Here is a 72,089-nt window from a genome sequence, read left to right on the forward strand (position 1 = left end):
TTTCTATTTGAAATTTTTTTAGACTCCACATATAAATGAGATCAGGCAATATTGTTATTTTCATGTCTGGTTTATTTCACTTAGCATAACATGTTCCAGGCTCATCCATTTTGTAGCAAATAGCAATATCTCATTCTTTATTTAGGGCTTAATAATGTTCCATTGTATTTATGTACCAATTACTTTACCCATTCATTGGACAATTAGGTTGTTTCCTCTTGTCTATTGTGAATACTAATGCAATAAACGTGAAAGTCCAGATGTCTTTATAGGTGGTGATTTTTTCTTTTGGGCATATGCCTAGAGGAGAGACTGCTGGGTCGTATGGTAGTTTTATTTTTCATTTCTTTATAAATTCTCATACTGATTTCCATAATAACTATATCAATCTATATTCCACTAAAAGCATACAACATTTCTTTCATCTTCATATCCTTACCAATATTTGTTATCTTTTGACTTCTTGATAATGGCCATCCTAACAGATGTGAAGTGATATCTTATTGTGGTTTTGATTTGTATTTCCCTGATGACTAATGATACTGAGCACCATTTTGTAAACCTGTTGGCCATTTTTATGTTTTATTTGGAGAAATGTCTATTCAGGTATTTTTCTCACTTTTTAATTGGGTTATTTACTTTTTCACTATTGAGTTGTATGAGTTATTTATACATTTTGAACATTGGCTATTTAACAGATATGTAATTTGCAAATATTTTGTTGATTGCTTCCATTGCTGTGAAGACATGTTTTAATTTATGTAATCCTGTTTATTTATTTTTGCTCTTGTGGCCCGACCTTTTGGTGTGATGTCCAAAAAAATCAATGGCAAGACTAATGTCTGGAAGTTTTTCTCCTTTGTTCTTTTCTAGGAGTTTTATGGTTTATGGTCTCATATTTAGCTTTTTGTATCCATTTTGAGTTGATTTTTGTGTATGGATAAGACAGGGTTCCAATTTCATTTTATCTTTTTCTTCTTCTTCTTCTTCTTCTTTTTTTTTTTCATGTTGAAATCAAGTTTTCTCAGGACCATTTAATGAAGACATTATCCTTTCCCCTATTATGTCTTCTTGGTGCTCTTGTCAAAAATTTGTTAACTATTTATGTTTGAATTTATTTCTGGGCTCTCTATTCTGCTCCACTGGTCTATGTGTCTGTTTTTATGCCAGTCCTGTACTGTTTCAATTATTTTAACATTATAATATAATTATAAATCAGAAGCTATGATGAGGTTTCTAACTTTTTTTCTATTTTCAGATGTGTTTTGGCTACTTGAAGTTTGTACTATTTCATATTCAATTTTTATTTTTATTTTTTCTTACAAATGTAGGAGTACAAGTGCAGTTGTGTTACATGGATATATTGCATAGTGGTGAAGTCTGAGCTTTTACTGTACTCATCAATTTTTAAGATTTTCTTTTCTATTTCTATTAAAAATGCCCCTGGGATTTTGATTGGGATTGCATTAAATCTGTATATCGCGTTGGGTAGTAAATTAATAATATTAATTATTCTATTCCATGGAATATCTTTTTCTTTATTTGTATGTTCTTCAATTTATTTCATCAATATTTTATATTTTTCAATGTACAAATTTTTTACCTTCTTGGTTAAGTTTATTCCTAGGTTTTTACTTTTATGATTGCATCCTAAATGAAATTGGATTCTTTATTTCTTTTTTATTTAGGCCATTTTTACATAAAAATATTATGAATTTTTGTATCTCGGTTTTGTAAACTGCGAATTTGCTCAATTTATGTATTAGGTCTAAGAGTCGTTTTTTAGAATCTTTGGGGTTTTTTACACATAAGACCACATGATCTGAAATAGAGATAACTTTTCTTCTTGTTTTATCTATTCTGGATCTTTTGTGTTTCCACATAACTTTTAGAATTTTTTTCGTTTTTATTAAAAAATGCTGTTGATATTTTGATAGGAATTACATTAAGCCTGTGAACCCCAAAAATCTGAGACAGGTCTCAGTGGATTTAGGAAATGTATTTTGTCAAAGTTGTGTGGATGCACACCCATGACACAGCCTCAGGAGGTTCTGATGACATGTGCCCAAGGTGGTCAGAGCACAGCTTGCTTTTATCCATTTTTAGGGAGACATGAGACATCAATCAACATATGTAAGATGAATTTTCGTTCTATCCAGAAAAGGCAGGACAAGTCAAAGCAAATGCAAGACAACTTGAAGAGCAGGGAGGGAGCTTCCAGTTACAAATGGTTGCATTCATTTGAGTTTCTGATTGGTCTGTCCAAAGGAGGCAATCAGATATGCATTTATCTCAGTAAGCAGAGAGATGACTTAGCATAGCATCGGAGGTAGGTTTCCCTTAAGCAGTTCCCAGGTTGCTTTTTCCCTTTAGATTAGTGATTTCGGAGCCCCAAGGTTTATTTTCCTTTCACAAGCCCTATACAACTCTTTGGGTAGTGTGGACATTTTAACAATACTGAGCTTTTCAATCCATCAATACAAGATATCTTTCAATTTATTTGAATCTTTAATTTCTTTCATCAATATTTCCTACTGTTCACTATAAAAGCTTTTTGCTTCCTTAGTTAAGTTTGAATGTTTTATTCTTTTTGATGCTATTAAAAATGAGTTTGTTTCACAAATTTGCTTTTTGGATAGTTTTTTAAATTAATATACAAAAATGCAGCTGATTTTTGCTTTTTATTTCTTGTTTTGCAACTTTACTTAATGTGTTTATTAGTTCCAATAGTTTTCAATAGCATCTTCAGGATTTTCTACATATAAGATTATAATCTGCAGAGGGACAACTTAACTTTTTACCTTTTAATTTAAATGCTTTCATTGTTTTCTTGCCCGATTACTCTGGTTTGGACTTAAAATATTATATTGAATAGAAGCAGCCACGGTTGGTATTCTTGTTATGACTGTAGTGCAAAAATATTCAGCTTTTACAACTGAGGGCAATGTTAGCTGTAAGCTTTCATAAATTGCGTTTATCATGTTGAGGTATTTTTCCTCTTAGTTTGTTGAGAATTTTTATTATGAAAGAATATTTTGTACAACTCCTAGAAGAAAACACAGGGGATAGTTTCTTAACATTGGTCTTGGCAATGATTTTATGGCTATGATACCAAAGATACAAGCAACAAAAGTAAAAAATAGATAAATCAGTGTATATCAAATTAAAAAATTCCTGCATAGCAAAGAAAACAATCAACAGAGTGAAAGACAACACACTGACTAGGAGAAAATATTTTCAAACTCTATATATATGTCATAAGCAGTTAATATTCACAACATAAAGAAGAACTCTTACATCTCAATAGCAATTAATACATGATACTTTAAAATGGGCTAAGGGCTTGAAGAGACATTCTCCAAAGAAGACATACAAATGGCAAAAAATGTATATTAAAAACTGCTTAACATCTCTAGCTGTGTGAGTCCATTCTCACATTGCTATAAGGAACTACCTGAGACTGGATAATTTACAATATAAACAAAAGAGGTTTAATTGACTCACAGTTCCATAAGCTGTACAGGAACCACGGCTGGGGAGGCCTCAGGAAACTTAATGATGGAAGGTGAAGGGGAAGCAGATACATCTCCATATGGCAGAACAAGAGAAAGAGAGAGTGAAAGGAAAAGTGCTACAAACTTTTAAACAACCAGATATCATGAGAACTCACTCATTATCATGAGAACAGCAAGGGGGAAATCTGCTCCCATGATCCAATCACCTCCCACCAGGTCCCTCCCATAATGCTGGTGATTACAGTTCAACGTGAGATTTGGGTGGGAACACAGAGCCAAAGCATATCATTCCACCCATGGTTCCTCACAAATCTCATGTCCTTCTCACACTTAAAAATACAATTATGCCTTCCCAACAGTCACCCAATGTATTAATTCATTCCAGCATCAACTCAAAAGTCTAAGTCCAAAGTCTTATTTGAAGCAAGACAAGTCCGTTCCACCTGTGAGCCTGTAAAATAAAAAACAAGTTAGTAATTTTCAAGGTACAATGTGGGTACAGGCATTGGTTAAATACTCCCTTTCCAATAGGGAGAAATCAGCCAAAACAAAGAGGCTACAGGCCTCATGTGAGTCCGAAACACAGCAGGGCAGTCAAGTCTTAGAGCTCCAAAATAATCTCCTTTGACTCCTTGTCTCACATCCAGGTCATGCTGATGCAAGGGGTTGGCTCCCAAGGCCTTAGGAAACTCTGCCCCTGTGGCTCTGCAGGATACAGACCCCATGGCTGTTTTCATGTGCTGGCATTGAGTACCTGCAGCTTTTCCAGGCCCACAGTACAAGCTGTCAGTGAATCTGCCATTCTGGGGTCTGGAGTATGGTGATCACCTTCTCACAGTTCCACTAGGCACAGCTCCACTTTTCAAAGCCCCTGTAAGTACTCTGTAGGGGGTCTCCAACTCCATATTTTCCCTCCAGAGTGCCCTATTACAGGTTATCCACAAGGGCTCCACCCCTACAGCAGGCTTCTGGCTGAACATCCAGGAATTTCCATAAATCCTCTGAAATCTAGGTGGAAGCTCCCAAGCCTCAACTCTTCCCCTCTTTATACCTGCAGGCATAACACCACACGAAAGCCTTGGTGGCTTTCAGCTTATACTCTTTGGAGCAGTGGCCTGAGATCCATATCTGGGGCCCTTTTACTCACAACTGAAACTGACACAGCTGCAACTGGGACACAACTGTGACTTGCGCCACAACTGGGACGCAAGGCTCAATGTCCTGAGGCTGCACAGAGTGGCAGGGCCCTGGGCCTGTTTCATAAAACCATTTTTCCCTCCTAGGCCTTTAGGCCTGTGATGGGAGGGGCTGCCATGAAAGTCTCTGAAATGCCCTGGAGGCATTTTCCACATTGTCTTGTCTGTTAACATTCAGCTCCTCTTTACTTTTGCAAATTTCTGCAGCTGGCTTGAATTCCTCTCCAGAAAATGGGTTTTTCTTTTCTACCACATGGCCAGGCTGCAAATTTTCCAAACTTTCATGTTCTGCTTCCCTTTTCCATATAAGTTCCAGTTTCAGTCTGTCTCTTTGCTTATGCAGGTGAGCTAGACTTTTTAAAAGCAGCCAGGTCACTTCTTGAATGCTTTGCTGCTTAGAAATTGTTTTTCACCAGATACCCAAAACCATGTCTCTCAAGTTCAACAGATCTCTAGAGCACGAGCACAATGTCACCATTTTCTTTGCTAAAACACAGCAAGAGTGACCTTTACTCCAATTCCCAATAAATTCCTCATCTCCATCTGAAATCCCCTCTGCCTAGACTTCAACGTCCATGTTACTATTGGCATTTTGGCCACAACAATTTAACAAGTCTCTCTAGGAAGTTTCAAACTTTCCATTTTCTTGTCTTCTTTTGAGCCCTGCAAACTGTTCCAACCTCTGCCCATTACCCAGTTGCAAAATTGCTTCCACATTTTTAGGGCTCTTTATAACAATGTCCCACTCCCAGTGCCAATTTTCTGTATTAATTCATTCAATCACTGATATAAGGAACTACCTGAGACTAGGTAATTTACGAAGAAGAGTTTTAACTGACTCACAGTTCTACAGGCTACACAGGAAGTGTGGCTGGGCAGTTTATGTGGTTTGTCTCTGTGTCTCTACCCAAGTCTCATCTTGAATTGTAATTCCCCTGTGTCAGGGGAGGAACCTGTAATCCCCACATGTCAAGGGAGGGAGGTAATTGGATCTTGAGGGTGGTTTCCCTCATGCTGTTCTGATGATAGTGAGTGAGTTCTCATGAAATCTGATGATTTTATAAGTATTTGGAAGTTCCTTCTCCATCTCTGCCTCTAATGCCTCCTTATGAAGAAAGTGTCTGCTTCCTGTTCTGCCATGATTCTAAGATTCCTGAAGCCTCGCCAGCCCTGTGGAACTGTGGGTCAACTAACCCTCTTATCTTTAGAAATTACCCAGTCTCAGGGAAGTTCTTTACAGCAGTGTGAAGACAGACTAATACAGGAGGCCTCAGGAAACTTACAATCATAGTGGATAGCAAAGGGGAGGCAGGCACATATTTACATGGCAGAGCAGGAAAGAGAGAGGGTGAAGGGGAAAGTGCTACTCAGTTTCAAAGAACGAGATCTGATGATAACTCACTCATTATCATGAGAACAGCAAGGGGGAAATCTGCCCCCATGATCCAATCACCTCCCATCAGATCCCTCCCCCAACACTGAAGATTACAATTCGACATTGGATTTGGGTGGAGACACAGCACAAAACCGTATCACTAGTTATCCAGGAAATGTAAATTAAAAACACAATGAGATATCACCCCATACATGTTAGCATGGTTATTACCCCCCCCAAAAAAAAGAAAAGAAAAAGAAAAAAAAGATAAGTGTTGGTGAGGAAATACAGACATTATAACATCTCTATACTGTTGATTAGACTGTACATTGGTACAGCCACTATGAAACATTGTATAAATGTTTCTAAAAAATTAAATTATAATCCAGCATTTGAATTTTGTAATATTTATTTGGAATAATTGTAATCAGAGTTTCAGAAAGATATTATCACTTCCATGTTCATTTCAGCACTACTTATAAAAGTCAAGATATGGAAACAACCCAAATCTCTATCAGTGAATGATTTTTAAGTGGTGTGTACATATAACAAAATATTATTCACCTTTAAAAAAGAAAGAAATCATAAATTTGCGACAATGTAAATGAACCATGAAGAGATTATGTTGATTCAAAGAAGTCAGCCAGAGAAAAATAAATTTCGTGATTCTATGTATATGAGATATCTAAAATAGTCAGACACAAAGAAACAAAGAATAAAATTGAGGTTGCTGGGGCTGGGGGAATGGAGGAAGGAGAAGCTGTTAATCAAGAGATACAAAATTTTGCTTGTGCGCTCTGTGTTATATTCTAGAGATTTGCTGTAGAACATTATGCCTATAGTTAACAATACTTCATTGTACACTTAAAAATTGAAGAGAGTAGATCTTGTGTTAAGTATTATTATCACAATAGAAATAAACAAAAGAAAATAAATATAAAGCAGAAACTGTATACTTTTCAAAAAAAGCTAAGTTTAAGTTTAAAAGCAAAATGATGACAGAATTTTGCTCTGTTATTCTATGGTGGAAAAGCTTTCTGTAAATTTTTCAGAACTTTTAAAAGTGTTTTGTAATATTTGACATTGCCTGAAATATATATGTCAAATCACAGAATTTTAGTATCATCATTAAAAATATGAAATATGTTACACAATACTATATACAATTTTTGTGTCATCCATATTAAGTGAAGTTAAATGACCTAACTAACATATCTGTGCTACTTTTCCTTTTCCTTACCTAGGTAGGAACTTGGCAGATACAATCACAATTTTAGTCATTCTGAGTCTAGAAGTATCCTTAGAATCCTTATTGACAAAAGGTTTTTTTTTACTTTTAATATCAAATTATTGTATTTCAAAGTACATTTCCTTGAGATTTTATTATTTTATCTTCCTTTTGTGGTTAAAATTTGTTAATTTTATATATTTAAGGGGTACACTTGCAGATTTCTTACATGCGTATATTGTACTATGGTGAAGTCTGGGATTTAGTGCATCAATCATCCAAATAGTGAACAATGTATGCAATAGGTAACTTTCAGCTCTCAATTCCCTCCCACTCTCCCATCTTTTGGAGTCTCCAATGTCTACTATTCCACCCTGTATATCCATGGGTACCCATTATTTACCCCCTCTTGTAAGTGTTAACGTGTGGTTTTTGACTTTCTGTTTCTGAGTTGTTTCACTTAAGACAATGGCCTCCACTTTAATCCATGTTGCCACAAAAGATGTTATTTTATTCATTTTTATACCTGGATGGTATCCAATGGGGTGTGTGTGTGTGTGTGTGTGTGTGTGTATTCCATATTTTCCTTTTACAATCACTTAGGTTCAGTCAACACTTAGGTTGATTTTGTATATTTGCTATTGTGAATAATGCTGTGGTAAACATGAGTGCAGATATTTTTTGTTGTACTGGCTTTTTTTCCCTTTGACTATACACCCAGCAGTGGAATTTCTAAATCAAATGGTAGTTCTATTTTTAATTCTTTGATAAATCTTTATACTGTTTTCCATAAAGGTTTTATAAATTTACATTCCAATCAAGAGTATATAATTGTTTCCTTTTCTTCATATCCTCACCAATATCTGTTGCTTATTTACTTTTCAATAATAGTCATTCTGACTGATGTCAGATGCTACCTCACTGTGGTTTTAAATTGCATTTCTCTGATGATTGGTGATGTTGAGTATTTTTTCATGTTTGTTGTCTGCTTGTATATCTTCTTTTGAAAAACATCTATTCTTGCTAGCGGTCTGTCAATTTTGTTGATCTTTTCAAAAAACCAACTCCTGGATTCATTGATTTTTTGGAGGGTTTTTTGTGTCTCTGTCTCCTTCAGTTCTGCTCTGATCTTAGTTATTTCTTGCCTTCTGCTAGCTTTTGAATGTGTTTGCTCTTGCCTCTCTAGTTCTTTTAATTGTGATGTTAGAGTGTCAATTTTAGATCTTTCCTGCTTTCTCTTGTGGGCATTTAGTGCTATAAATTTCCCTCTACACACTGCTTTAAATGTGTCCCAGAGATTCTGGTATGTTGTATCTTTGTTCTCATTGGTTTCAAAGAACATCTTTATTTCTGCCTTCATTTCATTATGTACCCAATAGTCATTCAGGAGCAGGTTGTTCAGTTTCCATGTAGTTGAGCGGTTTTGATTGAGTTTCTTAGTCCTGAGTTCTAGTTTGATTGCACTGTGGTCTGAGAGACAGTTTGTTATAATTTCTGTTCTTGTACATTTGCTGAGGAGTGCTTTACTTCCAATTATGTGGTCAATTTTGGAATAAGTGTGATGTGGTGCTGAGAAGAATGTATATTCTGTTGATTTGGGGTGGAGAGTTCTATAGATGTCTATTAGGTCCGCTAGGTGCAGAGATGAGTTCAATTCCTGGATATCCTTGTTAACTTTCTGTCTCGTTGATATGTCTAATGTTGACAGTGGAGTGTTGAAGTCTCCCATTATTATTGTGTGGGAGTCTAAGTCTCTTTGTAAGTCTCTAAGGACTTGCTTTATGAATCTGGGTGCTCCTGTATTGGGTGCATATATATTTAGGATAGTTAGCTCTTCCTGTTGAATTGATCCCTTTACCATTATGTAATGGCCTTCTTTGTCTCTTTTGATCTTTGATGGTTTAAAGTGTGTTTTATCAGAGACTAGGATTGCAACCCCTGCTTTTTTTTGTTCTCCATTTGCTTGGTAGATAAGAAGAAAAGAGAGAGGAATCAAATAGATGCAATAAAAAATGATAAAGGGGATATCACCACCGACCCCACAGAAATACAAACTACCATCAGAGAATACTATAAACACCTCTATGCAAATCAACTAGAAAATCTACAAGAAATGGATAATTTCCTGGACACTTACACTCTTCCAAGACTAAACCAGGAAGAAGTTGAATCCCTGAATAGACCAATAGCAGGCTCTGAAATTGAGGCAACAATTAATAGCCTACCCACCAAAAAATGTCCAGGACCAGATGGATTCACAGCTGAATTCTACCAGAGGTACAAGGAGGAGCTGGTACCATGCCTTCTGAAACTATTCCAATCAATAGAAAAAGAGGGAATCCTCCCTAACTCATTTTATGAGGCCAACATCATCCTGATACCAAAGCCTGACAGAGACACAACAAAAAAAGAGAATTTTAGACCAATATCCCTGATGAACATCGATGCAAAAATCCTCAATAAAATACTGGCAAACCGGATTCAGCAGCACATCCAAAAGCTTATCCACCATAATAAAGTGGTCTTCATCCCTGGGATGCAAGTCTGGTTCAACATTCGCAAATCAATAAACGTAATCCAGCATATAAACAGAACCAAAGTCAAGAACCACATGATTATCTCAATAGATGCAGAAAAGGCTTTTGACAAAATTCAACAGCCCTTCATGCTAAAAACGCTCAATAAATTCGGTATTGATGGAACGTACCTCAGAATAATAAGAGCTATTTATGACAAACCCACAGCTAAGATCATACTGAATGGGCAAAAACTGGAAAAATTCCCTTTGAAAACTGGTACAAGACAGGGATGCCCTCTCTCACCACTCCTATTCAACATAGTGTTGGAAGTTCTGGCTAGGGCAATCAGGCAAGAAAAAGAAATAAAGGGTATTCAGTTAGGAAAAGAAGAAGTCAAATTGTCCCTGTTTGCAGATGACATGATTGTATATTTAGAAAACCCCATCGTCTCAGCCCAAAATCTCCTTAAGCTGATAAGCAACTTCAGCAAAGTCTCAGGATACAAAATTAATCTGCAAAAATCACAAGCATTCTTATACACCAGTAACAGACAAGCAGAGAGCCAAGTCAGGAATGAACTTCCATTCACAATTGCTTCAAAGAGAATAAAATACCTAGGAATCTAACTTACAAGGGATGTCAAGGACCTCTTCAAGGAGAACTACAAACCACTGCTCAGTGAAATAAAAGAGGACACAAACAAGTGGAAGAACATACCATGCTCATGGATAGGAAGAATCAATATCATGAAAATGGCCATCCTGCCCAAGGTTATTTATAGATTCAATGCCATCCCCATCAAGCTACCAATGAGTTTCTTCACAGAATTGGAGAAAACTGCTTTAAAGTTCATATGGAACCAAAAAAGAGCCCGCATTGCCAAGACAATCCTAAGTCAAAAGGACAAAGCTGGAGGCGTCACACTACCTGACTTCAAACTATACTACAAGGCTACAGTAACCAAAACAGCATGGTACTGGTACCAAAACAGAGATATAGACCAATGGAACAGAACAGAGTCCTCAGAAATAATACCACACATCTACAGCCATCTGATCTTTGACGAACCTGAGAGAAACAAGAAATGGGGAAAGGATTCCCTATTTAATAAATGTTGCTGGGAAAATTGGCTAGCCGTAAGTAGAAAGCTGAAACTGGATCCTTTCCTTACTCCTCATACGAAGATTAATTCAAGATGGATTAGAGACTTAAATGTTAGACCTAATACCATAAAAACCCTAGAAGAAAATCTAGGTAGTACCATTCAGGACATAGGCATGGGCAAGGACTTCATGTCTAAAGCACCAAAAGCAACGGCAGCAAAAGCCAAAACTGACAAATGGGATCTCATTAAACTAAAGAGCTTCTGCACAGCAAAAGAAACTACCATCAGAGTGAACAGGCAACCTACAGAATGGGAGAAAATTTTTGCAATCTACTCATCTGACAAAGGGCTAATATCCAGAATCTACAAAGAACTCAAACAAATATACAAGAAAAAAACAAACAACCCCATCAAAAAGTGGGCAAAGGATATGAACAGACACTTCTCAAAAGAAGACATTCATATAGCCAACAGACACATGAAAAAATGCTCATCATCACTCGCCATCAGAGAAATGCAAATCAAAACCACAATGAGATACCATCTCACACCAGTTAGAATGGCAATCATTAAAAAATCAGGAAACAACAGTTGTTGGAGAGGATGTGGAGAAATAGGAACACTTTTACACTGTTGGTGGGATTGTAAACTAGTTCAAGCATTATGGAAAACAGTATGGCAATTCCTCAAGGATCTAGAACTAGATGTACCATATGACCCAGCCATCCCACTACTGGGTATATACCCAAAGGATTATCAATTATTCTACTACAAAGACACATGCACACGTATGTTTATTGCAGCACTATTCACAATAGCAAAGACTTGGAATCAACCCAAATGTCCATCTGTGACAGACTGGATTAAGAAAATGTGGCACATATACACCATGGAATACTATGCAGCCATAAAAAAGGATGAGTTTGCGTCCTTTGTAGGGACATGGATGCAGCTGGAAACCATCATTCTTAGCAAACTATCACAAGAACAGAAAACCAAACACCGCAAGTTCTCACTCATAGGTGGGAACTGAACAATGAGATCACTTGGACTCGGGAAGGGGAACATCACACACCGGGGCCTATCATGGGGAGGGGGGAGGGGGAAGGGATTGCATTGGGGAGTTATACATGATATAAATGATGAATTGATGGGTGCTGACGAGTTGATGGGTGCAGCACACCAACATGGCACAAATATACATATGTAACAAACCTGCACGTTATGCACATGTACCCTAGAACTTAAAGTATAATAAAAAAAAAAAAAGAAAGAAAAACATCTATTCATGTTCTTGTTCACTTTTTAATGGGGTTATTTGACTTTTTCTTGTTGAATTGTTTGATTTCTTTGTAAATTCTCAATATGAGCCCCTTGTCCAGTGCATATCTTGCAATTATTTTTTTCTCTTCTGTAAGGTGTCTGCTTACTGATTATTACTTTAACTGTGCAGAAGCTTTTTAGTTTAATTTTCATTTATCTATTACTGTTTATGTTGCATTAGCTTTTGTAGACTGGGTCATAAATTCTTTGTCTAGATCAATGTCCAGAAGAGTTTTTCCTAGGTTTTCTTTTAACATTTTAATAATTTCTCATCTTAGGTTTAGGTCTTTTATCCATCTTGAGTTAACTTTTATTTGGTGAGAGGTATCGTTCTAGTTTCATTCTTCTGCATATGGCTATCCAATTTTTTTCAGTACCATTTATTGAAAGGGTGTTATTTCCTCATTGTATATTTTTGGCCCTGGTGAAGATCAGTTGGTTGAAGGTATGTGGCTATATTTTTGGGTTCTCTATTCTGTTCTCTTGATCTTTGTGTCTATTTTTATATTTTTATACTAGCACAACACTGTTTTAGTTACTATAACCTGGTAGTATAATCGGAAGTCAGGTAATGCAATGCCTCCAGCTTTGTTCTTTTCATGTAGGATTTCTTGGGCAATTTGAGCTCCTTTTGCATTCCATATTAATTTTAGATTTTTTTTAATTCTGTGAAAAAAATGACACAGGTACTTTAATAGGTACTGCATTGAATCTGTAGAATAATTTTGGCAGTCTAGCCTTTTAACAATATTTACTCTTCCTGTCTATGAGCAAGAGGTGGTTTTAAATTTGTGGTCACCTACCATTTCTTCTGTCATTATTTTATAGTTCTCCCTATGAAGACTTTTCACATCCTTGGTTAAATATATTCCTAGGTACTTCAACTTATTTCATAGCTATCGTAAATGGGATTGCCTTCTTGATTAGGTCCTCAGCTAGACTGTTATTCGTGTACAGAAACACTACTGATTTTTGTATGTTAATTTTGTATCCTGAAACTGTACTGATTTTGTCAAATCTAGGAGTATTTTTGCAAAGTCTTTAGGGTTTTCTAGATATAAGATCACATTAGCAGAAAACGAGGATAATTTGACTTCATCTTTTCTAATTTAAATACCTTTTGCTTTTTTCTCTTGCCTGAAATGTTCTAATTAGGACTTTCAGGACTATGTTGAGTAGAAATGGTGAAAGTGGGCATTCTTTTCTTGTTCCAGGTTTAAGAGAAAATGCTTTCAACTTTTCCCCATTAAGTGCGATGTTGGCCATTGGTTTGTCATACATGGCCTTTATTATGTTAACATACATTGTGTCTATGTCTATTTTGTAGAAGATTTTTATCATGAAGGGATCCTGAATTCTTTGAATGCTTTTTCTGCATCTATTGAGATAATCATGTGGCTTTTATACTTAATTTTGTATATACGATGCATCAAATTAATTAGTGTATGTTGAAATATCCTTGCATCCCTGGGATAAATCATACCTGACCATGATGTATTATGTATTTAATGTGCTGTTGGATTCAATTTGCTAGTATTTTACAGAGGATATTTGCATCTATGTTCATCAGGTAGATAGTGGTCTGTAGTTTTCTTTTTTTATTGTGTCATTGCCTGGTTTCAATATGAGGGTAATACTGGCCTTGTTGAATGAGTTATGGAGAATTTTAATAGTCCTCCATAATTTTTTGAAATAGTTATAAGAGGATTGGTATTAGTTTTGCTTTGTATGCTTGATAGAATTTGGCAGTGACTTCATCTGGTCCTGACCTTTTATTTCTTGGGAGATTTATTAGAACTGCTTCAATCTTGCTACTCATGATTAGTCTGTTTAGGAATTCTACTTCTTCCTGGTTTAGTTTCAGAAGTTCGTGTGCTTCCAGGAATTTATTCATTCCTCCAGGTTTTCTAGTTTCTGAGCATATAGTTGTTCAGAATAGTCTCTGATGATCTTTTGTATTTTTGTGGCATCAGTTCTAATATCCTTTTGCATTTCTGATTGTGTTTATTTGGATCTTCTCTATTCTTTGTTATTGTAGCTGGTGGTTTTTAAATTTTGTTTATCTTTTCAAAAAAACAATCTTTTCTTTTGTTGATCTTTTGTAATTATTGGCCTCTATTTCATTTGGTTCTGCTCTGATCTTTGTTATATCTTATATTCTGCTAACCTTGGGTTTGGTTTGTTCTTTCTTTTCTAATTTCTTGAGGGAAAATGTATGATTGTTAATTTGTGATCTTTCTGCTTTTTTGATGTCATCATTTGTTGCTATAGGCTTTTGCAATATCCCACAGGTTTTGGTATGATGTGTTTTCATTTTCATTTGTTTCAAATTTTTTAAAAAAATTCTGTCTTAAATTCTTTATTGACCCAGTGATCATTCAGGAGCATGCTGCTTAATTTCTATATATTTGTATAGCTTCTGAAGTTCCTCTTGTTATTGATTTCTAGGTTTATTCCACTGTGATATGAGAATTTACTTGATATTATTTCATACTTTACAATTTATTAAGACTTGTTTTGTGGCTTAACATTGGTCTGTCTTAGAAAATGTTCCATGTGCTGATGAAAAGAATTTATATTCTGTAGTGGTTGGGTAGAATGTTCTGTAAATGTTTCTTAGGTCTATTTGGTCCAAAGTTCAATTTAAATTCAGTAATTTTTGTTAATTTTCTGTCTAAATAATTTTTTTACTGCTGTGAGTGAGGTGTTGAAGTCCCCTACTATTACTGTATTGTCCTCTATTCCCTTTTTAGGTCTAGAAAAATCCTTGTTTTGCAAATTTGGAAGTTCTGACGTTGAGTGCACATATAGTTAGGATTGTTATATTCTCTTTGATAATTTATCTCTTTATCGTCATATAATAAACTTCTTTGTCTTTTTTAAAAACTCTTTTTGATTAAAATGTGTTTTATCTGATATAAGTGTACCTCTCTGCCTGCTCACTTTTGGTTTCTGCTTATGTGGAATATTTTTCTCCATCTTTTTACTTTCAATCTATGTGTTTTATGGGTAAGTTGAGTTTCTTGTAGTCAACATATAGTTTAATCATATATTCTTACATTTATTCTGCCAATCTGTATCTTTTAACTGTAGCATTTAATCCATTACATTCAAGGTTAATATTGATATATGAGGCTTTGTTCCTGTCATATTGTTAATTGTTTTCAAGTTGTTTTATGAATTATTTCTTTCATTTTCTCTTTTTGTCTGTGATTTTATGAAATTATATCATGTTGCCTTTTGATTCTTGTTTTCCTCTTTTGTGTGATTCTTTCATAAGGTCTGTGAGCTTTATATTTCCATGTGTGTTCAGGATCATGAATATCAACCTTTCGTTTCCATGTTTAAGACCTCCTTGAGCATTTCCTATAGGCCCAGTCTACTGGTGACAAATTCCATCATCATTTGCTTGTTTGAGAAATGCTTTATTTCTCCCTCATTTATGAAGTTTATTTGCTTATTCAGGCAGGATATAAAATTTTTTGTTGACAGATTTGCCTTTTTTGTTTGTTTCCAGCACTTCGAAAATTCTATCATATTCTCCCCTGGCCTGTAAGGTTTCTGCTGAAAAGTCTGCTATTAGTATAATGAGATTTCTTTTATAAGTGACTAGATCCTTTCTCCTGAAAATTTTAAAAGTTCTTCACTTTTACTTTAGAAATTCAGAATATAATATGTCATAATGATGTCCTTTTGTGCTATGTGTTTTACTCAGTATTGCTGAGCCTCCTGCATATGGAGGTCTAATTATCTTGCTAGTCTTGGGATGTTTTCATTAATTATTTCTTTAAATAGGTTTTCTCAGCTTTTTTATCTCTCTAGCCCCTTAGTAACATCAATAATTCATAAGTGTTAATATTTTCTGTAGTCCCAGATGTTGTGAAGGCTTTGTTCATTCTATTTTCTTCCTTTTTTCCTTATTTTTGTTGGACTGGACTATTTCAAAGACCCATCTTTAAGTTCTGAGGTTTTTTCTTCTGTTTGGTATAATCTATTATTGAATGTATTTTGTATTTTCTCATTGAATTTTTTATTTACAGATTTTCTGCTTGTATGTTGTTGTTATGGTTTTTCAATATATATGTCTCCCTGGTGAATATTTTATCTATTTTCTCAATTGATTTTCTGTTTTTTTGTATTGGTTTTTTCAGATTATTAATTGCATCTCATTCAGCTTCTTTAAAATAGATACTTTGAATTCTTTATCTGGCATTTTGAGGAATTAATTTTGATTGTGATCTGTTGCTGGATGATTGTTGTGGTCCTTTGGTGGTATCAGCTTTCCCTGCTTTTTCATGTTTCCTGTATCCTTCCATTGATATCTGCACATCTGGTGTATCAGGAGCTTGTTCCAATTTTTAAAAATTGCTTTTGTAGGGAAGAATCTTTCTGAAGATGTATGTACATTGTTGGTTGAGTAGGATACTTTGAGTTTGGTTTGGGAGGCCTGTGGTAGTATAATCTTTTTATGACTTTTTCAGCAGTATACAGGGTAAGTGGTATCTGTAATTTCCTCAGTGGCTTAGGGTATAGTTATTAGTTAAGGCTGTGATGAAGTTTTACTAGGGAATTGGACATCAACTGAGAGAGTCTTTGGGCCCCAGTGATAGCTGCTGTGGAGTGAGAATGCCTGGTTTTAGGCCCTAGAGCAGCTTACCCTAGCTTCAGTGTTAGTGAGTCTTACAGTTGCCCTGTTGCAGGGCAATAGGTATTGCCCTAGGTGTGTGTAGGACAGTCTGATTTATCTATACTTCCTCAGCCAGGTGATGGCTGCAGCCACGTCAACTCAAATTGAGCCCAAGGGTAAAACACAGTCCAGTATTAAATTCTCAAGATGGCATCTTGGGATAGCAATGTGGGAAGGATCCTGTGGGGACTGCAGTTTAGTCACATCTAAGTCTCAATAGCAACCCACAGAAGGGTCATAGGAACTCTCCCAGGAGTGCATGGGAATGCCCAGTTTTACTTGTCCCTCCCTGGAACAGCTACAGTGCAGTGTCTGTAAATCCCCAGTAGTTAGGCTCTCAAAGTGGCACCCAGCTGAGGCTGCTCTAGGCTCACATGACTGTCAGATTCTGTGTAATTTTCTTTTTGGAGCTATGTCTCTGTGCCATCTTTAGGCAGCTCTGTATGTCAGCCCTGAGGCCCTAGTGAGTCAAAGGTTTCTCCTGTAGCCAAGATTTTAAAAGCTCATTCGGATGTGAAGCCCTAACAGTAAGAATTTCTCTCTTATTGTTTCCCTGAATCCAGAGATGTCTCCTATTTTTCATTCAGTTCTTGGCTGGGCAGGATGCTGTGAATGCTTTCCTTACTTACTTCTGGTGCTTCCTGTCTCTTCTCTGATGAATCCTACTGTACTCTCCTAGACAATCTCTTTGAAATGTAAGCACTTACTTACTATTCTCGTTCCTCTCCATGAAGGAGATAGATTCTACTTGCATCTAGTCAGCCATCTTGATCCCTTTCTTGACTTATATCTTTACAATATGATTACTTAATGATAAGTACTGGCATGTGAATTAGAACTGATTTGGCATCTTTGGTATTGAATACATGACATAAACCCCCAAAAATAAAATGTTTGACAAATGAGAATTAAAAAAAAATAGCTAGTAGCATTTATTTAGGTAATTTATACATGGCCTCCAGGGAAATTCTTATTGTTACAGGAGTATGGCAGGTGAAAGTAGAACACAGAACACTAAATCAGAAATCAGAAGGCATGTCTATTCTTTTAACTCTGACTCTGCCACTTACCAGCTCTAATTGCTGAGTCAAGTCTCTCTATTTGTCAGGATGACTGGCTTTAGTTTCTGCAATAAACTAACTCAAATTTTAATTTTGTTGTGTCAAGACACAATAAAAGTTTTTCATTGCAAATTCTGACAAGGTTGGGTGATTCATTCCAAGTGGTATCTTGGTTATCTAGGTTCTGTGCATTCAGGATACCTTAATCTTCAACAGATGGACTGTATGGTCTCATGTGAAGGACAAAATAGAATGATTTTAGTGAGCCTGACGTGAAAGTCTGTTATCCCTGCATTGACCAAAACTAGATAAAAGGCCCAATGTAAATTCATACAAACTGAAAAAGCCAGTGTTCCCTTATGCCCCAGAGAAAAAATGAAACATGTTTAACATATGACATTATCTCTGCTACAGTCACCTGTCCTTTCTGACTCTGGTTCCTAATTTTTACACAGGTTTTAATACCACATTCATTCACACAGTTGTGCTTAGGAATAAATCAAATGATAAGCTTCTTAAGATACAAAATTCTTATCATTACTTAAATGGATAAGGATGTAAGTTTTCCATATGAGCTTGTTCTAGTCCCTTAGTTTTTCTATTATACATAATGAAAGTGAAGGTAAGAAAACTACTCTAACAGCAAAAGATTGATTTTTAGAATGCAGAAAAATAACTATTGGATTACATTTAACTACTAATAACTGTTTTTGATTAGAAGTCCTACTGGTACTTTTGAAATGAAAATATGAGATTAATTTGAAATTAGTAGCTTCCATTCATAAATTATGATTAACTTATTTTTTTAAACATAGTTTGCTATGTAGAACAGATTGAAATAAACCTTTGCAATGATATTGGCTTTATTAATTGTATAATCAAGCTTGTCTCTATAGACAGTGAAAGGAAAATACTTCTATCCAGATCATCCTAAATTAAATAATCACAAATTTGTTAACATGCAAATTAATAAGCTTTTATTTATGTTTCCTAATTTAAGACACTGTTATATTAATTCCTTATTGGCTACATGTGGTTACATAGAACAACTGGAAATTTATTACATTTTCATGTTATTAAATAAAAGTTTTAATACCTGCCTCATGATTTCTCTAAATTAAATTAATCTAGTGCCTGGTAACATGCATGAGATGTTCAGTATAGTGGTTATTATTGGTAATTGTCTCTTTTCTTGGGGTGACTATAACCTCATGTCATGATAGTTATTTTAATGTGCTACAGACTAGTAATTTTCCAAAGTAATTTTGCATGAGAATCACCTGTAGTGCTCTTTAAAAACAAATCTCAAAATTCTATCTGAAATGTAGAAACAGAAATTCTGGGATTGGACCTCTAAATCTTGATGCTTTGGTCAATTTTGAACAAATTTGTTTGAGTACTTATTCCAGACACTTGAGAATACACAGACTCCTTTTAAAGCAAACTTTCTTCTATATGCCATAGGACCAGTCAAATTTGAGACTCCTTAATGCATGCCTATAATTAAAACTTTTTAAATTATAAAAACACAGAAAGATCTTAATATAAATTTCATTAAAATTATATTTTAATAATTAGTCATATGCCTTTTTGCCTTTTTTTTCCTGTGAATGTATATTAAAATTAGCATACAGGAGACAATGTCACATGGAATGTCATTAAACCTAAGGTGCCAGTGATTGTAACATGCAGCATTAATATATGCAATACCATATGAGAAAAAAATAGCTCTGCTAAAATTCGACAGAATGCTTTCTTAACACTTACAATTTTTATCAGACTTATGGAAAGTACTATTTTAAAACAATTAAGGCACAGATGGCATAAGACCAAATCACCTTGAGCACTGACAATATAATTTTATGGAATGTCAGAGAACAGGAGAGTTTTATTATTATTACACTTTAAGTTCTAGGGTACATGTGCATAACGTGCAGGTTTGATACATAGGTATACATGTGTCATGTTGGTTTGCTGCACCCATCAACTCGCCATTTACATTAGGTATGTCGCCTAATGCTATCCCTCCCCCAAGTCCCGACCCCCCAACAGGCCCCGGTGTGTGATGTTCTCTGCCATGTGTCCAAGTGTTCTCATTGTTCAGTTCCCACCTATGAGTGAGAACATTTGGTGTTTGGTTTTCTGTCCTTGTGATAGTTTGCTGAGAATGATGGTTTCCAGCTGCATCCATGTCCCTCAAAGGATATGAACTCATCCTTTTTTATGGCTGCATAGTATTCCAACGTGTATTATGTGCCACATTTTCTTAATCCAGTCTATCATTGATGGACATTTGGGTTGGTCCCAAGTCTTTGCTATTATGAATAGTGCCACAATAAACATATGTGTGCATGTGTCTTTATAGTAGCATGACTTATTATCCTTTGGGTATATACCCAACAATGGGATTGCTGGGTCAAATGGTATTTCTAGTCTAGATCCTTGAGGAATTGCCACACTGTCTTCCACAATGGTTGAACTAATTTACACTCCCACCAACAGTGTAAAAGCGTTCCTATTTCTCCACACCCTCTCCAGCATCTGTTGTTTCCTGACTTTTTAATTATCACCATTCTAACTGGTAAGAGATGGTATCTCATTGTAGTTTTGATTTGCATTTCTCTGACGACCAGTGATAATGAGCATCTTTTCATGTGTTTGTTGGCTGCATAAATGTCTTCTTTTCAGAAGTGTCTGTTCATATTCTTTGCCCACTTTTTGATGAGGTCATTTGTTTTTTCTTGTAAATTTGTTTACATTATTTGTAGATTTTGGATATTAACCCTTTGTCAGATGGGCAGATTGCAAAAATTTTCTCCCATTCCGTAGGTTGCCTGTTCACTCTGATGGTAGTTTCTTTTGCTGTGCAGAAGCTCTTTAGTTTAATTAGATCTCATTTGTCAATTTTGGCTTTTGTTGCCATTGCTTTTGGTGTTTTAGTCATGAAGTCCTTGTCCATGCCTACGTCCTGAATGGTATTGCCTAGGTTTTCTTCTAGAGATTTTATGGTTTTAGGTCTAACATTTAAGTCTTTAATCCATCTTGAATCAATTTCTGTATAAGGTGTAAGGAAGGGATCCAATTTCAACTTTCTACATGTGGCTAGCCAGTTTTCCCAGCACCATTTATTAAATAGGGAATCCTTTCCCCATTTCTTGTTTTTGTCAAGTTTGTTAAAGATCAGATGGTTGTAAATGTGTGGTGTTAATTCTGAGGCCTCTATTCTGTTCCATTGGTCTATATATCTGTTTTGGTACCAGTACCATGCTGTTTTGGTTACTGTAGCCTTGTAGTATAGTTTGAAGTCAGGTAGCGTGATTCCTCCAGCTTTGTTCTTTTTGCTTAGGATTGTCTTGGCAATGTGGGTTCTTTTTTGGTTCCATATGAAATTTAGTTTTTTCCAATCCTGTGAAGAAAGTCATTGGTAGCTTGATGGGGATGGCATTGAAACTGTAAATTACCTTGGGCTGTATGGCCATTTTCACAATATTGATTCTTCTATCCATGAGCATGGAATATTCTGCCATTTGTTTGTGTCCTCTTGTATTTCACTGAGCAGTGGTTTGTAGTTCTCCTTGAAGAGGTCCTTCACATCCCTTGTAAGTTGGATTCCTAGGTATTTTATTCTCTTTGTAGCAATTGTGAATGGGAGTTCACTCATGATTTGGCTCTCTGTCTGTTATTGGTGTATAGGAATGCTTGTGATATTTGCACATTGATTTCGTATCCTGAGACTTTGCTGAAGTTGCTTATCAGCTTAAGGAGATTTTGGGCTGAGATGATGGGATTTTCTAAATATACAATCATGTCATCTGCAAACAGGGAAAATTTGACTTCCTTTTTTCCTGATTGAATAGCCTTTCTTTCTTTCTCTTGCCTGATTGCCCTGGCCAGAACTTCCAACACTATGTTGAATAGGAGTGGTGAGAGGGCTTCCTTGTCTTGTGCCAGTTTTCAAAGGGAATGCTTCCAGTTTTTGCCCATTCAGTATGATATTGGCTGTGGGTTTGTCATAAAACAGCAATAGCACAGGGAAGTTTTGTTAGCATTTCCTATTTGTCTAAACTAACAGTTTCATTTTTTCATCAATTAAGTCTCATGTTGCTGAAGCTTTGCAGCCTCTGTTGAAAGTCAGAAGGAATTTTATGTCACATTGATACTTGATGCCTTAATTATAGTGCTACACTATGCATGAATCTTTAATACCAGCCATTCATTGCTTATAAATGTCTTCCATCCTGTAAGCAAGATAAGGAAAGTTCTCCTTTGGTTCCAATTCTTGTCTGGTGATGGAACTCCTTTTACAGGTATCCCAATAATAAGAATACCACAGCTTCATCCACTTCCTTTCTTAGGCCATGTGAAGGACCTATTATTGCCTTGTAAGGACATATGGAATTACTACTTCATATCCACTCTCCACACTTCTTCATCCTTCTCAGTACCCTAGGAGACTGACTTGACTGAAATCATCACTTGGGCTCCCTTGCCCTGTAGCTTCTCTGTGGGGTTCTGCTACTGGACTGGAGATCATCAGGGAGAGGGAAAGTTATCTTAGTGCACTAATTTACCCAGATACTGCCCCTGCAAAACCACTGTGAATTGGCTATTTCCCAATGAAGGTCACACTCCTATTAATTGGCCCCCACCCCCTCTATCTGCCTGGTTTTCTTCCCTCTGGGTTTTGTCTCTCTCTAGATTCCTGTAATTACTTCATTTCTTTACCATTTCAGCCTTCAGAGTGACAATGTTTCCCTGCAAACCCCTTCCAGTCTTTGGGTACTGCTCTATTCCTTGTGGCTTTCTTATACTCTGTCCTTACTTTTATTATGCATCCCTTTATTAAACTGTTTCTCAAATATATTCATTTGAGTGCGTTATCTGTTTCTTCCAGGAACTTGTTATAATAATTGATGTGAAGTAACTATTTTACAAAATAGAATTCTGGGAATAGTTTTCTTGCATAGCTGTGGACTGCACAAATATCCTAGCCAAGGAAAATGGAATGCAAATAATCCCTGAAAGGTAATGACATCACATTTAACTTATTAATAATAGATTCATAGGATGTGGTAAAGGTAAGAGTACAACGTTAAGAGGGCTACTGATTATGGCACTCAGCTACTATAATTCGCACTGAAAAGTTACTGGGGTCAGCTGACTTCATCTGACAACCCTAAAGAACATCAATAGAGAAAAAGGAAGTTGACTCCTGAATGTCCATCTGAAAACAGTCCTGAATGTCTATCTGAAAACCTGACAATCAGAAAGACTGACTGGTAACTTTGAATGAGCTTCTGCTCTACTGCAGTTACGGAGCATAAATGGCTGTGAGCAACAAGTCTAGAATCGATTATGAAGGTTGCAGAGTTGCAGCAGCAAATTAAGCAAGTCTTCACTACGCTATGACAGTAGCGTTAGTGAAGAAGTAGTGGTACTCTGAGATGTTAGATGAGTGCCTTTGGTAGACACAGAGGAATCTGAACACTTTGGTCCCCCATAATCTCTCTGGAACTCCTTCATCAGTGGAGGTGGCAATTCCAGTGACTGTAGCTGAGACAGTTACCTAAGAGGTGGATCTTCTGATACCCAGGACCCACCCCATAACTACTTATTATCTACAAGCCCCTAGTGAAATTGATCCCACACAAATTTGTTGGAGAAGCTCTCCTCTGGAAATAGATATTCTATATATTGAAAGAGATACAAAATATTATTTGAATTAGCAGTGATATAGGCAACAATTGTGGGAGTAAATTCTGAGGGTGTTATTCCAAGAAGGACAAAATTATAAGACTTCATTGAACTAAATGTATTCACGAGTGCACTCATATCAGAGTCAAGAATTAATGTGTTAGCATGCACATCTGGAAGTGGTATTATCAATTTGCTGTGTTAAATAATTGAAGCCCGTAGTCAATGACGTTGAAATGTTGGAACTTCTATACCATGTTCAGGAATGAATCTGAGGCTAGGGAAATAGGCATGTTAAAATGGCTCTATTATGTGCATATTACGCAGCCACTCATTAGCCAACTACTTGGGCTCTCCCTTCATCCAAATTAAGAATTTATTGACACCATGAGAACCAGTATCCTTGAAAAACTCTTGGAGGGCTTGAGGGTTGTTCTCTGTAGGCAGGATATGACAATAAGAGATTCTACAAGGGGTTGGGTTCTTGCCTCAGTGGGAATAAATGGGTTCCAGAATGATGGTGTTTAGTTGCTATAGATGATGTAGGTGTAATTACTATAATATGGCAGAGCGGTAAAATGTTGATGAGTTTTGGCCTTCAAGGATCTATGGAAAGGGCAAATTGATCACAGTGATCATAGAAATGAAATATAGGAGAAACCAATGAAGAAAGATGTTGCTGAACATAGGAAAAATCCTAGGTATGAACAGAAGAAACATAACCTCAGTCACTATAGTGCGAATTTATGGCCTCTTGTCTGTTCCTCTTGAGAGGACATTGAGGTATTTGTGCTTAGACCACATCAAATGGTCAATATTTTGAATGTGTGGTATTTGTCAAAGATACTGTACACTGAGCAAAGGAAAATACCCAGACTTTCTGAGAAATGACTTGACCCTAACTTCCAGAGACACGCAATGCTAAGCTGCTGTATTTTCTACCGGTATTTTAATTGAAGAAAAGCAACACAGCCCCAGACATGTGGTATGGAGCTTTTGACCCAGAAAATACTCCTCACCCTGCAATACCTCCCAGAAATAAAACTCAGTAGCAGTTTGATTTCATGTAGTAAGGTCAACCCTATAACTTTACTTCATTACTTTGAGGGTATGTTGATTTTCCTCTACTTTTCAATCATCACGTAGTCTGTTGGAACTTAATCAACTTTCCTCACCCTGCAATACCTCCCAGAAATAAAACTCAGTAGCAGTTTGATTTCACGTAGCAAGGTCAACCCTGTAACTTTACTTTATTACTTTGAGGGTATGTTGATTTTCCTCTACTTTTCAATCATCACGTAGTCTGTTGGAACTTAATCAACTTGATAGCCCACAGAACATCATTCTTATATCCACTGTGCCTTCCTCTAATACTATATCTAGGTGCATGGATACATTGGGCATATACTTAGACAGTGAATTGATGCATCATAGAGTGTGTGTCTGTTCAATTTAAGTAAGTGATACCACACTGTTTTCAAAAGTAGCCATAAATTACAAACATACCAACAGTGTATGGAGTTCCAGTGTTCCACATGTTTGTCAACATATGGCACATTTAGTATTTTTATATGTAACTATTCTGGTGGTGACATGTTCATATCTCCTTCTGTATTAACTTAAATTTTCCTAAGTGTCATTAGGTTACAAACCTCATTGCTTAAAAAACCTAACCAAGGAGGTTAGGTTACCAGTGAGGCTAGCAAACATTAAATGTTTTTGAGGCATTTGTAAAAACTCTCTTTTGAAGTGCCTGTTTATTTCTTATAGATATTTTCTTTTGGACTACTTTACTCACTGATTTATAGGAATTCTTCATAGTTTCAAAAAACAAGCACTTTTTGTTATATGTATTACAAGTATCTTCTATGCTGGAGCTTGTCTTTCCACTATTTTAGTTATGTCTTTGAATAAACAGAATTGTATAATTTTACTATACTGTATACTATACTTACTAACATTTCACTTTATAGTTTTTTTGTGTGTGTGTTCTGTGAAATAAATACTTTCTTAACCTCCCAAGGGGAGGTATTTTTCCACATTATTTTATAATGGTGTTTACTTTTCACATTCAGAGTTTCAATCTACCTGGTATTGACTTCCATAGAGAGTGTGATGTAGGAGTCAAATTTATATTTGTTCATTTGCATATCCAATAATCCAACATTATTTATTGAATAGTTTTTATTTTTCACTGTTCCGTAAATTCACTTTTGTTATATATTGTGTCTGTGTCTGTTACTGAAATCTAATTCTGATCTATTTCTTTGTTTATCTTTACACCAACAACCGCCCTTCCACTAGTTTTAGTAAATGTCATTGTATTTAATAGAGCAAGTGATCTCACCCTTTTCTTCGGTTTACAAGTTTTCTGGCTAGTCTTGTGTCTTTGTAATTCTACATAAATTTAGAATAACCTTTTAGAATTCTGGAACAAAAAGCTGTTGCAATTTCGGTTGTGATGCACTAAATTCACATATCAATTTGAGGAAAACTGACATCATCAGTATTAAATATTCCAGTCCATTAAATGTTTTCTCTCTTTATTAGTAAGGTGTTTTCTATTTTCCCTTAATTATAGTTTATGTGTTTCTTTAGAGATGCTGCATATTTTAGTGAAATTTATTCCTATGTTTTACTTTTTAAATATTTTTGAAATGATTGTAAGTGATATCTTTCTAACGTTGGTAAGATTGTTAATGATGGTTCCTTTTTCATTTCATCCTGTTATTGGTTGTTTGTTCTCTTTGTTTTTTATTATTCTTTAGTTATCTATGTGCTTCTCAATATTTTATCCTTTTCAAAGAGTTGGCTTTTAGCTTTGTGAAGTCTTAATAACATTTGTTTGTTTTCTGTCTTAATACCTCTTTTGTTCTTATAACTTACTTTCTTCCATTTTCTTCAGGTATCATTTGCTGCAATTTTTGAAGTTATTTAGATGAATGCTTAGCTCATTAATTTTTAGCCATTTACCTTTTCTGACATAAAGCTACATGATTTTTCTAATTGTATATTGAGCTGGACTCCAATTTTTGATATGTAGTGTTTTGTTGACAGTCAAAATATTTTCTAATTTTTATTGTAACTCTTTCTTTGACCCATGTGCTATTTTAAAAATATATTTCTAACTTTCTGATTATTTGGAGGTTTTCTTGTATTTTAAAAATTTATTTCTAACTTGCTTGTATTGTGTTTCAGTTTTATCTTGGACTGGAAGCAGAATATAAAGTTAAGGAGAAAGAGGGGAAGGGGATGTAGACCAAATACTTGGCTTGTTAAATGTCATGAAGATCTTGATGAAATTTGGATTGCCTAGGAAATCAAAACACTGTTATTGACTAATAGTAAAATATTATTAATTATCCTATAAGATTACTCATAAAAGTATAGTGAAACCAGCATAATAGAATAAAACAAAAGCAAAAGAAGGTTTAAGGACTCATTATCTCTGGGAAGATAGATTCTGGAGAAGAAATTCTAATTTTTTAGGTTTTTGTATTTGTTGAATCATTTACTAATTTAATCAACATTTGTGTCATGCATTATATTATGTACTGGTCAAACAACCTTGATCAAGAGAGGCAGAGTCTCTTCCTTCATGGAGCTTAATGTCAATGAGGTATTTGGGGCTGAGTCAAATATATGTCAGGGAACTATTTTGTTTAGAGTATTATTATGCATATACTCTGAGACTTCTTTAAAGAAAATAAAGTAATATGGTACCGAGCTATTTTCTATTTATAAACTCAAAATTTGCAATATTTTTTCAATGTGCAAAGAGTACTTAACCATGTGACAAAATAGTTATTTTTTACACAGCATAGAATCTAGACTTTAAAAATGTATTACTTATAATAGTCTGAAATTATAACTACTGAAATTTATTTTGCAATAGATTTGCATCATCAAAGCAGAAACTGAGCATTTTGTAAGGCAATTCAATAATATATTTTATTCCATTTCTGAATACTGCCTCATGAGTGTTGCACCTTAAGTTAAATTGTGTATGATAGAAGTCAAGTAAAAAGAAGCATCAATTTCCTTTTCATCTTGTTATGAGGTAAACTTGAAAAAAACTAGGTAGGAAAAAATGACTTAAAGGAAGAAAATGGGATGAAAGTACAGTTGATCTTCATTATTACGAGTTCCATATTAACAAACTTACCTACTAGTTAAAATGTATTTTTAATCCCCAAATTAATACACACAGTGTTTTCATGGTTATTCAAAGACATGCATAGGGCATCAAAAAAATTGGGTCACCTATAAAGCACATTCCCAACTGTGTTCAAACAAGGCAGTGCTCTACCCTCTTGCTTCAACAATCACGCTAGAAACAAGTGTTTTTGGCAGTCTATTTAGTGCCATGTTTTTCTTGGCTGTTTTTATTTTCTCTGCATTTTTGCGCTTTCTGTTGGAGATTTCAATGTTTAAAATGGTCCCAAAACATAGGGATGAAATGCTGTCTTGGTTTCCTAAACATAAAAAGGCTGTGATGTGCCTTATGGAGAAGAAAAGTAAGGTGTTAGATAAATTGTATTGAGGCATGAGTTATAATGTTGTTGACAAATAGTTCAAAGTTAAAGAGTCAACAATATATATTAAACAAAGTGTTTTAAAATAGAAATATGCATACAACAGGTTACACATTGACTGGCTGACAAAAATGTGACCAGAGGCTGTCAGAAACCTAACCCTGTATTTCTCCTAGGAGCAATGGTTTTGTGCTTTCTAACTCAGTGTTTGCAGTGACTTCACAGAACATAACTACTATGAAAAATGAGAATTGTCTGGACTTTGGTGGGAGGTAGAAAGACAGAAGTTTGGTGAGCATCTCACAAACTTACGTAAGATGATACGAGCACCCAATTCTAGACAAACATTTTTTTTTCTTATTGCAGTCAAAGTAAAGAAACTGAACCAAAAGTGACTCAAAGAAGGGGAAAAAAATGAAATAAGAATTTGTCTCTAGGGAAACCATAGAAAGAGAAAAACAGAAGCTGAAGCATCTAAATCTGTAAATAACTTATTGGAAGCTCATCAAACGTCTTCTACTTCAACAACATTCACTAGAAATCCCCAAAAGGGCATTATAATCCCATAGGATTCATTGTTTTCTTACCTTGCAAGATTTAAGACAGTAAAGCTAGAAATACTTCTGCATTACAATGAAAATTTTATTGAAGTCATTATTCTTTTTTTTTTCCTGATTTCACAAATAGCAGTTCACCCTATCTATTTATATAGCTAAAACTCACTCAATGTCTAATTTCAAGTACAGGTTGTATCCAACAGGTTCTTCACAAATATCTGTTGATTTTATGAATCAGGGAAAATTTAATTTTACATAATTGGAATTCAGGGAAGAGGACAGATACACATGGCCACCATGAGGCTATTTTTTAAATTACAGTGCTATTCACCCCATGAAGCAGTTCATCCAGAGGATTATTTCAAATAAGTGCTCTGCTATGCGGAAAGGGAACCAGTCAAAGGGGTAATAACTAATGAAAATGCCTCTGATTGACCATAAATGAATTATAAATACTTGATGAGAAATCTCAAATGCTCAAAGCAAAATCACTTAACTGCTGTTCTTTGATCCTCCTTAAATCAAGTTAAAAACAAAAACAAATAGATTAAGAAAAGTACAATGATCTACAGAAAGCATTACTTTATTATTTAGTAATAGACTTCATTGTCTCAACATTTTCAACCTTTTAAAACCACAAACACCTTGATAAATAATTACATTTGATTTGAGTCCATTATCTTTTATAAATTCATCTATGAAGAAATTAGCAGATTCTCAGTATACCAATGATGAGTTTCCAAGGAAGGATGGGTCTTGTTGGGAAGTTAAGGCAAGTATTAACCAGGACTAGAATGTATTTAATGTACTTTTTGTTTGTTTGTTTGTTTGTTTATTGAGACAGAGTCTCACTCCATCACTCAGGCTAGAGTGTACTGGTGCGATCTCAGTTTACTACAACTTCCACCGCCTGGGTTCAAGCGATTCTTGTGCCTCAGCCTCCTGAGTAGCTGGGACCACAGGTACATGCCACGACACCCGGCTAATTTTTGTATTTTTAGTAGGGGTGGGGTTTCACCATGTCAGCCAGGCTGATCTCAAACGCCTAGCCTCAAGTGATCTGTCCGCCTTGGCCTCCCAAAGTGCTTGGATTACAGGCATGAGCCACAGCGCCCTACCCTAGAATATATTTATAAACCAAGAAGCAATTAATTAAATAGTCTTTGTTGGTGGGTTGAGAGTAATGCAATGTGTACTTATTATAGATAAGAAGTAGACTAACTCTGGCACCTGGACCTAACCCAGCTTATAGCTTTTAGTTGTGTTTAAAGCTTTATCGAAACAAAATCATGCTTATTCATTTATGTATTGCTACAGAGACCGTACAGCCCACAAAGCCTAAAATATTTACTATCTGAACCTTTACAGAAAAGTTTGCCAACTCCTGTTCTGGGCTATTTCCTATCCAGAGTTAATAAGGTTCCATATATTCTGTTTTGTTTATCTTTTCTTTGCAGATGTTTTCAATATTTTCTAAATATTGAGTAAAACTCATAATGTGAAATATCAAATTTGATTTTCATTGGCTAGCTTTCTTACATTTTTACTGAATAGTTATAAGATCACTGTACATTCTGTTTTTGCTTTATGCATCAATCTCATAAACTGTATTGTTGTATTAAACCAAAGATTTTCTGATACTAGCCACAGAAAATTAGATTGAGGAAACAGAATACTGTATAATATAAATAACATGTAACATAATCAAATGATTTGAATCCTTTTTTCTGTTTTCACTTTCCTTCCCCATAGATCTAAGAACTGATATTGAAAAGTTAAAAATAATAGTGTATGAAGTTCCTCCCTTTTTTTTTCTTTTTTTTATTACTATACTTTAAGTTCTAGGGTACATGTGCACAACGTGCAGGTTTGTTACATATGTATACATGTGCCATGTTGGTGTGTTGCACCCATTAACTCGTCATTTACATTAGGTATATCTCCTAATGCTATCCCTTCCCACTCCCCCCTCCCCACAATAGGCCCCGGTGTGTGATGTTCCCCTTCCTGTGTCCAAGTGATCTCATTGTTCAATTCCCACCTATGAGTGAGAACATGTGGTGTTTGGTTTTCTGTTCTTGTGATAGTTAAAAAAATAAAAATAAAAATAAAATAGTGTAAATCCTTGTCTCTAACCTAAGCTTCTTACATAATATGTAATCAGTTTTGCTAGAGCTTTAACTTATTATCTCTCATAAATATAATATTTTACTTTATTCAAATTGGCTTGAAAGTATGTATTGCTCTTATTTTTCAAGGCATTATTTCTATAGAAATCTTAAAGAATTATTATGCTAAATATCAGGTTTTAGTGCGTTAAATTGTACTGCCCTTATCTTTCTGAAGAAATACAATATGCTTCTTAGAAATAAATCAAATTTGGGGGAAGTAGAGGTTAAAGTATTTAAAATAAATAGAGAAACAAAATGAAACTCCAATTTAATATTTAATAAACAAAATAAAACTCCAATTATATTTTGACAAATATAATGACACAAAAATAATATAAAGTTTGTAACTAAAGCACAGACCACACAGTATGTGTGTTGTTACAGAGTTTGGCAAGCTGTAAACTAAGAGAGAGTCCTATTTTATGGGAGATGGGAATTCAAGAACATTGACCTATGCTGGACAAAAGAAATATATATATATATAGACACACACACACACACACATAGAGTCCAGCCTGTCGCCTAGCCTAGAGTGCAGTGGTGCTATCTCGGCTCACTGCACCCTCTGTCTCCCGGATTCAAGCAATTCTCCCACCTCGGTCTCCCAAGTACCTGGGATTACAGGCAGGCACCACCGCTTCTGGCTAATTTTTGTATTTCTAGTAGAGACGGGGTTCACCATGCTGGCCAGGCTGATCTCAAACTCCTGGCCTCAAGGGATCTGCCTGCCTCAGCCTCCCAAAGTTCTGGGATTACAGGCTTGAGCCACCACGCCCAGCCAAGAAACATTATTTGTATTTGATTTTCTAATGCTGTCATGTTACAGTGAAATGAAGAGTATGCAAATGAGTGTCACATTTTCCCAATTTTTATCTAATTGGGTATCCAGTGACACTTTTCCTGTTGTCTCATAATTGCTGCTGAAGACCCCCAAACAACAATAGGTAATAAGCTCCACATTCTGAAGAGATGCTTTTGGGCACATTAGCATGGAATTATTCAGATTTGACCAGGCCTTCTCCTTCCTTCACACCTACTACCCCTTCCAGCCTGAATAAGAAAAAAGGTTTAAATTCATCAGGGGAAAGAGTTCTTCTGAATGTTAAGTTATATGATTACCAAGAGACACGACGCCACTCTCTGTCACAAACAAATTTGGGCTCCAAAAGAATCATGCAGGCTGGGCGCAGTGGCTCATGCTTGTAATCTCAGCACTTTGGGAGGCCGAGGCGGGTGGATCATGAGGTCAGGAGATCGAGACCATCCTGGCTAACACAGTGAAACCCCGTCTCTACCAAAAACAGAAAATTAGCCGGGCATGGTGGTGGGCGCCTGCAGTCCCAGCTACTTGGGAGGCTGACGCAGGAGAATAGCCTGAACCCTGGAGGTGGAGCTTGCAGTGAGCCAAGATCACGCCACTGCACTCCAGCCTGGGTGACAGAGTGAGACTCTGTCTCAAAAAAAAAAAAAAAGAATCATGCATAGAGATTTGGGAGCCTGTTGAAACCAAGACTCATAAAAAATTCCCCAGAATGGATGATTGCTGAACTGGAAAACGTCATGGCAGGATACTGGAGTAGACTTGGATGGTGGAGTTTTGGGAAGAGACTGACATATGTCCCCTAGAAGTTTTAATGCATATGTGAATGTAGAGGCCAAGAACTCATTCTTTTCTATGGACATCTAAAAATTAGAATCCAGCTGAAGCAGACAGAGACAATGGAATGACAAAAAAGGGAATCATTGGGAGTGTCATGTATATCCAATTTTTAGTTTGGTAAAAATCAGAGTTGATGGATAAAATACAGGATGCACAGTTAAATTCGAATTTCTGGTACAAAATGAATGTTTTTTTTTAACATAAGTAGGTCCTAATATTTCTTTTTTTATTATTATTATACTTTAAGTTCTAGGGTACTTGTGCATAACGTGCAGGTTTGTTACATATGTACACTTGTGCCATGTTGGTGTGCTGCGCCCATCAACTCATCAGCACCCATCAATTCGTCATTTATATCAGGTATAACTCCCAATGCAATCCCTCCTCCCTCCCCCCTCCGCATGATAGGCCCTGATTGTGATGTTCCCCTTCCCGAGTCCAAGTGATCTCATTGTTCAGTTCCCACCTATGAGTGAGAACATGCGGTGTTTGGTTTTCTGTTCTTGTGATGGAGCATATTTATCTTAAATATAATTCCTTGTCTATCTGAAATTCAAATTTAAGTGCATGGTCTTTATTTTTATTTACTTAATCTCGCATCCCTGTTAAGACTACATGAATAAACTAGGTAAGGTATGGCTAGCTGCCATGACAAACTCCAAAATGTATAATGGTTCAAGTATGATGGAAATCTAATTCTTGCTCATTAAAATTACAAAGAAGCAAACAACTCTACTTTAGCAGGATCTTGGTTTATTTTATATTGTGTTTCCAACATTTTCAAATGTGCATTCCAAGGTCTTTGTGCCTCAAGGAGGTAGATGTGAAAAGAAAATGGAGGATTATATATGGCAGGTATTAGTGGGCCAAGCCTAGAAACGGCACTCACACTCACATTTCATTGGCTAGAACTCAAGACATATGTCCATATTAAATTTAAGAAAAGATGGGAAATACAGAATAGCTGTGTATCCAGAAAGAAAAGGAAACAGGTTTGTTGCACAGCTAGCCAATATCTAGCACTCTGAATTTCCATGTAACAGTGGAAACTCTGGAAATTAGCTTGACACAAGGTTACTTTAAAGGACCTTGTCCAAGAGGCATCCTCTCACTGTGAGGGGATTCGGCAATGGTAGATTGTTGTGTATACCCCTTGGGGGAAATGCTGAAGGAGGGTTTCTAGTGATTAGATAGAGTTTATTTCCTGTATCAGTAAATTCTTCAGTCCAGGGATTCCAATAGACAGTCTCCACGGCTCACAAATACATTCCAAAAGAATGTCAGCCTTTGAACACTTGAAACAGCACTAATAACCAAACTTTTATTCCTCTTTCTTTAACGTGTTTTTCACCGATGGAGAAGCCAGAAATACAAGGAGAGAAGGTAGCAAGGGTGAAAGAACAGATTATACAATCCACACTGCAGGTCAGGTCAAACTGGGAGCTAGGAAAAATGGGGAGACAGACTTTCAATTGAATGTGAGAATGAATTTATTTGAATTGGACTAATCAGTGCATGCAAGTGGCCAGAAAACTGCCATGTCTACTGAAGTGTGCTCCAGGCTCAGAGAAAGAAAATCCAAAAGTGAGGCTGAAGATAATGGTTGATGAAATATTAATATCCTGTTTATATTTCATTTAAATCATATTTCTCAATAACCTGGTTACATGTGAAACAGAAAAGTTACCAAGTAGGTTCTTCTAAATTCCGGATGTTTCAAGTCTCAGATAATATCTATTAGTAATCAACAAGTGTTTCCTCGGAAGCAACTTTTTTTTTTTTAATCCTATTGAATTTGAAACAGCCATGTGTCTTATATATAATTGAATTCCAGCCAGGAACAGCTAAAGTACAGAACCAGATGAAAGCTGTGCTTCAGATTTTCTGGAAGAGATTGATCCCAGGAGCCAAGAGCTCTAGTTTGAGACTTGATTGTGATGAAGGGGAGGGAGTGGAGGAGAAGAGAAAAAGGAAGGAGACTTGTGAAAACTGGCAATCAACATTGCTGCAAATCAAAGTTGCTAATAAAAGGCTATAGTTATTTTTCTGAGATCATTGGCTTACAGCATATAAATTTCCTCTGGGTTGTGCCTAAAATTATTTAAATCTCATACTAGGGTTATTAAAACTTAACAGAGAATACTTACATTGATTAAAGTATCATAAATACTTTTCTGAAAACTGTTTTGATGTGGGTGAAAACATCATGATCCAAAGATAATATTTTTGTTGTGTTTCATTATCTCCCAAATTATTCCCAAGTTTTCTAAGTGGCTAGACACGAAAGAATACTGAAAAAAACCCACCATCATCAGGGAAAAATAGCATCAGGGTTCATCTGAAATTATCACTGATGTGGAAAGAGCTTGCATTTACTTGTGCATAAAAGAGATGTTCAATAAATGTATTATATATTGATATGATATATGCATTATCATTTCCATAAAAATTAATGGAGTATTGGCACACAATTTTTGGAAAAGAAATAATATTGGAAAGACTATAGGTCAGCTTTTATATTATTATATTCTTAGTTCTATAAGAATTAATTAAATAAAAAGGAAAAGCCGTATTTCTCAACAAGTTTTTGTAACTCTCATAATGTCTCTTTAAAGATAATATATTTTAATAGATTATCAATGACTAAAAAACGCACAAAGCACGTGCTCAAAGACTATCAAATAGGAAAAGTCATCATATTCTACTTACTCAAAGAAACATCAAAAGGTAGTATACACACAAAAAATGTACCCACTTTGTCAATTGGTAGTTGAATTTGTAAATTATATAGCCTTTATGAAACCAGAACGACTGTAAATAGACTGACTTCTCCTAGCCTCCTGCTTGTGGCAGCACCGGGTTCATTCAAATCATTCAGCATTTGGTTGAATGTCAGCCAGAGGCAGTAATACAGTTATAAGTATGTTTAAAAGCATGGATTTTAGAGACAAGGTGCCTGGTTTCAAACTTGGCTCTCCCATCTACTAATTATGTGATGCTTAACAAGTCATTTCAACTTTCTGTGCCTCATTTTCTCACCAGTGAGATGAGACAAATAATAATACTGACATTGTAGGACTGTTGTATATATTCAGTGAGTTAACCTATAAAAATATGGAAAAGCAGCCTAGGATTTGAAAATACTATATAATTGTTAGTGTTTGTTACCTTTTGGGCTTAACATATCTTTGTTTATTTTTCTTTACCTGCTTGTGTAAGTTTTTTTTTTTTTTGCCCTTTTAACAATTTTAAGTGCTTAATTTCTAGCATTAATTGCATTCAAAATATTGTGAAACCATTACCACTATCTGAAAAGCATTCCAAACAGAAATTGTAAATAATAACTCTTCATTCCTCACTTTCCCATCTTCTGGTAAACTTTAGTCTACTTTCTTTTTCTATGAACTTGCCTATTCTAAATATCTCATGTGATCATACATTTGTTCTCTTGTGTCTAACTTATTTTGCTTAACACAATGTTTTTATGTTTAACCCATGTTGCAGCAGGCATTAGAATTTTATTTCTTATTAAGGGCTGAATCATTTTTTCTTCATTTATTCATTTCATGATGAACATTTGGGTTGTATCCACATTATGGCAATTGTGAGTAACATTGCAATAAACATTGGCATATAAATACCTCTCTGAGTTCCTGTTTTCAATTCTTTCGGGTATAAGCCAAGGAGTAAAATGTCTGGGTCATATAGTAATTCCATATTTAGCTTTCCAAGGAGCAGCCAAATAGTTTCTCTATTTTAGCTTTCTACAATTTTGCCTTCTCACCAGCAAAATACTGAAAATTCCAGTTTCTCCCACATTATTGCCAACACTTGTTGTTTTCTTTTTTTTTCATTTTATTATAGTCATCCTAGTACACGTGAAGTGGTAAGTCACTGTAGCTTTAATTTGCATTTTACTAGTGACTAATGAAGTTGTTATGATTTGAACGTATGTGTCCCTCTAAATATATTAACATTTTAAATGTTTTTTAATATCTTTGATAATGTAATTTAATACACAAAAGTTTTTCATTTTAATAGATTCAATGTGCCTATTGTTTTCTTTTGTTGCTCCTGCTTTTGATGTTGTATCTAATAATCCATTCCCAATTCCAAGGTCATGAGGCTCTGTCCCTATGTATTATTGTAACACATTATTGTTTTAATAATGCTTTATTGTTTTATAACTTATGCTTACATTTTTTATGTATGTTTTCTTAATTTTTGTGCATGGTATGAGGTAGTTTTACAACTAAATTATTTTGTATGTGGAAATCTCTACTCCACATAGAGTCTTCTATCTCCTTGGTTAAATTTATTCTCAGGTATTTAAATTTTTAGATGTTATTGTGAATGGGCTTGATTTTAAATTTCTTTCTTGAATCATTCATTGCAAATGTGTAGAACCACAGCTAATTTTTGTTTGTTGATCTTCATCCTGCAACTTATCTTTATTGTGATTTATTATATTCAAGATTTCTTTGGCCGGATGTGGTGGCTCATGCCTGTAATCCCAGCATTTTGGGAGGCCAAGGCGGGCAGATCTTTTGAGGTCAGGAGTTCAAGACCAACCTAGCCAACATGGTGAAACCCTGTCTCTACTAAAAATACAAAAACAATGAGCCAGCTGTGGTGGTGCATGACTATAATCCCAGCTACTCGGGAAGCTGAGGCAAGTGAATTGCTTGAACCCAAGAAGTGGAGGTTGCAGTGAGCTGAGATAGTGCCACTGCACTCCAGCCTGGGTGGCAGAGTGAGACCTTGTCTCAACAATAAATAAATAAATAAAATAAATAAAAATTAAAAAATAAAGATTTATCTCATTTTACCTCTGCAATCCCTTACTTCCCCACTATGACACATTTAAAAACAAGGATTCTTAATCTGGGTCTATATATAAAATTGAAGACAATCCTAAAATAATATGACAAATGTAACATGTACATACAATTTCCTAAAAATATGATTAATTGCTTTCATGAAAACATAAATGGCTATGAAAACCTCTTTCCCTATCTTCCACAAAAAAAATTTAGTTCCATTGTTTTAAAGAAAAAGTTATGTAGTCATAATTTTTAATTTACCTCATTAAACATATTGCAAATTAATGGGGAGATGTATAATTATGAGGAAATTTCAGAATATTAGTTTTCACTGCAAAAAATGAAATAAATAAACCTCTATATCTTTTTATTTATCTTGATTTAGAAGGGGACATAGCAAATTATACTCGGTACTAAGGCTGTCCTTACTACAAAAATATTATCAGTTGGATAGTCATTTATTGAATACACATATTTCCTTTCAGCACCATGGTCTTTTGTGTAGATACAGAGCAGTAGTTCTTAAAGTGTGGCCCTTGAACAGCAAGAACAGAAAGAACCAGACCCTGGTTAGAAATGCAAATTTTGTGGCCCCAGCCCAGACCTACTAAATCTGAAACTCTGGGAGTAAGTCAAGTAATCTGTCTTTTAATAAGGGGATTCCAGTGCAGACTAAAGTTTGAGACTCACTAGTAAATGGAAATAAGAAGATGATCATGACCTCAGGTCAATGGATTCTCTACTTACCTGCTTTAATGTCCCAAAGCCAACAACATATCAGAGGAAATGATTATATTAATATTTAGTATTCAACAAATGTTTATTGTGGACAAACAACTATTACCTAATTAAATCCTGAGTTAGATTCTAGAAAAAAAGGGAAAGAAGACACCCAGGAAGTAAGTGACCTGCATAAAAGCCTTTTTGAGTCAGTGATAAGCTAAGGGCTATAACAGAGTTACCCTCACAACATGCCATTAAAACTTGAAGAATACCACGTAGCTGCCTAGGAGGAATAATCAGAGACAGTGGAAAGTTTCTCGGAGAAAGAAACTCTAAGCTGAGTGTTAAAGGATGAGTAGAAGTTTCCCAAAAGGACAAGGGAGTGAAGGATATTTCTTACAGGAAATATTGTACATAGAAAATGGTACATCAAGCCTCATTGAAGGATTTGAAAAATAACAAGTTTTTTTCCATTTCATAAAGGTATACTGCACACAGATGCTTACTGTGTGGTCAAAAATAACATTGGAGAGATAATAAGACCCAGATCATGAAGGCCCTTGACTATCATGCTTAGGTGGGTAACATTGATCCAGTAGGCAATACACATTTATGTAAGCTTTTTATACCACAAAGTAAAACAAAGATTATTTCGTTGGAATAATGATGTTGCCAGCTGATTAAAAGGCTGGAAAATGAGTCAGAGTAGCAGAAATAAATGTGTTAGATGTTCATTATATAGTCATTGCAATTACTTGCTAAGACATCTAAAGTGAAACAGGATGAATACACATCAATATGAACTTGTCCAAAGCACTAATAGTAGCTTAAGACATCAATTCCCTGCTATCTACAATGTGCTAGTGATGTCTTCATTGCCTTGTAAGTTGAAAACTCTTTTTAAATTATTATTATTCTTTAAATTCTCGGATACATTTGCAGAACATGCAGCCTTGTTACATAGGTATACACGTGCCATGGTAGTTTGCTGCACCCATCACCCTGTCATCTATATTAGGTATTTCTTCTAATGCTATCCCTCCCCTAGCCCCCCATCCCCTGACAGGCCCCGGTGTGTGATGTTCCCATCCCTGTGTCCATGTCTTTTAAACCATTGTCCTTAAATATCTCAGGGGAATTCGATCATTATGGTGGACGGGAGGCAGGAGTAGATTAAGGCTCTGACTCACATAGATAGAGCAGCGTGTGGAGGCTCGCATTGTGAATTCTAGCTCCAGATCTACTGCAAGAACAAACCAGCAATCCCAATAAGACCCATAGACCATCTGAAGAAAGCAGACTGCCACTGCAGGACCCGGGAGACACCCCAAATACTGTGTGCCCCAACTTCGGAAGTGGAAAAAAGAGAGCCTCCTCTCCCCAACACATGCCCCCACTGGAGAAACTGAAGGTCTGTTTCCAGAAGAAATTGCCGACCTTACCTGGAACTGGGTCAATTTAGAGAGCCAAGTGAAATGCAGGAGTAGAGGAAGCAGCAGAAAGGCTCTTGGAGCTCGCTGGGTCCACAAACAGGTTATTCCTGGCACCACAGGGATCCATCAGGAGGATAGCCAGAGGAATGGAGAGGGGCGGAGGGTGGGGGTGGGGATGGGAACACTACAGAGAGAAGAAAATCTCCATCTGAACTTTGTAACAGTTTGGACCGGGTGAGAAGACAGCAGAGGGCATGGAAGTCAACAGAGAAACAATGGATTTAAACTGTACCTTGGAACAAACGGACTTAACAGATATATACAGAATAGAACATTTCATCCAGCAACTGCAAAATACACATTTTATTCAACAGCACATGGAACTTTCTTCAAATAGACCATACAATAGGCCATAAAACAAGCCTCAATAAATTTAAGAAAATTGGAATTATATCAATCATTCTCTCAGACCACAGTGGAATAAAACTGGAAATCAACTCCAAAGGAACTTTCAAAACTATGCAGATACATGGAAATAAAATAACCTGCACCTGAATGAGCAAGCAGTGGATCAAAAATGAAATCAAGATGGAAATTTACAAATTATTTGAACTGAATGGCAATAATGACACAACCTATCAGAACCTCTGGGATACGGCAAAGGCAGTGCTAAGAGGAAAATTTATAGCCTTAAACATCTACATCAAAAAGACTGAAAGAGCACAAACTGACATTCTAGGGTAACACCTCAAGTAACTAGAGAAACTAGAAGTTTAAAACCAAACCCAAACTGAGCAGAAGAAAGGAAATAACCAAGATCAGAGCAGAACTAAATGAATTTGAAACAAACAAAAAATAATACAAAAGATAAATAAAACAAAAAGCTGGTTCTTTGAAAAGATAAATAAAACTGATAGACCACTAGCAAGATAAACTGAGAAAAGAGAAAATCCATATAACCTCATTAAGAAACTCAACGGGAGATATTACAACTGACACCTCTGAAGTACAAAATACATTCAAGGCTACTATAAACACCTTTAAACATATAAACTAGAAAACCTAGAAGAGATTGATAAACTCCTGGAAAAATACAACCCTCCTAGCTTAAATCAGGAAGAATTAGATACCCTGAACAGACTAATAACAAGAAGTGAGATTGAAATAGTAATTTAAAAATTACCAACAAAAAGAAGTCAAGGACCGGATGGATTCACAGCAGAATTCTAGCAGACATTCAAAGAAGAATGGGTACCAATCCTTATGACACTATTCCACAAGACAGAGAAAGAAGAAAGACAGAGAAGAAGAAACTCTTCCTAATTCATTCTATGAAGCCAGCATCCACCTAATACTAAAACCAGGAAAGGCCATAACCAAAAAAGAAAACTACAGACTGATATCCTTGATGAACATAGATGCTAAAATCCTTAACAAAATAATAGCTAGGCAAATCCAACAACATATCAAAAAGATAATCCACCATGACCAAGTGGGCTTCATACCAGGGATGCAGCGACTGTTTAACATGCACAAGTCAGGCCAGGCACGGTGGCTCACACCTGTAATCCCAGCACTTTGGGAGGCTGAGGTGGGTGGATTACCTGAGGTCAGGAGTTCGAGACCAGCTTGGCCAACATGGTGAAACCCCATCTCTACTAAAAATACAATATTAGTCAGGTGTGGTGGTAGGTGCCTGTATTCCTAGCTACTTGGAAGGCTGAGGCAGGAGAATCACTTGAATCCAGGAGGCAGATGTTGCAGTGAGCCGAGATTACACCACTGCACTCCAGCCTGGGCAACAAGAGAAAAAAAATACGCAAGTCAATGAATGTGATACACCACATAAATAGAACTAAAAACAAAAATCACATGATCATCTCAATAGATGCAGAAAAGGCATTCGACAAAATCTAGCATCCCTTTATGATTAAAACACCCAGCAAAATTGGCATACAGAAGACATATCTCAATGTCATAGAAGCCATCTATGACAAACCGATAGTCAACATAATACCAAATGAGGGAAAGTTGAAAGCATTTCCTTTGAGAACTGGAACAAGACAAGGATGCCCACTATCACCACTCCTCTTCAACATAGTACTGGCTAGGACTCTAGCCAGAGCAATCAGACCAGAGAAAGAAATAAAAGGCATCCAAATCTGTAAAGAGGAAATCAAACTGTCACTGTTTGCTGATGATCTGATCATTTACCTTGAAAACCCTAAAGACTCCTGCAGAAAGCTCCTAGAACTGATAAAATAATTCAACAAAGTTTCTGGATACAAAATTAATGTACATAAATTAGTAGCTCTCCTATACACAAATGGCAACTGAGGAAAGAATCAAATAAAGAACTCAATCCCTTCTACAAAATAGCTGCAAAAAAGTAAAATATTTATGAATATACCTAACCAAGGAATAGAAAGACCTCTACAAGGAAAACTACAAAACATTGCAGAAAGAAATCACAGATGACACAAACAAATGGAACCACATCCCATGCTCATGGATGGGTAAAATCAATATTGTGAAAATGACCATACTGCCAAAAGCAATCTACAAATTCAGTGCAATCCACATTAAAATACCACCATCATTCTTCACAGAATTAGAAAAAAAAAATTCTAAAATTCATTTGGAACCAAAAAGGAGCCCACATTGCCAAAGCAAGACTAAGCAAGCAGAACAAATCAGGAGGCATCACACTATCTGATTTCAAACTATTCTATAAGGCCATAGTCACCAAAACACCATAGTACTGGTATAAAAATAGGCACATAGACCAATGGAACAGAATAGAGAACCCAGAAATGAGCCAAAATACTTAACATCCTACTGATCTTTGACAAAGCAAACAAAGACATAAAATGGGGAAAGGATACCCTTTTTAACAAATGATGCTGGAGTAATTGGCTAGCCACATGTAGGAGAATGAAACTAGATCCTCATCTCGCACCTTACACAAAAATCAACTCAAGATGGATTAAGAACTTAAATTTAAGACCTGAAACTATAACAATTTTAGAAGATAACATTGGTAAAGCCATTATAGACATTGGCTTAGGCAAGAATTTTATGACGAAGAACCAAAAAGTAAATGCAATAAAAACAATGATAAATAGTTGGAACTTAATTAAACTAAAGAGCTTTTGCATGGCAAAAAGAACAGTCAGCAGAATAAACAGACAACCCACAAAATGGGAGAAAATGTTCACAATCTGTGCATCTGACAAAGGACTAATATCCAGAATCTACAACTAATTCAAACAAATCAATAACAAAACCCCCCACCAAAAAAAAAAAAAAAAAAAAGTAATCCCATCAAAAAGTGGGCTAAGGACAAGAATAGACAATTCTCAAAAGAAGATATATAAATGTCAACAAACATATGAAAAAAAATGCCCAACATCACTAATGATCAGGGAAATGCAAATCACAACCACAATGCAATACTCCTGCAAGAATGGCCATAATCAAAAACTTTTTTAAAAATTGGGACCAATGCAGTGATCAGGGAACACTTCTGCACTGCTGGTGGCAATGTAAACGAGTACAGTCACTATTGAAAACAGTATGGAGATTCCTGAAAGAACTAAAAGTGGAGCTACCAGTTGATCCTGCAATCCTGCTGCTAGGTATATTTACCCAGAGGAAAAGAAGTCATTATATGAAAGATACTTGCACACACATGTTTATAGCAGCACAGTTTTCAACTGCTAAAAAGTGGAATCAACCCAAATGCCCATCAATCAATGAGTGGATAAAGAAACTGTTATATATATATATATATATATATATGATGGAATACTACTCGGCCATAAAATGGAATGAATTAACAGCATTTGCAACAACCTGGATGAGATTGGAGACTATTATTCTAAGTAAAGTAACTCAGGAATGGAAAACCAAACCTCCTATGTTCTCAGTTATATGTGGGAGCTAAGCTATGAGGACGCAAAAGCATAAGAATGACACAGTGGACTTTGGGGACTTCAGGGGACGAGTGGGAGAAGGGTGAGGGATAAAAGACTACAAATATGATGCAGTGTTTACTGCTTAGGTGACGGGTGTACCAAAATCTTACACATTACCACTAAATAACTTACTTGTGTAACCAAATACCACCTGTACCCCAATAGCTTACAGAATAATACAAAAAACTCAATGATGGATGTAAATATATCACAAACTGTTCAAATTGCTTTCATACAGATGAAGCAAAATGTCTGCACAGATTATTTTTTAATTTCTTCTTAAATATGTCATTTCAAGCTGCATTGGAAATGTATATTTACAAACATTTACTGAATAATTGGTTTATTAATATGACCTATATAGTCATTAGTTTAGGAGAGAAAAATAATGAATCAGTCATATTCAAAACAGTAATATAGACTTTAATGGCATAAAACATTCAAGATTAACACACTGTTTTCTTTGTTCTTACTAAACCAATTGATGATTTTAAAGTTTGATTAATTATTTTCAACAAGATTATTTTCAAATTTGGGTCTATATCTTATTTCTTCATTAAAAAATATTGCACAAGTAGAAAATAATGGTCCTGGCATGATGACAGCAAGATGTCAGAAGAAATGTTATACCCATGAACACACCAGTTTAACAACAGATGGATTGGTCCCCTCTGTGAGAAATCCAGAAATTAGTTAAGAGACTCCTGCACCTCAGTTAAATCAGTAATACTGGAACCAGTAGAAATAGCAAAAACTTCCTCATGCCAAAATTTTCACTTCTGGCACAGCACCATACCATCAGAAGCAAATCCCTGACTCAGCTTCTCCCTGAGAAGCAAAGGAGTTTAATTGCACATGTAGTACGCCAAATGTTTTGAGTGCTGTTCAAGAGTCTGGCTTCTATCTCATCTGCCTGGGAAAGCTGACCGGGTTTAGCATAAGCAAGTATTCTGGGAGCTACAGAGAATAGAACAGTGGTTTGAATTAGCATGTGGCCACTCACCACAGCTCCTTTTCTCACTCAGTGCCGAGCAAGTGGGTGATAAACCCAAATTCCCAGCTTCTCCCTGAGGAGGAAAAGTGTTGGATTTTGCATCCAGAGTTCTAACTTATCTTGATGGATTAACTTCTTTTTTTTTTTTTGGAGACAGAGTCTTGCTCTGTCCCACAGGCTGGAGTGCAGGGGCATGATTTCAGCTCACTGCAACCTCCACCTCCCAGGTTTAAGCAATTCCCCTGCCTCAGCCTCCTCGCCTCCTGAGTAGCTGAGATGACAGGCATGCACCACCATGCCCAGCTAATTTGTGTGTGTGTGTGTGTGTGTGTATATATATATATATAGATAGATAAATTTTTTTTTTTTTTTTTTTTTTTTTAGTAGAAACAGGGTTTCACCATGTTAGCTAGGCTGGTCTCAAACTCCTGACCTCAGGTGATCTGCCGGCCTCAGCCTCTCAAAGTGCTGGGATTACAGGCATGAGTTACCGCCTGGCCCAGGATTAACTTCTAACCTGCCTATCTCAGAGTGCTGAAAGGACCTTATATATACTAAAGAAAGTTCTAAAAAACTTAGATGCCTGAGACCCCAAAGAACAAAAACAGTGGTTTGAACTAACACAAAGATTTGAGACCCATGAAACCTCAGGACAGTGATTGGTGGAGTTCTTCTCCTGGACACGGCCAATGTATGAGAACTTGAAGAAATGACATTTTTTTTTCTACTGTACACATACAAAGAGTCAAGAAAAAATGAAGAAACAGGGGAAAATGATCCAAAAACCAGAAACAAAATAACATTTAAGAAACCAACTTTAATGAAATGGAGATATATGAATTACATGACAGAGAATTCAAAGTAACAATAGTTAAAATGCTCAGTGAGCTCAGGAGAGTAATGCATGAACAAAAAGTGAATTCAAGAAAAAAATTTAAAAATTTACAGAGGAAACAAACAGATATCTTGAAGCTAAAAAATACAATAATTGAGCTGCAAAATTTAAAAAGATTCATCAGCAGACTAGAGTAAGCAGAAAAGGAAATAAGTGAACTCAAAGACAGTTAATTGGAAATTATCCAGTCAGAGAAGCCAAAAGAAAAGAGAATGAACAATAGTAAAGACATTAAGGTATTTGTAAGACACCATAAAATGGACCAATATGCATTATGGGTTTCCAATAAGGAGAAGATAGAGCAAGAGGACCAGAAATTTTATTCAAAGAAATAATGTCTGAAAACACCCTAAACCTGAGAAATAAAATGAACATCTAGATCTGGGAAGCTCAAACAATGTCAAATAAGATGAACTTGAATACATCCACATCAAGACACATTATAATCAAATTGTCAGGTAGAGACAAAATTTCAAAAGCAGCAAAAGAAAAGTGACTTGTCACATACAAGGGACATTTCACAAGATTATCAGTGGATTTTTCAGCAGATACCAGACATGCCAGAAGGCAGTGGAATGTTACATTCAAAGTTTGAAAGAAAGAACTGCCTACCAAGATTACTGAACTTGAAAACTGTCCTTCAAAATGAAGGAATAATAAAGACTTCCGACAAACAAAAGCTGAGATAGTACTCACTATAACTGCCTAGCAAGAAATTCTGGAGGGAGTTTTTCAATGTTATATGTGAGAACACTAAACAGCAACATGATAGCATATGAAGGTTCAAAACTGATAAAGGTAAATATACTGACAAATACAGAATAGCATATCATAGTAGCAGTGGTAGATAAATTACATTTATTCTAGTTATCTTAGTCTATTTGTATTGCTGTAACAACATACCCAGCCAGTGGTAATTTATAAACAATAAAAATGTATTTCTCATAGTTCTTTTGGTTGGGAAGTCCAAGGTCAAGGCTCCAGCAGATTTGGTGTCTGGTGAAGGCTTGCTGTGTACTTTAAGGTGGTGCCTTTTGCTGCAATCTCACATGGCTACAGAGTCACAAAAGTGAGAGACACTGAATCCTCACATGGCAAAAACAGACAAAAGTGCAAAAAAGACTAGGTTGCATCCTTCAATTTATTTAATAAGAGCACTAATCCATGAAGGTGAAGAACTTATGATTTCATCACTTCCCATAAGTCCCCTCATCTCAGTACTCTCATATTGGGTATTAGGTTCCCAACATATGAATTTTGGAGGAATACATACATTCAAATCATAGCAGTAGTATTTAAAAGACATGTTATTTAACTATAAATAAAAATATGATAATGTATACACAATATAAATAGATTTAACTTATGATATCAATAACATAAAGTGCGTGGGGGCATAAAATACTAAAATTTTTGTATGTGATTGAAACTAAGTTGTTATTGGTTTAAAATAGACTGTTATAAGGTATTGTACATAAACCCGAAGATAACCACAAATAAATACCTATAAAACTTACACAAAGTGAAAAGAAAATAATAAAAGCATATCACTACAAAAAAAATAATGAAATGCAAGGGAAAACAGTAAGAGAGAAGAGCAAGACAAGAGAACTACAATACAAACAGAAAATAATTAACAAAATGGAATAATAAATTCTTCCCTATCAATAATTACTTGCTATGTAAATTGATTAAGCTCTCCAAACAAAACACATAGAGTGACTGAATGAATTAAATACAAACAATTAAAACAAGATCCACCTATATGCTGACTATAAGAAACTTACTTTAGATTTAAGGACAAACTTAGACTGAAAGTGAAGAGATGGAAAAAGATATTCCGTACAAATAGTAACCAAAAAAGAAGACAGGTAAATATACTTATATCAGACAAAATGAATTTCAAGTCAGAAACTATCTCAAGAGACAAAGAAAACCATTAAATTATAATAAAAGAGACAATACACCAGGAAAATATAACAATTATAAAAATATATGCAACCAAACCAGAGCACCTAAATATATAAAGCAAACACTGACAGAACTGAAGAGAAGACTAGACAGCAAAATAGCTTCAGTAGGATACTTCAATTACTTCAATACCTCACTTTCAGTAATGTATAGAAAAACCAGACAAACTATCAGCAAAAAGCATTTGACCTGAAGAACACTAGAGACCACATGCTAGAGGTCTAAGAGATGTGAGTGGAACATTCATTCAATCAAACAGCAACAGAATATACAATATTTTCAAGTTCATCCAGAACATTCTTCAGGATAAATCACATATTTGGTAACAAAACATGTCTTAACAAATTTAAGAAGATTAAAATCATACCAAATGTCTTTTTTGACTACAATGGAAGGAAACTAGAAATCAATATCAGAAGGAAAACTGGAAAATTGGTAAATATGTGAAAATTAAACAACACACTTTTGAACAATCAATGGATCAAAAAAGAAATGAAAAGGGAAATTAGAAAATATCTTGAAGCAAACAAAAATGAAAACAAAGCATATCAAAGCTTATGGGATGAAGTATTAAGACAGAAGTTTATAGCAATAGAAGTTTTCATGAAAAAGAATACATATCTTAATAAAGCAACCTAAATTGACACTGCAAAAACTTAGAAAAAACATAATCCCAATGTTATAGGAGGGTGAAAATGATAAAGATTACAGTAAAAATAAGCTAAAGAATGTAAAAATAGAGAAAATAAAGTTGGTTTATTGAAAAGATCAAGAAAACTGGTCCCCTTAGAGGGGAGACTAAAACAAATAAAATCAGAAATGAAAGAAGAGATATTGCAAATGATGCCAAAAAATAAAAAGGATTATAAAAGACTAATAGGAATAAGTATATGCCAACTGTATTAGTCTGTTTTCACACTGCTTCAAAGACATACCAAAGACTGGGTAATTTATAAAGGAAAGAGGTTTAATTGACTCAGAGTTCTGCATGGCTGGGGAGGCCTCAGGAAATTTACATGGCAGAAGGGAGGGCATGCAAGTCTTACATGGCGGTAGGCAGGAGAGAGCTTGAAGGGGGAAGAGCTTCTTATAAAACCATCAGATCTTGTAAGAACTCACTCACTAGCAACAGAACAGCATGGGGGAAACTGCTGCCTCCATCTTCAAGTAGATCCCAGTGTTTGTTGTTTCATTCGTTGTGTTCATAAGTTCTCATCATTTAGTTCCTATTTATAAGTGAGAACATGTGGTATTTGGTTTACTGTTCCCATGTTAGTTTGCTAAGGATAATAGCCTCCATCTCCATCTATATTCCCACAAGAGACAAGATCTTGTTCTTTTTCATGGCTGCATAGTATTTCATGGTGTATATGCAACATGTTTGCTTTATCCAATCTGTCATTGAGGGGCATTTAGGTTGATTCCATGTCTTTGCTCTTGTGCACAGTGCTACAACGAACATATCGCATGCATGTGTCTTTATGGTAGAATGATTTATATTCCTCTGGGTATATACCCAGTAATGGGATTGTGGGTCAAATGGTAGTCCTGCTTTTAGCTCTTTAAGAAATTGCCATAGTGCTTTGCGCAATGGTCGAACTAATTTGTACTCCCACCAACAGTGTATCAGTGTTCCTTTGCCTTATTGAACATTAATCAGTTTTGCATCTAATTAAGCAATATTAATCCAACCTTTGTTTTTTCAGTCCATAAGTATACACAAATGACTTTGTGGTTGTGGCGCCTTGGCTAGGATAAACTGCATTCTCCAGAATTGCCCTTCTAGTGTGTTTCCAGGTAAGGTGGGCTCTAAGAGATATTCTTCATAAGAGGTGGAGGATGGAAGGGACACAACAGCCATTTTGGAGTGTGTACACAGGTTTTTCTCAGTTGTCTAATCAAACATTAATCTAGGTAAAGGGATTTTTTGCCTACACAAATGAAGTTTCTGATCAATTAAGTATAAATTAGAGAGATTACTCTGGGTAGGGCTGACTTTTTCAGTCAGTTCAGACTTCCCTGGGTCTAAACTGGGGAATATTTAAGGCTAAAATGTTTAAGCCTTCCCTGAGGACACAGCTTGGGCCCTTTTAAGTTCCGGCCTGCTCCTAATCATTCTTTTCTGACAGCCTGTAAACAACAAACTTTGGCCCAAACTGATGGAGTTCCAGCATATTTATAATCTTCCCTTCTTGACTTCCTCACCTATAGAACTTTCAGAATTTCTGAAGTTCTATAGGTCAGAAAGTCCAGAATTTGCAAATCAATTCTTTGAGGTTAATAAATCAGTGAGTAAATATGTGTATCCATGTATTTTACTGATTCTTCTTATGCGGTTAAACTCTTGACCTGTAAGCCTTGTTAATGAGTTAAATAAACTTTCAACATGTTTATTCTATATTTGTATGAGTCATCTTTTTTCAGTTTTAAAAACTTTGACTTTGACAAGGTCAATAGTAAATACCATCAATAGTTCCTTTGTACTCCACTAAATATACTTACTTCTTAATGTACTAAGAAATCCAATATCATGTCTATTTGAGCCGAGTTTCTTTCCATGGTTCCCAAGTCACTAATATCAAGTTGTCATAATAACATTTTTAAGGAATGCCATTATTATTTTATTAATATTATTCGTATTTAGAAACTAGGTTACTTAATTTCTGATTTAGTATATGGGAAACCAGTTCAATTTAGGGGAAATAACTTGACAAGAATGATCCAAACAAGATACTATAGAGCTAGAATGCTCACAGACAACCATGTATTTCGCTTATCTCCCACTCAATGGATTGCTTTAGCCAGGTGTAACAAAGATGAGGAAAATAAGAAGGCCATAATGACCAGGTAGGCTACTCCAGTCAAATGCTGCATCTTCTCAGTTAGTTAAAATCAGCAAGATGGAATGGCAGCTAAGGGGCTACTCTGGGAAAGGCCAGCTATTTATACTAAGTATTTCTGTCAATTGAGTCAAAAACATGACTCATGATGACTTTTGGCAGCTGGAGAGACAGAAAGATATTATTTTTTCCAAATGAGCTCTTGGAGAGTTGCATTTGGTGAGCTAGCATTCTTTTAAAATAGCCCTTGAGATTAGAAAAGGATGGGTTAAGAGAAATATGATAATTAAAAACTGGAAGAAATGAAAGTGAGTAAGAAGAGGGGGAAAAATGACTCAGATGAAAAGAGAAAAAATGACCGGGAACAGATTCTCTTTCAAATCATTGCTCTACACCACAAAGAGGAAAGCAACCAGTCTGTGGGATTTTCTGTTGATGACTCAACAGTGGCATGATTAGTTGTAGCTCAGATACGGACATGGTTTGCAAGCCAACTAGGGCCCTTCACTAGACAGGGAGGGTGTAGTGGGGAGACTTGGCAGACCACTTCTCCTTGTGACTGAAAGAGGAAGGGTGTAGTCTGTTTGCACTTATCCTGCATTTCATCAGTTCAACTTGTGATGTTTTCATTCACTTAAAAAAATGATGAAGTGATCCCCAATGGGTGTGTTTTACTTTCTAAACAATAAAGATGTCTGTTTTTTTTTTTTCTTTTTTTTTTTTTTTTTTGGTGATGCTAGAGGAGCAAATTTTCACCAACCACTTTTTCCACATTACACAGAGAGGGCATTCAATATCCAAGTGGGTGGCTCCCTCAAATGGACCAATTTTGGAAACCCCCACCTAGAAAAACACTTTGGATTTTTATGGATCTTTTCATCCAAGAGCTCAAGGGATTACCAAGCAAAATATGAAAGCTCTGACAACATTTTGAGGTGGTAGTAGACAAGAGTCGCTGATGTTCCTTGGCAGATGAAAAAGCAGTGGCCAAAATGAGGGCACCATGAGACAGAAAATAACAATAGTACCAACAATCCTATGTCTCAAACCACTGCTGCTGCCTCTGAAACTGCTGTCTACCTCTGTCATAACATAGTCTCATTGTGATTATGCACAAAATAATACCCCTTTATTAAAATATCACCATTACCTATGTGTGAGTGTTCATTGTAAGTTCCTGAATGAAACTCACATTATCAAGGTGAAAAGCAGTTTCCAAGATGTATGTCACATAAATCTGAGTATTTCTTATTATTTTCACCTTTATTATATTATATCTTTGGTTGACATTATATAACCTGTGCAATTAATAGTTAATTTGGGGAGCTAATGATGTGCATAAATAAGAATTATAGATCTCATTTTATTATAAATTAAACTTTCAGTAAAATATGATATATGTGGCTTCATTTTGCTAGTGGATCGTTTACATGTGCCGCATGAGAAGAAAGAAATACTTTAGCAAATACATATTTTATGTTCTTGAAAGAGCTATGCTTTATTTTTTAAATGAATTTTTCTTCATTCCCAAATGCTTTTGCATTTCTCTATACTGTTGCTAAATTTAAGTTTACTGTAAGCTTGAAAGGTTTTCCAGGAATAGGTTAAATCAATTAGCATTGGTCTTAGGCCACTACTAGGTATACAAAACAAATATCCAGAATATTAAATGCACTTCCTCTAAGTTCCAGAACTCAGGTTTATAATATCTCTCTGTTGACCTAAAGGACATGTATTCAAATGAGCCACAGAGAAAGCTGCTTTTTTTGTAATATTAATACAATCTTTGCCAAATTAGTCTCTGTTTTAAATTTCAGAAAACTTCTTGTATGCATATTTTAATATATTGAAAATGATGAACCTAGAATTAGAGACCGTTAAATGGTTCATATTTACTCTCTTGAATTTCAAAATGTAACCAGTGCCAAAAAACCTCTGGGTATATGTACAAAATTTGTAAAAATACATAAAAACTTACTGAACCAAAACCACAGTGGAACTCATGATAACTTTCCAGACAGCATAATTCACCATTTAGTCACAGGGGAATGCCAATCTCAAAAGATAGACTTTACACTAAGCCAAGAATATCAACAAAAATAAACACTTCTTGGATTAGGAACAAAAGGAAAATCCAATTCCATTGGCCTTAAAACAATCCTGATATTAATGATAATAAATTAACTGTCTATTTCAGTATGCCAACATTTGAGAAATATTTTTCCTTAAACATTGTGCCTTGTTAAAATGATACTGAAAAACCAAGAATATTAGAATATGTAGTAATAACTGTTTTCTATTTATTATGCATTGAGGTCTATAATTCCTCCTGGTTTCATATTAGATGAGTATGGAAACCATATTAAATGTATTTAGCGAAATGGGAGAATTACAGTGAATTACTGCCAGTGTCTTTGAAGTCTGCTTCCAGGTAAGAAGCAAAGGAAATCCTATTCACTCTATTTCCAATACGTGACCTAACTATTACGCTCTCCATCTCTGTTCCTGTTGCCCTAGTTCAGACTGAGGCATCTCTTGCCTCACAGTTATAACAGTCTCTTCCCCTCTGTTTCCTCTCCCTTTCTGCTCTTTGCCTTCCCCCATTTTCAATTTGATCTCCTCTCAGCAGTTTGACTCACCTTTTAAGAAATGGTAATCAAGTCACTTCATTCCCTAGCTTGAAATTCCTAACCAGCTTCTCACTGTACTTAGAATAAAATCCAATTTGTATAGAATCTACACAATATGTATGCAGAATCTGCCTATTTCTCTATTGTACATATATATACAACCCAGAAGGATGAGATTATAAAAATGAAGCATTAAAGTAATATGATTTACCCATTTGTTAGCTTCTGATTTTTAAACTATATACACATATATAAATCTAAGAAATTATATTGGGGATGTGGATTTCAGTTGGCTTAGCAGGAAAGAGAAGCTATCTCATAGTCAAAAAGATAAAACGTGGGAAGTTATATTAGATACAATGTGCATAAATCTGACAGGCTGGATGTTTTCATTTCACCAACTATGTCATTCTGTGCCTTTCCTCTGCAATGACAAAAACAGAACTTGCATGAAAAAAAAAAAAAATTATGATAGTTTGAGGGATTTAGGGCAGCTACAACTAAAATGAAACAAAGTAAAGAATGGCAGGCCAGGCATGGTGGCTCATGCTTCTAATCCCAGCACTTTGAGAGGTTGAGTCAGGCACATCACTTGATGTCAGGACTTCGACACCAGCCTAGCCAACATGGTGAAACCCTGTCTCTACTAAAAATACAATAATTAGCTGGGCATGGCAGCACACACCAGGAACCCCAGCTACTCAGGAGTCTGAGGCATAAGAATTGTTTGAACCTGGGAGGCAGAGGTTGTAGTGAGTTGAGAGCTCATCAATGCATTCCAGCCTGGGCAACAGAGCGAGACTCCATAAAAAAAAAAAAAAGATAAAAAGTAGTGGATGAAGAATATGAGCAAACACTTCTCGAAAGAAGACATTTATGCCGCCAACAAACATAAAAAAAAAAGCTCATCATCACTGGTCATTAGAGAAATGCAAAACAAAACCACAATGAGATACCATCTCACGCCAGTTAGAATGGCAATCATTAAAAAGTCAGGAAGCAACAGATGCTGGAGAGGATGTGGAGAAATAGGAAAGCTTTTACACTGTTGGTGGGAGTGTAAATTAGTTCAACCATTGTGGAAGACAGTGTGGTGATTCCTTTAGGATCTAGAACCAGAAATACCATTTGACTCAGCAATCTCATTACTGGGTATATACCCAAAGCATTATAAATAATTCCACTATAAAGAAACATGCACTTGTATGTTTATTGCATCACTATTCACAATAGCAAAGACTTGGAACCAACAAAAATGCCTATCAATGATAGACTGGATAAAGAAAATGTGGCACATATACACCATGGAATACTATACAGCCATCAAAAAAATGTGTTCATGTCCTTTGCAGGGACAAGGAAGCTGGAAACCATCATTCTCAGCAAATTAACATAGGAACAGAAAACCAAACACCGCCTTTTCTCACTCATAAGTGGGAGCTGAGCAATGAGAACACATGGACACAGGGAGTGGAATATCACACACTGGGGGCTGTTGGCAGGGACGGATAGCATTAGGAGAATTACCTAATGTAGATGACTGGTTGATGGGAGAGGCAAACCACCGTGGCACATGTATACCTATGTAACACATCTGCACGTTCTGCACATGTACCCCAGAACTTAAAGTAAAAGAAAAAGAGAAAAAAGAATGACAGAGGAATCTGTGGCATATTACCAAAAGTCAAAGGATCTAGGTTCTAGTCTTGTTCTTGTCAGGTGTGTGATGGTAGGGAAAATAATGTCTTAGAGTCTACTCTTTTGTCTGTAAGATGGGTACAATTTCCACATCCATCACAAATGTAGTATTGTGTGACACTGTAAATAAAGGTGCATGAATGTGTCAGGGATAACAGTTTGGCATTACATGTTCCTTTTCTTTAACCCCCAACTCCTATTACCTTTATCCTCCCCTGCACTACTAAAGTGGTAGAAGTATCACCAGCCCTAGGGACCCAAGTAGGGCATTCAAGGACAGCTAAGAACAAAGAACTCAATTGAGAAGCTATGTAAATGGATTTGAGATTCATAGCAAACACAATTGTCAAAAAACCAAAAAGTTTTCCATATGTAAGACCCCAGGAATTTACTATGAGGACAGTTTTCAGTTTGTGGTTTTAAATAACAACAGCAGAAAAAAAAAAAAAAAAAAAAAAAAAAAAAAAAAAGCTTTCTTAGAAGAGCAAGAAGCAGAGCCTAGAAGACTGAGTAAAGTCTATGAAACAGGCATAGAGTGAAGGATTGAGGATGATCACCTAAGAACAGCTTCCTGCTACACAGGAAAAAAAACATTAAACACACACACGCACACAGGCACTCATGTACACTTTTGGACAAGGAAGACCGAGTTTGGAGAATATTTGAAGTCAATAATTTATGATTTAGATGCTCTTTGAGTCCCTGAGGAGAAAGCCACATTCCTATACTTTGAGACTTGACTTAGGGTGAAAAAGAAAATGGGATATAGATATTCCGACTGGATTAGCAAAATCCCAGAGGAGAGAATTATATCTTCAAAGAAACATTCAAGTAAAATTTCAAGTTCTTTGAAACTCTTCATTTAGAGAAGTACTAGAAAGTCCAAATTGGGGCAGAGATGACAAATGTCTTGTTGAGGTGCTTCCATAGATGAGCCCAAGAACAAGCCTTAGAAAACCCAGCAGGAATCAAGTGGCAGAGAGAGCAGAATACACAACTCCCAACAGGACCAGTGCATCAGAGTCTTTAGACTGAATGAACAGGGTCCTTACGCTGAAGAGACTTTGGCCAAGAGTTTGGTCAAGAAGGGCAAGCCATACAACCAGAGACCACAAGGAACTAGGGATGGCTGCTGTGGATGCCAGTCTACAGAGCCAAAGATCAGTCAGAGCAAGGAATACCAGAGCACAGAAGAGTCAAATAACAGCATTATTATCAGACACCCTCAAGAGGAAAATGATATTTGCTCATCAGAAGTGATACGATTATCTCAAAGTTTCCAGATGAAGCATGTTACACCATTATGAAAATGGGAGTTCCACAGCCAAGTTATGTTTACTTTTTAAAAACATGAAGACAAAATTAATTCACATAAACACACAACTGAATTGTGACTGCAAAAACACCTAATTGCTTACAACTATGCATCAGGGTATCTAGGAGATGGCATTTTTATTATTGTGATGATGATTATTATTAATGAAAGAATGGGTCATTTAAAAGTTACCAGCTGCTGGAACTTCTAGCAGCAGAGACCACAAATTGCTGTGGAGCAGTGTGCCCATCAGTGAGGCAGTTGATCAGGATGGCAGCAGAATGTGTGGAACCATCTGTTCTTGACTATGTGGCACTAAAACAGAAAAAGGGACACATCAGTAAACAATTTTCATTTTCCGTATTTTTTTTCTTTTTCCACAGGGAAAATGTAAGGTAGTCTGATGGCCTCCATGAGAGACAATAAAACCTTTCATACCTTAGTGATATATACATTTTTCTCCTAATTTAAATATAAAAACATGATGTTCTAGGCCCCAAGGTGCTGAAGGGAAACATAATAATTACAAAAAATATATGTAGCAACTTACTTCATGAGTTATGAAGGGAATATGAGATAGCCAAACTGTTTATGAGTCTTCAATGACCTAAACACTTACAAATGTATTTAAAAGAAGAGGTCGCATACAAAATTGAATCGAAAACATTTAACTACCTAACATAGTTCATTAACTCAAAATTGTCTGTATTAAGATGTTAAATACACCTAAGAAATTGACTCTTATACACTGATGATTATTAAAAGCTTGTATACATTTATGACTGTATTTTTCTTTTTTTCCTTTTTTTTTCTTTTCTTTAGATGGAATCTCGCTTTCTTGTCCAGGCTGGAGTGCCGTGGTGCAATCTTGGCTCACTGCAACCACTGCCTCCCAGGTTCAAGCAATCCTCCTGACTCAGCCTCCAGAGCAGCTGGGATTACAGGCGTGTGCCACCACTCTAGGCTAATTTTTATATTTTTAGTGGAGACGGGATTTCACCATGTTGGCCAACCTGGTCTCAAACTCCTGACCTCAGGTGATCCGCCTGCCTCAACCTCCCAAAGTGCTGGGATTATAGGCGTGAGCCATCGCACCTGGCCTATATTTTTCAATCACAAATGAGAAACCCTTTATTCTATTAACTTCACATATTCTTTGAGTCATTAAGACTTATTGAAAAATCACATAGTTTTCCCTCTAGCCATGGGAAGAGCAGTAAATAATCAAAAAGAAAATTACATCATCTGATTATGTTCCAAGTATAAAATTGTCAGGATTAGATGACGGAAAGCGGGTGTCTATTTCTATATTTCAACTGTTTGAGAAATTATTGTTTTGAATCAAATATACTTTAATAAGAAATGTAAACTAAATAAAAGGACTGGTCAGAAAACTGTGCCAATAGTTGAAGGATTATAATTGCTTGTGGAAAATTTTCAATCCCCTAGAAGTATGTTTTAAATATTCTGCCAACATATGTCTCAATTACTAAGTCTTGTAAAAATGTAGTCTTTCTTGAATATTTTTGAAGAATACTTACAATAGCTATATTCAGTAAAACCTCATTTATCTGATAAAAGTTCATTCAAAATAGAGTACAATTTGAAGACCTATTCTTCTGTAGTTGTATCGAGTTTTCCTGTTGAGTGTTCATTTATTTTGAGATAAAATTTCAAGGTTACAGAAACATATATAAAGAAGCAGAATGGTCACACATTAGTTATCAAGCTATACTATGCTTTTCCATGAAAAAAACCATGAGTACCAGCATCATGTCATGACATATTTGTACTGAGAATTTAAGTGTCTTGACACTAAAACCCAATTGCCATAACTAGAATAATTATGAGGCTGTATCCATTGGTTCTCAAAGTCACTAAGATAAACGACTAATCTGACATTTCTCTTCACATAAGAAATAGCAGCCTGACTTAGGACTATGTAATAAAGATAAAAGCTCTTATAAATATTGCTGTACATTTTTTATAATATTAACCTTTTAAAATATTTTCCACCAAAATACAAATTATTATTTTTAAGAGTAATCTAAAGTAAACGGAAAGGGAACCAAACAAAATAAGGGCTACTATACGTTTTATTCTTGTTTTTTAGAATTAATGTATATTTCTAAATTTGTAATGCATGCATTGAAAACAGAGTTCAAGAGGTATTAAAGTACAGAAAATTTTAAAAGTAATTTTCTTTTTTATTCCTACCCAGCTTTTATCCCCAAAGGCCACCACTATTGCTAGCTCCTTGGATATCCTTCCACAGATATCCTATGCACATGTAAGTATATATGTGCCTATACATTTCTTCTTTAAAATGTATATTTAGCATGATATGGAATCTTTTCTCTATCTTTATTTTTCATTTAATATAAATAGATTATTCCATTTTGGTGCATATACTTTTTTTATTTTTTAAATATCTGCAAAACATTCCATTGGACAGATTTACAATTATTTATTTAAACAAACCCAATCAATATACATTTTAAGTGCTGCAATGCATAGATGCATTATTCTGTGTATTTGAAAGTACTATATAAAATACTATATAATAATGCATTCTGTGTATTTGAATAATAGTATATAAAATACTATATAATAATGCATTCTGTGTATTTTAAAGTGTTATATATATAATACTATATAATAATGCATGTACACATTGCAGCATTGAAAATGTATATTGATTGGGTTTGTTTAAATAAATAATTGTAAATCTGTCCAGTGGAATGTTTTGCAGATATTTAAAAAATAAAAAAAAATTATATGCACCAAAATGGAATAATCTATTTATATTAAATGAAAAATAAATATAGAAAAAAGACTCTATATCCTGCTAAATTTACATGTTAAAGAAGAAGTGGAGGCCTTTGGAGAGAGAAAGGCTGGGTAGGAATAAAAAATAAAAAAGTGTATATATATATATATATATATATATATATACACACACACACACACACACGTATGTGTATATATATGTGTGTGTATGTGTGTATGATATATTCCTAGAAAATGAATTGCTGGAACACAGGATATGCATTTATATTTATGATTAAATAGTAAAGCTGCATTTAATTTCAAATATATCAATTCACACTCTTTTATAAGGTATAAAAGTATCTGTTTCCCCATACTATAGGGTTTAAAATGTATTCACTGTCATTTTGAAAATGACCAAATTGAAGACATATTTGCCTATGTTTGAAAATTTAAAAAATAAAAAACACACACATAAGCTACAACAGAAGGTTTGCATATTTTCTTTTATAAAATTAAATATAATCTCCAAATTTGAATTTTCTTTGGATAAAATAATGTCATTTTTCACAAAGCCAGGTTATTTAAAACTAATAATTATCTCCAAATTTCAGCATTATTACAAAAAAAATAAAATTACTTCAGTTTGAATACAAATAGTGCAATTGTAGAAAGCGATTCATTTCCTCATGTATCATTTAGAGGAAGAGAATGCTAGTAATCAACTTAAGATCACTTATCAGAAATCAAATATTTAATTCTATTTTTCCAAATTATTTGTTTTCTCAATACTTCATGTCTCATTTTCTCTCTAAAATAAGAAATCCCAGGGTTTGAATTCCTCCCAATAAAGTACACTAATAAAAATTAAAAGAAAAATATTGAGCCAGAAATTTTATTCATTCAAGTGCTAGTTTCTTTTTAGTACTTAAAAAAAAAAACAAATGTAGACTTATGCGTAAAAACGCTACTCTCAACTTTAATACTTGAGGAATTTCAAGACTGCAGTGCTTGGTTAAGAGTTACTTACTCAACAATATTTCTCTTTAAATAAAACTACACTTTACATTTTACAGTTAATCAATTTTGAAAGATTAGACTTGATAAATATATTTTTTATAGTATGGCATGAAGTTTTTATACAGAAAATAGCTATGTGGTTGTGAAATATCCCCAATAATGCCTCCTTTGAGCATTGGAAAAATTTTCCTAATTTTCCATAAGATACAGGATTAAACTGCAAAACATGAGGAAAAGAACTTCTTGATCTTTTTTTTTTTTTTTTTTTTTTTTTTTTGGACTGAGTCTCGCTGTTACCCAGGCTGGAAAGGTACAGTGGCGTGATCTCGGCTTGATGCAACCTCCACCTCCTGGGTTCAAGTGATTCTCCAGCCTCAGCCTCCCGAGTCACTGGGATTACAGGCACGCACCAGCAGGCCCTGCTAATTTTTGTATTTTTATTAGAGATGACATTTTGCCATGTTGGCTAGGCTGGTCTCAAACTCTTGACCTCAGGTCATCGCCCACCTCGGCCTCCCAAAGTGCTGGGATTACAGGCATGAGCCACCGGGCCCGGCCACTTCTTGATCATTTTAACACTGTTGTGAAAAACTTTCACTATCTAGACTCATGTTCATTTCCTACTTAATTTTATTTAGCTTGCCTAACCTTCTTACATGATTCTCTTTTTTTAATCAGTACCCATTCAGAATTGTTTTTGCTGTGATAAAGCCCCATTAGTATTAATTGGACACTTTGAAGCATCAGACGTCACAGTTAAGTAAAAACTCCTTTTAAATCAAAAGTGCTCCTTTAAAAAACTGCTCAACTGAAATTTGTCTCACTAAAAGATTCAAGAAAGGGGATGAACAAGGCTGGCTTTCTGGCCTTTTCAACCAGACTCCAGGGACTGAGTGCAAAGATCTGGCAGTAGTACCAGTTTGATTTATCTTTGACCACCGTTGGGGTAAAGAATATCCAGACATAATGAAAGACAGCAGCCAGAGGTCAGTTCCACTGGGTTATCTGAATAAGGCTTTCAGCAGAAGGAAGTGGGGCTATTTATAACCCCTGGGGAAAGGGATAAGAAGAACCTGGGGTGTGTCTTCAATGGGCTCCAGATTCCCAGTCCCAAGAATCCTTATCTGAGCAGAACTTGATAAAAAGTTTTCACAAGACACTAAGGCATTATCAGCCTCAGTGACTCCTGAAATACTAATACTCTCATCCATAAGAGAATATTAATCCTCGGTGACTGTGTACAATGCCCATTCTTGCACTGAGATTTTATTTCATGGAAATACATGTTTATATATTTTTACATATTTATAATTTTTCATGAAAATCTATTTTTAATGTCTTAGAAATATCAGATATTGGTATTCTGTGATTCATAAAAATTTATTGTTGCCACTAGCTTTTATCACACCTTAGAAAATTTGAAAACCTGTTTAGGCCTTTATCATTTTGGCACTTACTGTTTACTGTCTATAGTATCTTTCCACTGTGTCCCATAATCAGCATTTTTGTCAACTATCTTTTATGAATGAAGCCCTGACTAGCTCTCCCACAAAAGAACTTACATAATTTTGTCCTCATTGCCAAAAGATACAGTCTAATTTCCCAGAGCATTTCTTATACTATTCAGAATCTAGCTCCAATTAACTGCCAAGTCATATCTCTCTCTATTCAACTGTATGCATTTTGCATTGCAGACATTTAAAACTTATTGAAAAGTTCCTCAAATGTAACTCTGTTTTGTTTTGCTTTGTTTTGTTTTGAGAAGGGACGTCACTCTGTCACCCAGGTTGGAGTGCGGTGGCACACTATCATGGCTCATGGGTCACTGTAACTTGAATGCCTGGGCTTAAGAGATTTTCTCATCTCAGCCTTCTGAGTAGCTGAGACTACAAGCACATGCAACCAAAACTAGCTAATTTTTGTATTTTTTATCATAGAGATGAGGTCTTGCTATATTGCCCAGGCTGGTCTCAAACTCCTGACCTCAAGCAATCCTCCCACCTCGGTCTCCCAAAGTATTGGGATGACAGGTGTGGGCCACCCTGCCCAGCCTCAAATGTAACTCTGTACCATTGACCTTACCATTCCACCAAGCACATTCCTATTGTTTATTCAAGGTAAATTATACGCCACCTCTTCTATAAAGCCTCAATAATTATGATGGCAAAACTAGTAATGTCTCAATTTGCTATGACTTACCGAATCTACTAGAGATTGTGTTAGTCTGTATTGTAATTATTTCTCTATGTGTTTGATCCTTTCATTAGACCATTAGCTAATTTTTCAGGACGTGATTTTTATATTTGCCTGTCTGTCTAATGCCTAATGTCTGAAGCCTACATGAGATTAGACTATGATAGAAAATTGACAACCTAATGTTGAATGAATAAACAATGAAGTAAATACATAAGTGCAGCAAAACCGCAGAGAATATCTACATAGTTAATATTTTTCTGGTAGAAGGCTGCCTATTTTTTAATATCCCAATGCTATAAAACATATGATTCTTTTAGCACAGTATTTTTCAGCCAATTATTTATATAGAAAAAAATGCATTCATGTCTCTAATACTCAATATGACATTTCTTAACAAAATTGTTTGGGGAAAAAAAGTTATGTTCCAAATAGAATTGACACAATGTCGTAATCACAAGGACATTTTGAGGAGCAGGCCAATTCTCATCAAAGGGGGTATTTATCTTAGATGTTGCTGGCACTAAAAAAGGCAATGTTACTGCAAACAAATTATATTTTTATCAAGCAAATAAATTATATTTGGTGATCTGGAAGAAATATTTTAAATATTCACTGTGTTTGAGGAAATTGAGAGCTTGGAATTGACAAGTACTCATTATATTTTTTTCCCATTTAAAATAATGGGAAATAGATTCTTGACAGCATTTCTGTTCAGATCATGATATTGAAGAACATTATTTTCAATACATGGGAGATAGCTATATAACATTTATACTTATTACATTCAAGCCATTGTGTTGTTTATTAAGACAAATACAAAAATAAAGTGATTTATTTCTTGTCATCAAGGAGCTTATGGTTTAGTTGGAAGAACAAGGCATACATGTTACTAACTATAATATAATCCACATCTGAGAAATATGGCAGGCTCACAATTAATCTTCATATTGAATGCTAACGGATGAAATTGTAGTGAACGCACGGGGTGCTATATTATTGAAGACTCTGAGGTCACAACCCAGCTTGAGAGAACACTATGATGATTAGTGATGTTTGTAACAGAAACATACTTGCCACCACTGCTCTATAGACTCGGAGAATAAAGGAAGCAGTTCAACTTGAAGTGAGAAATTAAAATATCTTTAAAGAGGTGACATTTAGGCTGGGCAGGGTGTTTTTAGGATCAGGAATACAAAGAAGCAGTCCAAGTGAAATAGTGCCAGAAATTAAGTCTAGATTAGAGAGAAATGACAAAATACAATGAAAGCAAGTAGTCATGTTGGCTGAAGCCAAATTTGTCCTCAAAATGTCAGCAAAGGACAGCTGTTAAGAGAGCCTCTTTCAATTTGACACATTATGGAAGGGACAGTACCTTTGGTCTTATGGGAACAGAGACTTACTCTGAATACAGATTTGCCTTTGCAGCATCAATGCTTCTCCCAAAACTACCTACTACAGACTTATGGAATGCCTTATACACTGTCATGATATCCCACACGGTATTGCTTCTTATCGAGGAAATTAATTCACAGAAAATTAAGAGAGGCAATAAGCCTCACTCGTGTACACCTACTCATGTAATTCACTGGTCTGAAATGCTCCCATATTCTGAACTGATGGCTTGACAGAGCAGTGGAATGGACATGTGAAGACTCACTTGTAGCATCACTAAGTGGAAAAACCTTGCAGCTCTGAAGCAATGTTGTTCAGAAGGCTGTGTATATCTGAACTGGTGTCAAATATATGGTGTTCTTTCTCCATAGCCAGGATTCACAGGTCCAGAAATTAAGGGATGAAAATGGGAATGGCACCACATACTATTACCCCCTAATGACCCACTAGTAAAATTTCGGGATACTGTTTCCATGACCTCATCCTCTGCTGGAATAGAAGTTTTAGTTCCAAAGGAAGGAATGCTTTTACCAAAAGACACAACAATTATCCACTCAACTGGAAGTTTAGACTGCCACCCAACCCATTTGGGCTTCTCATACCTCTGAATCAATAGGCAAATAAAGGAGATGACTGTGCTGGCTAGGGTGGTTATCCTGACTACCAAGAGAAAATTGTACAACTGATCCACAATGAAGTGAAGGAAGAGTATGTCTGGAATACAGAAGATCCCTTAGGGAATCTCTTAGCATTACCATGCCCTGTGATTAAGGTCAATTGAAAACCAAAACAAGCCAATCCAGAAAGGATTTCCACTGGCCCAGACCCTTCAGGACTGAAGGTTTGGATCACCCCATCTGGTAAAGAGCCAAAACGAACTGAGGTACTTGCTGAAAGTAAAGGAGATCCAAAATGGGTAGTGAGAAAAGGTTGTTATAAATACCACCTGCAACCATGTCACCAGTTACAAAAACAAGTACCGTAATTGTCATGATATTTCCTTCTTATTTTTATGAATACATTTGTGTGGGAGGGGTGGGGGGAGTGGGTTTGTGTGTATGTATTAAGCAAATATCTTTGTTTTCTTCCCTTCCTTTATTTTTTGTTAATTCCCTTATCATGTAAGATAAGAAGATTTCACATCACAGTGTTTAAGTATTGTTAATTTTACATCATAGTAGTTAACTTATGGAATTTCGAATATTAAACGTCACTCAAAGACTTTACTACGTCTTCTGGGGAAAGTTAGAATGTGTTTTTGGTCGTATGCAGGATGGTTGCACCATGTTTTGTAAAATTATGCCTTGTTATTGTCTTTATTTGGAGATTAAGTATGTTTTAAAGAGATGTGTATTAATGCTAAGTTGACAAGAGGTTGGTTTGTGATGGTTAATTTTACATGGCAAGTTGACCGAGCCGTAGGGTGTCCAGACATTTGGCCAAACATTATTTTGTGTGTGTCTGTGATAGTGTTTCTGGATGACATTAACATTTGAATAGGTACACTAAGTAAAGTGGATTGCCTAATGTGGTGGGCCTTATCCTGTTAATAGAAGACGTGTGTAGAACAAAAAGGCTGAATAAGAGGGAGTGCCTTCTGACTGCTTGACCTGCAATATTGCTCTTTTTCTGACCTGGAACTCACCTCTTCTTGTTCTCAAGCCTTTGGACTTGGGCTGGAACTCATACCATCTGTCCCCTGCGTGTCCAGCTTGCCAATTGCAGATCTTGGGACTTCTCAGATTCCACAGACGTGTGAGCCAGTTTTTTATAATAAATCTTGAAAATTTCTTTCTCCCCATATATATATGTATGTGTGTGTGTGTGTGTATGTATGTATAATGTGCAACAGAGGATTGAATTATATATACATAAAATCTATTGTTTCTTTCCTCTGTAGAACCCTAAGACAGCTCATACCAATAAATTTGGCCTCAATAAACTTTATGTTTTCCCGGTTATCCTATACCCTTAATATCTATTCCCATACATTTTCACCAGGTTTTAATATAAATATTTATATTTTAAATGTGGAATTTTTTTTTTTTTTTTTTGGTGCATAGTTCAGTGAAGCTCCTGGAAAGTCACACTTCTTATCTCATCATTTAGAGCTGAGTCTTCAACTTGAATCTAGTTAAATGTCTGGAAGCACTCATGCTTATTAAGTCCTGAGAAAAATCAACAGTGCTTTGCCAGGCAACTACCACAGGGGAGGCCAATACTGGTGCTTTAAGCTAAGGAGACTAGCTTTCTTATAAATGAATATTGTTTATCATTTTTCAAAACTTCTAAAACACACACACATATTTTATTTTACAATTTAGCATCTTCCACATATTTCTGGTTAACACATTCTTTTACTTAGGCATGTATTAGATACTTAAAAAAAAATCCATTGAATGACAAACATCATCTACATTTTTTTCACAAAGCAAGTGTTCATTTTTTACTACAGATCAGCAGAGAGAAAACAAAAGTCTCAGATAGAGGTTGTGAAACTTACTATTTTGCAAGAGCATCCAAAACCAGCTATAAAATGCATAATCTTTGAGGTTATTCATCTCTATTTTATAATAATTTTCATTCTCCTTTTTTCCCTTACATCAGTAGTTCGTTTCTTCCTCCACCCCTAAAACTATCAGCCTCATCACAGCACATTGTATCCTTAATACATCAGAAACTCCCAATTGACTTCAAAATGCATTTCTCTCTATTTTAGTTTCATAACAAATTTAGCTTTACTCACTTTTAAGGGAGGAGGCCACCCCTCATATTGTCTTATGCCCAATTTCTGCCTCCAAAGAAAGAAGAAGTAAGAAAGAAGAAAGGCAGAAATGAAATCCACAGGCAGACAGTCCTGGGCCTGGCAGTTAAAGATCGACCCCTGACCTAATAGGTTAGATTATCTATAGATTGCAGACACTGTATAGAAAAGCACTGTGAAAGTCCCTGTCCCGTTCTGTTCCATTCTAATTACCAGTGCATGCAGCCCCCAGTCAGGCACCCCCTGCTCGCTCAATCGACCACGACCCTCCCATGCACACCCCCTTAGAGTTGTGAGCCCTTAAAAGGGACAGGAATTGCTCACTAGGGAAGTTCAGTTTTTGAGATGTGAGTCTTGCCGATGCTCCCACTGAATAAAGCCCTTCCTTCTTTAACTCAGTGTCTGAGGAATTTTGTCTGCAGCTCGTCCTGCTACATTTGGCTGCATTGATAAATATATGATTATATAATCTATTACATATTTACATATGTAATAAAATTTTATATAAGCAAAAACAAGATAAAATCAAATCTTATTTATTAAGCAGGGAGAGAGCAGAAAGAGGGAGAGACTTCCTTCTATAAAACCCTCTTATGGAATCACTGTGAAAGGTAAGATTACTACAATATTGTCACTGTTTTTAATGAGACAAACATGTAAGCAGCTGTAGTTATAGCCATGGCCATGTATAGTAGACAGAATTTCAAAATGGCTCCCAGATTCTTGTCTTTGGGGGCACATTTCCCGGTATAATAGCTTCCTATTAAGTCTTAGCCAGATTTGTGGATATAATGGGATAGCCTTACCATGACTATGTTGCATCATAAGACTGAAGATGTAATTAAATTTTTGAATCAGTTGACTCTTGATTAATCAAAAGGAAGATTATTCTATGTGACACTGTTAATCAGATTACCACTGCGATGGTTAATATTGAGTGCAAACTTGGTTGGATTGAAAGATGCAAAGTATTGTTCCTGAGTGTGTCTGTGAGGGTGTTGCCAAAGGAGATTAACATTTGAGTCACTGGACTGGGAGAGGCAGAACCACCCTCAATCTGGGTGGGCACCCTCTAATCAGCTGCCAGCTCGGCACAATAAAGCAGGCAGGAGAAGATGGAAGAACAGACTTGCTGAGTCTTCTGGACTTCATCTTTCTCCTGTGCTGGATGCTTTCTGCCCTCAAATATCAGACTCACGTTCTTCAGCTTTTGGACTCTTGGACTTATGCCAGTGATTTGCCCAAGGCTCCACTGTCAGCTTCCCTGCTTTCGAGGTTTTAGGCCTTGGACTGGCTTTCTTGCTCCTCAGCTTGCAGACGGCCTATTTTGGGACTTCACTTGTGATTGTGTGAGTCAATATTCCTTAATTAACTCCACTTCATATATACATCTACCCTATTAGTTCTGTCCCTCTAGATAACCCTGACTAATACAGCCACTTCGAAGAAAAATACACAAAGCACTAGCAGACACTCTCCTGTTCTGTTGTCCTTGAAGAAGCAAACCACCTGTTACAGAGTGGGCCGCATGGCAGGAAATTCTAGGTCCCCCTAGGAGCTGACAGCCTCAATCTTACAGCCACAAGGAACTGAAATATGACACCAATCTGAATAAGCTTAAAGAGAATCTGAGCTCCAAAGAGAGTGCAAGTTGGCAGACATCTTGATTTTGACTTAATAAGACAGTGAGCAGAGAATTCAGCTTTGTGGTGCCTGAACCTCCAACTTACAGAAACTGCAAGATAATTGCATTGTTTAAAGAGCTAAATTTGTAATAATTTGTTATGAAAAAATTGAAATTTAATACAACATGCATAGGAGAAAATACATAATTCAAAATGGATTTCACAATGCTTCATTTCAAGGTAATTTTTTAAACTGCTTATTAGTCTTTTTTCTACGTACCTTCTCACTTGATCTCAGCTGATAGTGCTGATTTTAAGCACTTCCTGTCTTCCCCAAAGTAATGTGCTGCTAGCTATACCTGCTACTGAAACAAGCGGCTAGCCATGTCACAGAGAAGAAAGGGAGTCTTAACTCCATTGAAATCTACTGAGAGAAGAGAAGAGCAAGCCAGCCTTGAGTATTGCCACAGGCTTATTTCTCTGAGATTTCAGAGTTTATGTGCTAATCAGTCTTTGTCTCTTTCATCACCCAGACACAAACACCATGAATTCAATAAGCCAGTGGTCTCAAAATGATTTGGGCATATCTGTATACTTACTGGAAAGACTTTCTCTTTTACAGGAATTTCTTAACTTGGAGGAAATTATTCCTCTCTAATAATACTTCTTTTAATTGCAAATATTGGTGCCTAACCTTCTTATGTACAAGCTGGAGACTTAAGCTAAATATACTTGATTACTTATTCTATATCTGCTTGTGCTGAGTAGACTGAAAAATTATTCTTATCCTAGGTCTTGGTCAATTACAATTAATTGCTTTGCTTACACAACTGAACACAACTCCAAGTTAATAGGCTGTGATATTTAAATACCTTCAATGTGAAATGCACCATACATTCCAATGGAATCAACACAAACTGTGTTGTTTTTGCACTGATACTAAACAATCATTCCATTCCACTGTTAATAATCTTCCAATAATTCCCATTATTCAAACAGGGTTTCCCAATACAGTAGCTATTAGTTACATGTGGCTATTTAAAGCTAAATTTAAACTAAGCCAAAAAATAATTAATTGCCTCCATCTTACTAGCCACATTTCAACTGTACAATAACCACATGTGGTTAGTGGCTACCATAGTACACAGTGCAGATTATAGAATATTTCAGTCATCTCAGAAAGTCCTATTGGACAATGCTAAATGAAGTCATAGATTCTCAAGCATTTATATTAAAGCCTTTCATAGTTTTACCTCTTCTGTGTTTTTAAGACTTAGTTCCCTCTTTCTGCCACATTTAGCTAGCGCTCCAACCGTTCTAAATACTTGTGTTTTATAAATCATATATAATGGAAATTTTGTTTGTGTCATTCTCATGGTCATTAATATCATCCATTCCTTTTCCCACCTGATGAATTCCTTCTAATTCTTTAATACTCGGCTCCAGTTTTATTTCCTGTGAAATACCTTTCCTGATATCCTCAAGCACAAATAAGCATTTCCTCTGTGCTCCCATGATACGATTGTCCTATTGTAAACCATGGGTCATATAGTATTAGAGACTGGGAGCCTCTAGAGGAAAGGGGCCTTGTTTCTTTCTTTTTTTCATATTTATAGTCCCCCATTCCAGGTGTAATAGGCACTAAATACTTATTAACCTATCCATTCATATGTTTAGTTTCCTCATATTATTGATTGAGTGACATTAGAGTGATAACTTTATTAACTGCTTATATACAGAAACCAAAACTCCATGTTACTAATCAGAAGTTGACCATATAAGATGGGAGCTACAGTAAAAAGAAGAAGAGAAGAAGAAGATGTCTTAAACAAAAAGTATAGCTTGGCGGATAGTGTAACATGTTACAAACTTACTAAATAAGAAGTTAGAGTTATCTTTCTTGAAACCTCATAAAGTGTATGTATATATACACATACACACACATTTTTTTATAGTTCCATGGTTCTTGGCTTCCAGAGAAAGTGATAAGTAGTCAGAAATTTCAAGGAGGCTGCTGAGTTATCCTTGATAATTTGATGGATCTGGGGAGAGCACAGCTTTCCAGTTCATTGTAATTCCATCACTATATAGGTAACCAGCCTGAATTTGTAATATATTCATTTGAACATTTTCTTAAATTCTGATTACAAAACTCTCCCTTATGTTCTGTGGTTAATTGTTAATTGTTAATTGAAAAGAAACAAAATAAATTAAACAAAATAAATTCTAAGATGTGCTATTTGTAAAAGTTGCACTTAGAGCTATGAATAAAAATATTGTTTCACTGTCTAGCTGTGAGTCATAGTTTCTGTTTGTTTGTTTTGGTAGCCTTTAAAAAAAATCAAAATGCTCTAGTAGCTTCATCTGGCAAAAGCAGCAGAGCTCTACAGATTTTATTCTAGCTGCCTGCCATCAGTCATGGATCTGGAAACGCCCTCAGGCACACGAGACTCTCTGAGTGACGCAGAAGAGTCCTTTTCAAGGGTCTTGGAATATGCAATGACTTGGCTGCCATCAAATATTTCTAGAGGAAAGGAATCCTCAAGTCCAATAGACCAGAGGGTCTTCTGGCTTTGCCAAGAAGAGTGACAGAGGCTGTAAAACTGTCTGCTCTCCTCCTCTGCTAAATGTCTTGCCAGAAATCACACAGACTCAGAGCTGTTGAAAATACGGCTGTTTTATTTCAAACTGCACCATGCAAGGATGCTGCTTCCTACTCTCTTACGCCATCTACTGGAACTTATTCAAAACACTGATCTAGTTAACAGCAAGAAAAACTGCATTCCAGAGTACCTTCCGTTTCCCTGTTATTTCTCCTTGAAGTTTTTATCCTCAAGGAGCAAAGAGTCTGACTGTCAGCAGTTTGAATTTTTTTTGAAGAATATTTTTTAAAGAAAATGGGAGCCATGGACAAAACAAGTAAAACATTGTTCATTCTCAACACCATATCTATTTTTTGAGCTTCTCCTCTAGAATAAAGTTTGTACTGCTTTTTTCCAGAGCATTCCACCTTTTCTGCATTGACCTTGTAATGTGTGGTGATTGAATCAGTAACTTGCAATAGAGGAAAAGATCTTGGATTTGAAGTCAGATTATTAAATTTCAGTTCTGACCTGTATGCCTTAATATGAGAGATTTGCCAGTATTCTTAAAATGTTGAGGGCAAATGCTCTTATATATGGGATTTTCGTGAAGAACTCTGGTGTGGCAAAAGAGGTGTGCCAATATATCTATAATAGCGCCAATAATGGAACTCCCACCGTCAATTCTAACCCAGTCCTCTCTTTCCTGTTTGCCTCTTCAACTTGCCTTTGACCTTCTTTTTTAAAAAATTTTAAGACCGGGCACGGTGGCTCACGCCTGTAATCCCAGCACTTTGGGAGGCTGAGGCAGGTGGATCACGAGGTTAGGAGTTCAAGACCATCCTGGACAACATGATAAAACCCCGTCTCTACTAAAAATACGAAAATTAGCTGGGCGTGGTGGCGAGCACCTGTAATCCCAGCTGTTCGGGAGGCTGAGACGACAGGAGATTCGCTTGGACCCAGGGAGGTGGAGGTTGCACTGAGCTGAGATTGTGCCACTGCACTCCAACCTGGGCGACAGGGCAAGACTCTGTTTCGAGAAAAAGAAATTTTTTAATAGACTTTTTATCTTTTAGAGCAGTTTTAAGTTTCCAGAAAAATTGTACAGAAAGTACATTTGTTACAATTGATAAACTAATATTGATGCGATATTATTAACTAAAGTCCATCATTTACATTAGGGTTCACTCTTATTGTTGTACAATTTTATCAATTTTGACAAATATATACTATCATATATCCATCATTACAGTATCATACAAAATATTTTCACTGCCCTAAAATCCTCTTGTGTTACACTTAATCATACTCCACCACAGCCACCTCAACCAATAACCAATGATTTTTTTCACTGTCTCTATAGGTTCGCCTTTTCCAGAATGTCATTTCATTGGAATCATACAATATGCAGCCTTTTCAGACTAACTTTTCCATTTGGCAATGTACATTTAAGGCACTATTGCCTTTTTGTGACTTGATATCTTATTTCCTTTTATTGCTAAATACATATTCTATCATGTGGATGTGCCATGGTTTCCTTATCCACCTATCTTGGGTTGCTTCCAATTTTGGTCAATTACGAATAAAGTCGCCATAAATATTCAATTGCAGGTTTTTGTGTTGACACAAGTTTTCACTCATTTGAGCATATACCTAGAAGCACAATTGTTAGATAGTATGTAAGGCTGTTTATCTTTGTAAGAAACTTCCAAACTATCTTCCAAAGTGGTTGTATTACTAGCAACAAATGAGAGTTTCTGTTGCTCTACATCCTCATCAGCATTTGATACTGTAAATGTCTTGGATTTTAGCC

Source organism: Rhinopithecus roxellana, chromosome 9 (genome assembly GCF_007565055.1).
Source record: "Rhinopithecus roxellana isolate Shanxi Qingling chromosome 9, ASM756505v1, whole genome shotgun sequence".
Lineage (NCBI taxonomy): Eukaryota > Metazoa > Chordata > Mammalia > Primates > Cercopithecidae > Rhinopithecus > Rhinopithecus roxellana.